Source organism: Electrophorus electricus, chromosome 16 (genome assembly GCF_013358815.1).
Source record: "Electrophorus electricus isolate fEleEle1 chromosome 16, fEleEle1.pri, whole genome shotgun sequence".
Taxonomy (NCBI): Eukaryota; Metazoa; Chordata; class Actinopteri; order Gymnotiformes; family Gymnotidae; genus Electrophorus; species Electrophorus electricus.
Window position 1 is genome coordinate 5,532,174 of NC_049550.1, and position 60,948 is coordinate 5,593,121.

The 60,948-nt window shown below is 37.7% G+C and overlaps 5 protein-coding genes across 9 annotated transcripts; 2 read left to right on the plus strand and 3 right to left on the minus strand.

Moving 5' to 3' along the window:
- Positions 1-10,325: 10,325 nt before the first annotated feature.
- ifi44b (interferon induced protein 44b) lies at positions 10,326-17,194 on the minus strand. Its single transcript, XM_027006152.1, has 7 exons — positions 17,155-17,194; positions 16,489-16,522; positions 16,157-16,367; positions 11,967-12,119; positions 11,282-11,453; positions 10,986-11,086; positions 10,326-10,499 (listed from the first exon to the last, which is right to left on the minus strand). The coding sequence occupies exons 1-7, from the start codon at positions 17,192-17,194 to the stop codon at positions 10,326-10,328; spliced, it is 885 nt and encodes a 294-aa protein (XP_026861953.1).
- Positions 17,195-25,015: 7,821 nt separating this feature from the next.
- On the plus strand, positions 25,016-30,365 carry rnf175 (ring finger protein 175). 4 transcript variants are annotated; one of them, XM_027006147.2, is made up of 10 exons: positions 25,018-25,274; positions 25,838-25,875; positions 26,113-26,217; positions 26,413-26,554; positions 27,051-27,205; positions 27,353-27,460; positions 27,652-27,772; positions 28,047-28,180; positions 28,501-28,602; positions 28,898-30,365. In XM_027006147.2, exons 4-10 carry the CDS (start codon positions 26,429-26,431, stop codon positions 29,016-29,018), a joined length of 867 nt encoding a protein of 288 aa, XP_026861948.1. In that variant the 5' UTR covers positions 25,018-25,274; positions 25,838-25,875; positions 26,113-26,217; positions 26,413-26,428; the 3' UTR covers positions 29,019-30,365. The 4 variants fall into 4 exon arrangements, with proteins under 4 accessions (XP_026861946.1, XP_026861948.1, XP_026861947.1 ...); XM_035534846.1 differs by having other exon boundaries at positions 25,040-25,072; XM_027006145.2 differs by lacking the exon at positions 26,113-26,217 and having other exon boundaries at positions 25,016-25,072.
- Positions 30,366-30,626: 261 nt separating this feature from the next.
- Positions 30,627-41,582, minus strand: trim2b (tripartite motif containing 2b). The gene is made up of 12 exons (XM_027006144.2): positions 41,420-41,582; positions 38,542-38,682; positions 37,946-38,091; positions 37,087-37,238; positions 36,647-36,827; positions 35,661-36,423; positions 34,687-34,787; positions 34,045-34,212; positions 33,389-33,557; positions 33,185-33,255; positions 32,587-32,727; positions 30,627-32,295 (listed from the first exon to the last, which is right to left on the minus strand). The coding sequence occupies exons 3-12, from the start codon at positions 38,051-38,053 to the stop codon at positions 32,143-32,145; spliced, it is 2,007 nt and encodes a 668-aa protein (XP_026861945.1). The 5' UTR covers positions 38,054-38,091; positions 38,542-38,682; positions 41,420-41,582; the 3' UTR covers positions 30,627-32,142.
- Positions 41,583-45,203: 3,621 nt separating this feature from the next.
- Positions 45,204-47,090, minus strand: si:dkeyp-75b4.10 (ladderlectin). Its single transcript, XM_027006158.2, has 6 exons — positions 47,000-47,090; positions 46,814-46,883; positions 46,633-46,727; positions 46,404-46,538; positions 45,746-45,857; positions 45,204-45,414 (listed from the first exon to the last, which is right to left on the minus strand). Exons 2-6 carry the CDS (start codon positions 46,869-46,871, stop codon positions 45,320-45,322), a joined length of 495 nt encoding a protein of 164 aa, XP_026861959.2. The 5' UTR covers positions 46,872-46,883; positions 47,000-47,090; the 3' UTR covers positions 45,204-45,319.
- A 6,243-nt stretch (positions 47,091-53,333) lies between these two features.
- On the plus strand, positions 53,334-57,801 carry fgb (fibrinogen beta chain). 2 transcript variants are annotated; one of them, XM_027006168.2, is made up of 8 exons: positions 53,334-53,465; positions 53,554-53,571; positions 53,893-54,093; positions 54,796-54,979; positions 55,393-55,734; positions 56,033-56,155; positions 56,704-56,989; positions 57,124-57,800. In XM_027006168.2, exons 1-8 carry the CDS (start codon positions 53,394-53,396, stop codon positions 57,353-57,355), a joined length of 1,458 nt encoding a protein of 485 aa, XP_026861969.2. In that variant the 5' UTR covers positions 53,334-53,393; the 3' UTR covers positions 57,356-57,800. The 2 variants fall into 2 exon arrangements, with proteins under 2 accessions (XP_026861969.2, XP_026861970.2); XM_027006169.2 differs by having other exon boundaries at positions 53,360-53,465; positions 53,982-54,093; positions 57,124-57,801.
- The last annotated feature ends 3,147 nt before the right edge of the window (positions 57,802-60,948 follow it).

A 60,948-nucleotide genomic window follows, 5' to 3' on the forward strand; every position in this document is an offset into this window, starting at 1 on the left:
ATTCAAGAATTTATTTATTCATTTTACCTTTACAGTGAAGCTGTAACTTTTACCATCTGTGGAATCTACCAAAGCATCAGCTGTGTTGCAGCCTTGGATGGCAGTGTTGACAGTGCTGGACTTCCCTACCCCAATTGGGCCATGGAGCATAATCCTCATTTGACTGACATTTTCAGTTCAGAGCTGGAATTTCTTCAGACTTTGAAACATCTGCTCTTTGCCAGGTTCACTAATTAGGACATAAACCAGAAGAGTTTTTCAATTTCCATGAACAATTTAATATAAACTACATCAATGATGAAATACTAAAGAAATGTATGCTTATGCTTCTTTATAGCCATTGATCATACTTCCATGTCACTTCTCTCCATGGTTTATCAAATTCTGTGAACAGGCAAAAATAATAATCTTTGGAACATGGCAATCACACCAGCTCCCAACATCATCACCATTAACCAACAGAGGTTGTCCTCACCTGAACAGCGTCTCTTCTTCTGGTATTTCCCCAGATATTCATTTTTGGCCCTAACTATTTTATATAAAGCTACCGTTTGGTGCTCCCTGTGTTAAATATTGCCCTGATTCTGAGCATTTCTCCTTTCTACTTGTGTTCTGATCTTGGACTCTGTTATTAGTTTTTATTACCTTTTAGATTATCCGTCTGTTGGATAGCTGTGCTGTTTGCATTTGTTTATTTTTTAAAAATTACAAATTTTTCGGCCCTTGTCTATTTTATAACTTGTTTCCTGGTTTGTGATTTTGATTTTGTTTGCTTGTTTATTACATACTGTACATGGATCATCCACAGTGTGCAGGGGACTCATTTTTACAAAGGCAGCGCTAAAAAGTACAATATAGCTCAATTTATTTTGGTCTACCACCACCTCTGAAATGTCCAGAAAACAACAGGCCTGTAATCAGAAACTGATCATTGGCAAAGGACTAGAGATGTTAAAGATTTCTCACATTTTCAAAGTTCAAACTCAAGCTAATAAATAATAACACAAATAAAAGGGCCAATACTGTGTGACCTGGATGCTCTAATCCAGGGCAGTCCAGCCTGTTCTTTTTGAGCAATCAAATAATTTTTGTGATCTCTGCAAAATTATACATTTCGCATTACATTGTTTCTAAACCAGAGCAAAACATCCTCATGAGCCAACTTTGGCTTATGGGCAGCTCTGGTCTAAATATAAGCACATGTCAAGAGTGCTTGACTTTCATAAATATAATCATAGAATAACTGTTGTATATAGTTTCATTTAATCTTGTTGACATAATTTAATGCTCAAAGAGCATAACACATAGACCGTAAAGCTTTCATGAAGCTGAAAAGTAATTATTTGTACAATAATATAGACTGTGCTCAGAAACTTAACCCGAGGTGGGGTGGAAGGTTTTTTTTTTTATTATTAGAGCACATATTGGCTGGAAAGCTCAGTGGGTTACACCACCATCTTTGGTACAGGATGTAGCAGGGTGTCTCCAGTGTGGTCCCTTAAGAAAGGTCTTTTATGCTACCTGCCTACCTCACTAACAATGAGAGTTAAAAACAAGAAAGTGACACCAGCTTAACAGGCACATCAAACAAATAGAAAAATTGTTCTGTAATTTCTTAATACATAATTCCAAACCCATTCCCATTCCAATCATCACTGACTTAGCCTGGGTTTTTGCAGTTACAAATGGTAAAATTAAATTGGACTAACAACTTGTCATTTTGTGTGAAATTATTTTCTTGAAATTTTATCTTCCAGCAAAGACCTAAAAGACATGATAAAATGGATTAGGTTGGATGCCAGATTACATGGGATGATCTGGCAGTGGAATCTCCCCAAATCCTTCACTTGTCTCCTTCGTCAACCAGGGCACTATACTGATTACTTGCTATTTAAAATTGACTTGATATGCAATAGCTCTTCTGGGTATGGTCTCGGGCATGTGTAAATTACAGAGGTTTCTGATAAGTAAGATGGGTAAATGCTAAATAAAAGATGCCCTCTAATTGATCAATTAATTTTCTAAATTATTTCTTAACAACAATGATAAAATCAGGATGCACACCATAAAACTTAATTTCATAGAATGGCAGTAAAAACAGAATAGAATAAAACAGAGTAGAATATGGGAGGTTCAAGTTACTTTCTGATCTTTTCCCCCCAGGGGGTATTTTACAAAGCCAGCTTTCTCAGATTAGCCAGTGTAGTGAAGATAGACTACAAATTATTTCCTTGATGAAACTTTGACCTGGTCAAAGAGACTAGACCCAGGACCTGCTGGTGCTTTGAGGTTGAGCAACAAAGCCTTAAACTGCCTAGATATTAAGATGGCCTGGTGTTCTGACCTTCAGCTGACTCGTTTTAGACCATGGAAAACAAGGAAAAATCTTACCAGCCTGGTTATAATTTATGAAACTGTGACTATAAATTCCATCAGATTTAAATCCATACCAGGACAACCCAACTTTTCTCACCCCACAGATTCACAAAGTAACAACTTGCCATTTGATTGACTATTATGTCAAATGATAATCAACCAGTAATTTATTTTTATTTCTAATCTCCAAATTGACATTTGCTTCTGTTATTTTATAAGTTTCTGTTGTCACATTATTCTGTTAATTACTTGTTCCTTATTAATTTGCATTGTCTTCTTTTGTGTCTTTAATTTATTAGTTGACTAGTTTCTTATCATTAGCGTGTGTTCTTCGGAATTTGCTTACCTTGGCTTATGTCAAGCAAACTCACCTAGATGGGTTGATTAAAACTGGCGTTCCATTGTACTGCCGGTAATGAACCCAAAATACTACTTCTGAGGGACCTGCCGGCAAAGGTCTGCGGCTCTATGTTTGAGCCATCTTGAAAAGTCCAATTCCTTGGTCTAAGAACCCTGATTTCCTCTTCGTGATCAGATTTTATCACTCTCAGTCACTCAAACGGACTGTTTCTCAGAGCTATCAGAAAATTTCATTGCCATTTGGGCAGTTGGTTGAAAGATTGACCTTAACTTCTAGCATGCTAACCCAGCACCCCAAGTTGAAATGAATGCTTCCTTGTTCTTTCCGCACTGTCTGGATTATCCAATGGAACACGCGCATGCACCTCCAGATGGTTCAACACGGTCGAATGCCAGCGAGTTGTAAGAACCGAAATTTCCCTCATATGTTACCAGTTTGGTATCAAAGGTAAATGTAGTGCTTATTATTCAAATTAGATTAGTTAACTCTTTCCCCTCATCTGTAACACAGCATCATCACACCTAATTAATGCCCCATTTCACAGTAGACTATAGGCATACTTTCATTTTTTGAATATTTTGTTGATTATTAAGTTTCCTTTGTTGGCCTTGTTGATTAACAAGATTACTGGGTTGGTTACTCCTATGGGTTGCTTAAAATAACCTATTTACTTTTTGTTTCTCAGTTCTTTTATTTATTAGCTTAGCTAGCTACCTGTATCCACCACAATTTGTTTGTGTAAAGTGTATCTTGTTTACATTGTTAGGCTTGTTATTCTAGTGATTCTAATCTTAGTCAATGATTGTTGTGCATGTTTTTCCTATCTCTTATTCAATAAACGTACCTTGGTTATAACATCTGTGAGCCAAGAGTGAAATAATGTTTGGTAGATGAGAAATAATCATGTATTGAATTTGTGACTTTTATAAGTTTAGATTGAATTATTAGTCATTCAAAATTTATTAAAATTAATAAACTCTCCCTGTTAATCATGGTGGTGCCCCATTTAAATTTACCAACTGTAACTGACAATTCATTCACTTACAACTGACAAATTGCTACACCAGATAAATTAACCTCAGAGTTGAAGATTTTTCAATAGGAATGTCACTCAACTCTTTTTCTATTAGACAATCTTGACTTTGCTCTGACGTTATCTGGCTAAACCCAGAAACTTTGCTTTGTGAAATGCTCCCAAGGACTTCCCATTATGTTGATGCTGTTTTTGCTTGACAGAAGACTCTATGCTACAAATTAATCCAAATTTACAAAACAATTTTAGATAATTTTGAAACTAAAAGTTCTTAAATATGATTTCAGAAAAATTAATTAATAAATGTAATAAAATAAAATTAATAAAATCAAATGTTATTATTGTAATAAGATAGTACAGAAAGTATTAAGCTTAGAAAATTGTCTTGTTGTGTCCAATGGTCTGTTGGTGTGTTATTTGTCTGCTCTTTGTTTGTCGGTGTGATGGTGGCAGCACAGAGAGAATGGGAGGGGAGGTTGAAATAAAAAGTTATTTATTGTCCATAGTTCCAAGACTGAGAAGCAGTGATCAAAAGGAAAGCTGAACACACGATGAAGTCAGCGTTGATGCCATTCAAGTGTGTGGTTCAACAGTCCGTTAATGTTCAGCGCTAACTTCAGGTAACTGTCGGCTTAAATAGCAAAAGAGGGAAATAAGGATCAGGTGCGTCGGGTTAATAAGTGGGTGACTGTGAGCATGACAGGTTTGTGGTGCAGTCCTGAGCAGGAGTGAGCTTGTCCCTCCTGCTGGATGACCATCCTCTCTCCTCCACAAATGGAGCAGGGCCCTTACTCGGTAAACCAGTTCTCCCTCCACCTCTAGCGGTGGAGATGGAGTCTCTGAGGGAGTTCCCTCCTCTGTGAGGGGGCCTTTCATCACCGGCTTCAGGACCGATATCTGGAAAGCCCAAAACGCATGACTGTTCCCAGGCAAGCCTATCCGGTAGGTCACTTTGTGGCTTGTAACTTGCCCTTAGGACCAGCCCAACCATCCATTGTTGCCACCCACACTCTCTCCTGGCTCATATTGAGGGGTTTCCCCATGCTTCCTATCTGCCTTCCTCTTGTAGGCTGCAATGGCTGAATGTAACCGCCGGTGTGTCTCTGCCTAGACCTGCTCACTACACCAACACCATGTTTGGACAGCTGGTTGGTCAAATATAGGGGGGGTTCCATGGGTAGAGCGGAGGTTGATAACCTAGAACACATTCAAACAGGGTCAGTTTCATTCCGGCATGACGAAATGTTTTGTGCATACTCCACCCATAGGAGCTATGCACTCCACATCTTGGGATGCTGCTTACAGTACAGGCATAAAAATTTGCCCAGCTCCTAATTGACTTGTTCCACCTGTCCGTTAGCCTGAGGGTGGTAGCCAGATATCAGGCTAACGGTGATGTTTAGCTTGCTTAGCAACTCGTGCCACACAAAGAGTGCATCTGCCCTTACATTCTTATCTCCCGGTCTACAAGCCTGCCAGGAGTTCATTCTCTTGTTGGTTTGTAAATATTCCTAGTTTTTGTGGTCTGTGATCACCATAAAAGGGTGTCGCGCTTCCTCTAGCCAGTGTCTCCATTCCACAAATGCGAATTTCATAGCCAGGAGCTTTCGATCCCCAACCCCATAATTTTGTTCTGATGGGCTTAGCTTCTTGGAGAAGTAGACTATGGGCCTTAGCTGCCCGCCTCACCCCCTGTGTTGGGACAGCACCGCTCTAAATCCCACATCCAAGGCGACAACCTCCACCATGAAAGGCATCTCCAGGTTGGGTTGCTGCATAACAGGAGTGGTAGATAAGGCTGTTTTTAGGTCTGTGAAGGACCCTCTGTGTCATCCTCCTTAACGCGTTTGAGGTTGTATGAGCTATGTAAGTCTAACTTGGTAAAATTTCAGGCTCCCCAGAGCTGGGACTTGGGGAAGAGGATAGGGTTTTTTTTCCAACAGTTTGCTCAGTCTTCGATAGTCCATGCATGGCCTCAAGCCCCTGTCCTTGTTAATGAAGAATACACTGGCGGAGGCGGGAGATGTGGAGAGAAGAATGTAACCCTGGGCAAAAGCTTCCTTTATATATTATATGTTCCATGAAACGATCCTACTCCTGGGAGAAGGCTTAGATTTTGTATCAAGGGGGACCAGCCCCCTTCCTCAGGTTAATGACACAGTTCATGTACGCTGAGTAAGCTTAACGGGGCTGAATACCTCTGTGAGGTCTCGATATTCTCGAGGAACAGCAATGTCCTTGTTAGCATCATGGCTCTCTTTCAACATAGACTGGAGAGGCACAGCCCGCTTAGGGAAGCATTGCCTATTGTAGGTGGGTGCCAACTCAAGGATGCAATTCTCAGTTCACAACAGGTGAGGGTTGTGCAAACGTAACCAGGGAAGACCTAATGTGAGGGGGTGAGAAAAAGAAGAAAGTAAATAAAAAGACATGTGCTCTAAGTGTTCCCCTATTTATTTTGTGTAGAACACCAGGAGTGATGTGCGTGATAAACCCTGAACTCACAGGCCCTCCATCAAGCGCTTGCACACATAATGGAGAAGGCAGGGAAATGGCCTTTATCCTATCCTCTTTGCAAATCTCCCATCCATCAAATTCCCCACTGCTCCAGTGTCCACCAGTGCTGTGGCAGAAAGAGATCAGCCCTTGTGCAACACCTCTACAGGAATATGAAACTTGAAAGAGCTGGGGAGCAACTCACTGAATTGCCCTCTTTTCTCTGCACCCATGGCTTGTGCCATACCCTGGCTACGCCCAGCTGCATTGGTTCCTCCGAAACCTCAGCTTGTCCAGCTGACGAAGGAACCTCTTGATGCAATGACCCTTGATGGAAGTGGCGACAGCACTCCTGCAAAAGGCGGTCGTATCAAAGGTTTAAAGGTTCAAAAAGGCTTTTATTATCATTTCAGCTATATACATAGCAAAAATGAAATAATGTTCCTCCCGGACCTTGGTGCAACATAAAACAAAACAAGTGCATTAGGCAACACTCTACATGAGTGCAAACAATACAATACAATAAATAAATACAGGACAGGACCAATATACAATGAACAGACAGTGCATTTATTTTTACCAGTACGCAATACTGGGAATACGTAAAGTGGGTTGTGCATAGGAGTCAGTGACATGCTATACTGAACACAGCAGTCACCGGTAGCAGCCAGAACAGTTCAGAGTACAGTGCTGATTTAGTACAGTACTCTAGCAGCAAGTAGGAATAATGTGCAAGAGTGCAAAAGGAGTGCATATATGTGTGTGTGAAGTTTGACTTCAGCAACTAGTCCGATACAAAAACAATGTGTATGCGTGTATGTGTGTGTGTATGGCTATGTGTGTATGTGTGTGTGTGTGTGTGTGTGTGTGTGTGTGTGTGTGTGTGTGTGTGTGTGTGTGTGCGTGTGCGCGCATGCATGACTGTATTTAAGCATGTGTGTATGTGTGTGTGTATAAAAGTGTCCGTTTGTTGGAATTGGAATTGGAATTAGCCAGAGTTCAGGAGTCTGATGGCTTCTGGGAACAAAAACTGTTGGACAGTCTAGAGGTGAGGGACCAGATGCTGCTGTACCTTTTTCCAGATAGTAAAAGGGTGAACAGTTTGTGTGAGGGGTGTGTGGGATCTCCCACAATGCTGGTGGCTTTACGGATGCAACATGTTGTGTAGATGTCCATGATAGAGGGAAGAGAGACCCCAATGATCTCAGCTGTTCTCACAATTCTCTAAAGGGTCTTGCGGTCAAAGATGGTGCAGTTCCCAAACCAGGTAGTGATGCAGCTGCTCAGGATGCTCTCTATAGTACCTCTATAGAAGGTAGTGAGGATGGGTGATGGGAGATGGGCTTTACTCAGCTTGCAAAGGAAGTAGAGACGTTGCTGGGCTCTCTTGGTAATGGAACTGGTGTTCAGGGTCCAGGTGATGTTCTCCGCTAAGTGAACACCAAGGAACTTTGTGTTCTTGACGATCTACACTGAGGAGCCATTGATGGTAAGTGGGGAGTGATCTCGCCTTGCTCTCCTGAAGTCAACAACCATCTCTTTTGTTTTGTCAACATTCAGATACAGGTTGTTGACCTTGCACCAGCTCACCAGTTCTTGTACCTCCTCTCTGTATGCTGAGTCGTCGTCCTTGTTGATGAGACCCACCATGGTCATGTCATCAGCAAACTTGATGATGTGGTTCGAGCTGTGCATTGCTGCACAGTCATGAGTCAGCAGTGTGAACGTCAGAGGGCTAAGTATGCTGCCCTGGGGAGCATCAGTACTCAGTGTGGTGATGTTGGAAGTGCTGCTCCCGATCCAGACTGACTGATGTCTACCAGTGAAGAAATCCAGGATTTGACCTCTGTTCTGCCTGTTATTAGTTTCAACTTATTTGTGTTTCCATCGTTAGCCCTCATTTGCCCTCATTTACCTGTGTATTTAAACTGTTTTTCCCTGTCTGGTTCCTGGTCATGTATTCCAGATCTGTAAGTATTTATACTTTGACTCTGGAACATACAATCAGATTCGCCCTTAATAATCTTGCTCCTATTAGCATTTGAGTTCACCTCTCTATTGCACCATGTCACAGGATTGCTCAATGAGGGCTTGGTTCCCACATCTGTAAAGTTGCTTTTTGTAAATGCTTGTTGCAAAAACTGTTATATAAATAATTTTGACTTGAATGTTCTGTTTGAAAGACATAGATGTTCTCTGCAATAAAGTGTTTGGCTTATTTTTAAAAAGGCATTAACCTTGAATAAGGGTGATACAAACTATGCAGAGTATGAAGACAATGTAGTTTAAAAACAGAATGGCTATTATTGTGGGCTAAATGATACTTCATTTCCACAATTTAGAATTTAGCTTGGCAGTTTGAAATTTTGTGCAATTTATACATATTTTATTTTGAAATGCATGTTCATAAAAGTTTTGTTGTAATGAAGCCAATACACACCCCATAATTACTATTACTTTTTGCACATATCATGAGCTAAATGTGTAGTGTTGTATAATCTATAACAAAACATCTGGTGTTTAAATTGATTGGTATTAACTCGATATCAACACTAGTGCATACATCAAAAAGTAAAACTATCTGAGTCATATGTGGCATTATCTGATTAATAAAATAGGTTTTTAAGGGAACTTTAAAAATTATATATGAGAATGATTAATTGGGAAGAAGGTTGTGATCTCCCAGGTTCAATCCTTTGTTAGTTAACAGTTCTAAAGTATATCTGGGATTTTATCAAAATGCTTGGGTCAAAAATAGGTCCACTCACAAGAAAATATCTATTAGATTTATCAGATTTATTTTTAGGGAAAATCATGATATGATACCTTTACAATGTATTCAAGCTCATAGGTTGACACCAAAAATAATTAAATGGTGACTGACAAGAAATAAATGCACTCATGGCACAAGTAAAGAATATAGATGAATAAGAATGAAAATGATTAGTCTAAAGGCACTCAGTGTCCTTTTTGTAGCAAAACCCCAAAATCCACCCAGGGTTCTTGTCTATGCTGGAGAGCTTTGATTAACCACTGACCAATTGAGATCATTCTTATACCCTGTGATCCTCATTACCACCCACTGGGGAGCCCATGGTGATATTTACCAATCTTCATCCATGCATATCTAGTTTTCTCTTGTCTAGTTTCCATTGATACATGACTTGTGGTCCCATGTTAAAGGCTCTGCTATAGGTTGTGTTATCTGAAGCGTTACAATGTTACAAAGTGGTACGAAGAAGTCATGTCTCCTGTCCAATTTGATTTGTGACTGTACAAACAAATTAATCATCATTCCCTGTTATACTTAGTTAAATTAGGAGAGAAGAATCCTATGCTAAATAGGTGAATAGGTAATTCTGTTTTTCAATTTTTCACCCTCTAAGATATAATTCGCATTATAATCAAGTAAAAGTTGAATCAAACTATAACTCCTAAAATAAAACCAAAAATAATACATGTGATGTCAAGACTCTTTCTCAGTCATTCATGGCTACAAGGTCACAGGAGCATAATTAGTTGATTTCCCTCATGGCCTGGTTCTCTTCTCTATACAGAATGGTCTAGCTAGATCACAGAATCTGACAGAACTGGCACAGAATTTGGCACTCAGTGCTCTCCCTCATGCATATATCACATACATTGCCTAGGTTTTCATGTATTTTATTATCTTGTGTGTTAGTGACACAAGGTGGCATTTCATACATTTTTAAAAGCAGTACAGAATTTTTTCTTCAATTTTGCGAGGCCATATAATCGACATTGTAGTTAACATTTTGCTGTAATACAATCCTAATACATTCCACCACCATCTACATTAAGGTATATTGCTATATTTGTTGCAGCAACTTCAGGAATTGCACTTTTATTACATTTTAAGTATTTTTTTCCCAGAATCCCTGAATTTAATCACCAGTTTACACTTTCGATAGGGGTTGTAAGCTGTTGCCTAATTTTTAATGGTTTCTGATACACCTCTGTTCATGTGTGCACTGTTGAAACATGTATCATTGCATAAGTTGCTCTTCCTTCATTAGCAACTGATCAAAAATGCATAACTTATTCGGCGCAAGCCTGGTTTTCTGCATAGTCATTGGCTATGGCAATTATGTTTTTAATTGCCATCAGAAGCAAAATATCCATCTTCACATTGTTGGTAACCTGTTCGAAGTAGTTCTGCACAGGGAAGATACAGTTCATAGGGACCCCCAGTCTGTCACTGCACACTTTCATCTGAGAAAAACAAATATAGCAAAACTTTGTTTATTATACTTACAGCATTTCACTGTTGACTTGTGGAGTGAATTATGAAGGCAACTACCACACCTGGTCTTGAACCTTGGTCTTCCAGGCAGTTAACATGTGCTCTGACCAATGTTCAAGACCAGTTGTAGTTGCTGCCCTCCTTTTTACTACAAGTTCTTTTTAATGTGGCTTCACTTTAAATCACCAAAAAGTCATTCTTGCACTGATTTTTTAAATTAAAAAAAATGTGCAGACTGCTCACTAAAAGATGGATTTTAAATCTTATTACATTTTAAGAGCCAAGTGAGTGTAGCTGTTTTGTCACATTAATGTGTGTATGGAATTGTGCAGCACAAAGATGCAGTGTTTATCTTCACGTTAGCCTATTCATAGTGTCTGTGAGAGAGGAGAACTCCACAAGGGAAAGAGATGACAATGGCTAACATTGGGGAAAAATATCACTGTTGTACTCGCCTTCTCTTTGATCCTCTTGCTGATGTAGACCTTTTCCAGATCATTCTGAACTAGTGGACATGCTTTATCCACCATGGTCATGATGGCAATTTGGGGAATTCCTGTTGAAAACATGGAAGTCCTTAGTGAATGCTAAATAAGGATCATTTCTCATCTTTAAAATGACAAGACAATACCGTTCACTTCTCAGAATTCAAGGTTTGTAATATGATTACTAAATTAATCTAAACAAGTCACAGTAGAAATGATCAGCAGTCAGCAGTTAGATGCAGTATATGCAGAGTTGAATAACTCACCCAAGTCGCGTGCTTTTCCCCGAACAGTTTTCATCTTCTGAATGACTTCTTCAGAGATGAGGGAGATGTTGTCTGCTGGGAGAACACTCAGCAGACAGTGAATTCTGTCTGTCAAACTGGGATCATGCTTATAATCAATGTCTTCTGTGGAAATTGGATGAATAGGATTGAACTGTTGAAGGAAAAGTTGACATGTACATGTTTGGTGATGAAGAGGGAAAAACATCTGAAATTTTTAATGAACAACAAAAATAGAATATTGTTGAATAAACTGGGGAGAATATTACAATATCTCATCACATAATGAACTTTGAATGTAGAAAACAATTACTGCCAAGATGAAAAAGCCATCTTGAATTTTTTTTTTTTTTTTGGAAGATGTTATGCTAACCAGATGCGTTTTTCTGCCAATATTGTTGAGTGTTGTTCATGTTGATGTTTGATTGAGGATTGTCAGTTAAGTACTGTTAATGGTCAGTATTTCCTAATTTTATTTTTGGATTCCTTTTTAATATATATGTTCCTGTCTAATAAAGTCATGTAGCTTTAGCTGTCTCATCCTTCTTGCTGTTACATACACTATGGGCACATACAAACTTGCAAAGTGTTACGAATCTGCTTTGGTGTCTTGGCAATTTCAGGTTCAGAATTTCTGAAAAATAGTCAGAAAGAACAATAGACTTACGGTGTAGCCTTCTTTAATGTGCCCCAGCAATATATTGTTTAAATCATCAGTGTGGATTCCATTTGAACTTTCTGGTTCCAGACCCATGGTGTCAGCAAAGACAAATGGATAGAAAGATCTAGGCCTATCTTTCTTCACCTTATGGAATTCCAACTGGAAACAGTACACAGTAGTGCATACCATTAAATGATGGTTATTTGGTTATTTTGGAATATGGTGATGTAAATTTGTTTACATTTAGTTTGTAGTGCTACCGATTGGAAACAGTTGCTCACAGATAAAATCAAACAAGGAGGTTTTATTTACAAAAGGACAATCTAAAGTCGTAGTAAAAGAACATGCATAGGTCAGTAGCCAGTGAGAGTGCTGACAAAACATATGGGATAGGCAAGGGCATAAAGAAGTGAACAGTTCAAAACTTATTAAGTTTTAGTCCAAGAAAGCAAATGAACCAGAGGGGGTTGAGGCAGAGATGATAAACAAAGTACAGGATTAATACTGTTAGTACACTAACAGAAAGGTTTAGATAAGCAGATTAATAATGAGAAACAGGTGATAATCAATAATTAGGGGAGGTGGAACAGATGAAATTGAGGTGATTGGTGGAGCTGGATGTAATGACAAATGGGGTGCTGGAGAGTGTATGCTGGGAAATGTAGTCAGGAGGGCAACCAGGCACCATATCTAGGTTAGAATGTAGATTCTGTAGGGGAATTCTCCACATGATTAGGTACCCAGGGGAAAAGAGTTTGCCTTAGTATTTTGTATATTAGGTCAATTACGAAATGGAAAACTGAAAACTGGAAAGGCATATGGACCAGTGAGCCTGTCTGGGATTTTGCTGCTTAACATTACGAAAGATATTCTAAGATTTTATGATCGCTAGGACTTGAAAGTGATGGTTGGCTCCTTCTAGCCAATGCCGCCGCTCTTCAAGTGTGGGTTTAATGGCGACCATCTTTTATGCTATAATGTCTTTCAGCCAGTGTAACGAACTCCCAGACACAGGTAAGTGAGGATCCAATTGCAAGAGTTTATTGGGACTGTCAGGAATGGCTGCGAGGTGGATATGAGTAGCAGTCGTCAACACAGGGGGGACCGTATGAGGAGAGTCAGTAGGCGTGAACCTGAGTAATCCAAGTGGCTAGGAAATGAGGCATAGTCTGAGAAGGAAGCAGCGGTCAAAAGCCAGGGGAATCAAAAAGAACAAAGAATGCTCGATATGCATATAGGGATACAATACTTCGCAAGTTGGAGGTGGGAAACTGGGATGTTATATGGGTGACTGGAATGAGAGACAGGTGTATCTTATCAGTACTCAGGTGAGTGGGACCTAAGCCTGGGCGGGGAAAGGCTAGTGGGCTGGAACTATGCTGTCACAGTCAGAGAGAACTTGTGAGAGAAAAATGCTACAAGAAGTTGCAAATCATTAACTGTCTTCGGGACTGGCAATTGAACAATTTCCTGAATTTTTCTATCATCTATTACCACACTATTTCTATCATCTATTGGCCCTCCCTAGTGCCCTGTATCCCTGGCTACACTGTCTCGTATCTTTTTTTTGCTTTGGTACCATTCCATAGTTTCATTTTCTCCGTGCCTGTTCTGGTCCTTGTTTTGGTTTTGGTTTTATTAGTTATCACCTGTTCCTTGTTAGCCTTCACCAGTCTGTGTATATATATCTCATGTTTTCTGTCTGAGTTTGCTGGTCTAGGTATTGCATGCCTCATGTTCTCTCTGCCTGTTATAGTGAATCCATGCCTCTGTTGTGCTTGCTGTTATTAGTTGTATCTAGTAAGCCCTTATCGTTTTGTTTGCTCTGCCCGTGTTTCTTTACCTGTTCGTGTGGCCTGTGTTTCTTATTGTAGCTTGTTTCCCTATTCTGTTATTATATGTTTTTGCCTGGACCGTGACTACAATGCTGATTATAGATTTGCCCTTAATAAATCTTGCTCTTCTCAGTGTATGCGTCTGCCTCGTGATCACTCCACATTGAAGCACATTGACAGATGAAGCGAGCCAACACAAATTGCCAGCTTAACGGTATAGCAAAATGTGTTTAAATCTAAGAATGGCAGCTCCACACTAAATAGGGCACCACACTATACATAAAGGAATTATTATGAAATTATTAATAATTAATTACTGAAGAATTACTGTACTCTCAAACTTCCTAAGACAAACACTAATAAGGATTAAAAAAAACAAAACAACAAAAGCTTCAGCAGAAAATGACTTGAGGAAAATGTTTTAAAAGTGAAGAATCCTACACAAGGGAATCCTGATGGGGAAACTTAGCTTAGTAGCTACTGTCTGAGCTAAAAGGGGGAAAGGTATAATTCTATATACAAGATATCTATGGGGATCATGGCTCATGGTTGGCACCCAAAGTCTGTGAATGTGAATGAAGGAGAGAGGGCTTACTTGTAGATGATAGGGGGACAGTTATCTGATCAACCATGATAGACGATGGAATAACCCGGTGTAATAAAGTTAGACTACAAATTATCCCTCCTATGAAACTTTGATCTGGTCAGAGTGGACTTTCACACGAGGCAACGGATAGGAACCAGGGCCCCTCTGGTGCCATGATGATAAGCAACATGATAATAAGCTGATGGCTTATCATGCTAGCGTGGCTTTCTGATCCTTCCTCCAGATTGACAAAGTAACAACTTGCCATTTAACCTGATATTACGTCAAATGGTAATCAGCCAGTAATGTTTGGCTCTTTAATATAATCCTGGAATTATGATATTTCCTTCTATTATTTGATAAATGTCTATTGTTTCATTATTACTTTCAATACTTGTTCATTATTCATTTGCATTATTCATCCTGATCAATTCATTTGCATGTTTATCTCATGTTCATTGTAAACAAATTAACCACTCCTAATTGTGTTTACTAGAAATATAGTATGAACCAATTAGACAAACTATATTAATGTCAGCAGTTGTAACTTCTAGAAGATAAGAAAGGAATTAAATTGATTATCCAATTGTTGCACCCATCATAGGGTTTGATGCCTTGTTTACAAATTTCATTCTAAGACCATGAGGTAGAAATTGATAGTAAATGTATGATTCTATTTGTTTAATTGATTTGTGGTGGATCTTACTAGAATGTTCTACAGAACAAACAAAGGTTATTGAATATGCATGAACCAAGACATGCCCTGTACCCAAAATATAATGAATGTGAAGCAGAGAAGGACCCACCAGTGGACCAATGAAAGCGGTCTTCCCCCAGAACTTCTGTGAGGGGAGATCAAGACTCTAACCTTTCTTTTGAAGCTAATTCAACAGTCTCTCACTAAGTGATTAGAACAGACTCAAATTGTATGTTACCCTATTTTATTCTTTATGTTTTCTTTGTTTTGTTGGTTACCTAATTAGTTTAAGATATTTTAGTTTGTGTTTGTTGGAATTCACAGTTGATATCAAGCAAGCTCGCCTTGTTGTGTTGATTGTGACTGAAGTTTTATTGTATGGCCGGTGGAAAAACCTTTCCAATATCATCACCAAAAGCAAGGATGAGACACATAACCACTGATAAACAAAACTTCATTAAGAACTTCAATACCTAATACCCAAAACTGATTAAGAACTTCAAATGTTATAGCCAACATTATTTCCAATAAGGTGATTCCTTTAGGCACCTCACACATGTGCATTGTAAGTTTGACTGCAATTGGTCATTCAACATTTTTATCCAAAGTTACAATTATGACTGAACACAATTTGAACAATTAAGGGTTAAGAGCCTTGCTGAGGCCCAACTGTGACAACTTGTGGGGTTTGAACTGGCACCCTTCCAATTATAAGTCAATACCTTAACCACAGAGCTACCACAAGAGGATGACGAGAAAGGGCTGCCATTCTCCAATACAGCTGCAGTGTGCAGTGAGGAAAGCCCAAGTTAACTAGTGGAACCTGGAGATGACTAACACTGGTTGAAAAAGGGCACATGTCTTTTTTGGACCTGATGTCAGCAGGAGGGTTAATATCAATACAATAAATTAAATAAAACAGATACCTGTAGTTAAGTTTAATGGTGTGGATTTTTTTTTTTTTTTTTTTTTTTGTAAAAGAATAGTGCAAAATAGAAAAGAGCCTCTTAAATGACAGTTTATAATTAGTAAACAGTTCAATAGTATGAATATTCAGGAATTTATTTATTCATTTTACCTTGACAGTGAAGCTGTAGCTTTTACCACCTGTGGAATCTACCAAGGCATCAGCCATGTTGCAGCCTTGGATGGCAGTGTTGACAGAGTTAAAAAAGCTGGACTTCCCTGACCCAATTGGGCCATGGAGCATAATCCTCAGCTGACTGACATTTCCAATTTGGAGCTGGAATTTCTTCAGACTTTGCAACAACTGCTCTTTTTCACTTTTACTAATTAGGGCATAAACCAGAAATCTTTTTCAATTTCCATGAACAATTTAATATAAACTACATCAATGATGAAATACTAAAAAAATGTATGCTTATGCTTTTTTATAGCTATTGATCATACCTCCATGTCACGTCTCTCCATGGTTGATCAAATTCTGTGAAAAGGCAAAAGAGCAATCTTTTTAACATGGCAGTCACACTGGCTCCCAATGTCGTCACCTTTAACCACTAGAGCTTGCCCTCATCTGAACAGTGTCTCTTCCTCTTGTATTTCCCCAGCTATTCCTTTTTGACCCTAATTCTATTCTATTTAAACCTGCCCTTTGTTGCTCCCTGCTTGAAGTATTGCCCTGATTTTGAGCCATTCTTCTTTCCATTTGTGCTCTAACTCTGTTATCTCTGTTATTTGTTTTTAATCACCTTTTGGATTACCCCTGTGTTGGACAGATGTGCTATTTGTATTTGGGGTTGTTGGGTTTTTTTGTGTTTTTGACCCTTGCCTATTTTAGAACCTCAGTTTCTTGGATTGTGATTTTGATTTGTTTGCTTGTTTATTAAATACTGTACATGGATCGCCCACAGTGTGCAGGGGATTTGTATTTACAATGGCACAGCTAAAATGTATGATATATATCAATATATTTTGGTTTACCACCACCTCTAAAATGTCTAGACAACAAAATGCCTGTAATCAGAAACTGATCATCAGCAAAGGAACATAACACATAGACCCGAAGCTAAGAAGTATTTATTTGAATAATAATATTGATTGTCCTCAGAAACTTACCTTGAGATGGGGTGGAAGTTTTTTTAAAGCCCTTTCCCATCTTAAACATGTCAGTCAAGTTACTTTTCACCTGTTTTATAAGATAAATGTTTTCGGTCACATAGAGAAAAACAGTCAATCATTACTAAAAAATGAAATCTATCAATGTGTGTTCAGTGTGTGCAAATTTATATCTAAATATATAGTTCTCTCTCTCTCTCTCTCTCTCTCTCTCTCTCATATATATATATATATATATATATATATATATATATATATATGTGTGTGTGTGTGTGTGTGTGTGTGTGTGTGTGTGTGTGTGTGTGTGTGTGTGATAGGGAATATGCAGAGGATGTGGAAACTATAGATGTGTTGAAACCCAACATCAACACATGAATGCTATTGTAAGGGGGAGCCAGTACAACAGATCAGAGGGGACACCATTCGTAAAGTCCAAGTGAAGTATGTGAAAGGCTGTGGGAAGTGCAGCACTATGGATGATTACTACTATGACTATCACTTAGACCAACTAGCTGATATACACCACAGCAGAAGTGATACTTGAGATGCTTAATGAGCAGATGATCATCAAGGAGCTTAAGGAATAACCTCAGTGTATCCTCAGTGATATCCTCAGTGAAGGAGGTTGGAAGCCAAGATAAGGCAATGCAGAGAAAAGTTAGCCTTAACCAACTGGCAGGCACAGTATATAGAAACATCTGTGCTGAGTACAGGCTGGAAGTTCCAAGGTCAAAGTGGGATACATAATAAAATAAAAAACATTACTGGTGTGTGAACCACAAACATAGTACTGTATATTTACATATTTCAATTTTTACCAATTTGCCTATAACAAAATTATTTTGTGAAAGCAAAATATTCACATATTTACTGGGTTAGTTCATAAAGAACAGGTTAGGTCAGTAAACTGTAATAAAATTAAACACATAACATTGTAACTTCCATACTTTACAGTTCAGTCAACTTCTACTATTTTTTTCTATAATTCTATAATAATTATTTTATATTTGTCCCTTCCCACTTGAAAAATGTATATAACATTTTGAATTTGAACTAAATGTATTTGAACTAAATACATTGCCTGATTTATCAATCAAATGAAGAGACTCAAATTGATAGTAAACTGATTATTCATAAATGTTCATCAATATTTAAATATTAATACAGTAGATGCCACATTCATGGTATTCTAAACAAGTCTACAATAGACATTTAGACATTTAGAATTTAAAAACTTTTGCCAAAACTATTTTCCTTCTGGTTAATGACCCTTTTACTTACTTTCTGTACTGAGTGAAATCAAACCGCGTAGCTGATTTTTGATGTAGGTTCTTGCTCCAGCTCTGCAAGGAAGTGTAACACTGATAATGAGATAACAATGGAGATGAACCCTTAAGACTGGGTGTAACACTGCCTAGGGTTTTCTTTCACTTTAAATCACATTGAAGCAGACAAACATAGTTTTCATGCTGACTACGCAATAAAGTGAGCAACAAGTCCAGCAACAAATTCTGTTTGACACAGTACTGTTGTGCATACATCTCCATTATCAATTTTAGAGCAGTTGCTCTAAATGAAGTAATGCTCTAAAATATAAAGGTTTTTGTGGGATATGTATTTATTTTTTCTATGCAAAGCATATGGAAACTTATTTTAAAACAATTTCAAGTTCTTCGCATTTAATTAAGTTACTTTGTTGTTGGGAAATATTGTATTTGTAGATTTATGAGAAGTAAAATTGTAGCCCAGTTAAAGATATAGCCTAACATCATTGGAGGTTTTTAAAAATAATTATGAATTTTGTTGTTACAAAGTGTGTAGTGTTTTTACACTGTTAACATAATACACTACACAATGGTTATCAAATTCTCCAGAAAATTAAAACAAATATTAGATAAATTAGTATAAAAATGACTATATTCTACTTTTAGGGTTCAGCTGTCACTTGTCACTGATTTTGAGACATGGGATAGGATGATGATGGGATTAAAATGTTAGAATGTATCTGAATTCTGCCATAAATTTGAGATTAAAATCATTATAGCATGACTGAATGACATATAGGTTCCTGCTAATCTTGTGGTGTATATATTTTTTAAAAAAAGAAGATGATTTTAGCTTTTTTCTGTGTTTTAGGCTTTCCAAAAGAAGACCAAATAAAACATTAGTAAGATTTCATCTTACTGAGAAAAAGATGTACTTTCCAATGGAATCGGGGTTTGTGAACATGTGATATAATGCTTTTCTTCTGTATTCGATTTTTTTTGTTCCACAAAACTGATACATGGTGGGTGGTTAGCAGAATTTCAAATTATTATTCAAATCCTCTAGTTTACAAACAGAATTTCTTTTATAAGTTGAAGTTGGAAAAAACGAAGGTACTCATTTTATTGCTGCAATGGTCCCCAGTCATGGCCCTGGAGTACCCCACCCTAACAGAACCACTTAAGCGCCAAGGGCTTGTTTAATTAGGTCTTTTTGATGTATTCGGTTATAGCAATGAAAACCTCAACTTACGCAAGGAGTTGTACTTCAGGTACCGGTTTGGGTACTTTTTCCATTGTCTTCTAGCTCAAAATAGTTGATGACAATGATGATGAATGTGAGGATACGCAACTGAAAAAAAACAAAACACAACACTGAAAAACAATTCATTGCTATGGGTATGCTGAAAAACTGGATATGGTTGGCAAGTTGTTTCTCTCCATGTGTTCTTAGCAATGCAATACATAATCTACCTGGGTACTTGAAGAAATAGGATTTGTGTTAAGATGTCTGTATTTATCATCTCTGTAAACATTTAGTTCTAAACTATTTTAGCCTGTTAAAATTAGTAGTACAACTGATTGGAAATATTTCTTAGTGCATCGTTAATTCTTATATTCTAAACATCACTGACTTAGCCTGGGGTTTTGCAGGTACAAATGGCAAGATTAAATCTGACTAACACCTTGTCATTTTATGTGTAATGATTTTCCTGAAATTTTAGCTTTCAGAAAATACCTAAAAATTAAGTTGGATTAAGTTGGATGGAAGCTCATATGGGATGATCTAGCAGTAGAAGTGAATGGGATCTCTCCAAGTATTTCATTTGATTTCTCCAACTACCAGGGCACTATATTGATTATCTCTTCTGGGAATGGCCTTGAGCAAGTGTAAAATACAGAGGTTTCTGATAACTAAGATGAGCAAATGCTATTTACAAGATGCCCTCTATTTGATCAGTTAGTTTTGTAAGTTATTTCTTTACAACACAGACAAAAGAGGCTGCACTCTGTAAAAATTAAATATACGAGAACATAAATAAATACAAAGAAAAATATGGGTGTTACAAAAGTGTCTAGGCCACAACAACAAGAGATGATAAAAGATTGGTAGCTGATAGTGGAATGGCATGTGGAATGACTAAATAAAAGACTAGTAGAGCAGTACCAGCTCAGTACTCTTAATTACATAGTGAGTGATTAAGACTGCAAGAAGAAATGTCGGACTGGCTCTTTGCAGGTCACCAGTGCTATATTGGCTCCACAGTTAGTATTGAGGGCTTGAAGACAATGGCCCTTATTTATCAAAGCTGTGGATGATCAAATCAGCTCATATAATGAGATCACACAGATTACAGCGACAGCTTTGCATCTTTATGATCAAACTCACATCTGTATAAGGTGTGAAAATTTGAGCATAATAATTTAACAATCTTCTGAAAAATAAAATAGCATTGTAAATCCAGACCTGGATCTTTGTTAATACTCAATCCTTGAACTAAGTATAAATAAACAAGCATCTCTAACTGGAATTTCCTTGTGAATTTACTTCCTTCTTTTCATTTGCTGTCCATTTTGAGTAAGCAAAATCTGCTTAATGCTTGCCTTTTATTGGCCTACTAGCACTATGCCTGCATTAGGGCATGTTTAATGCAAATATTATGTATACAAGTGCAATTTGGGATACTCTTTGCAAATTACGATACTCAGGATACTTTTTGCAAAGGGCCATTGTTTGGATCTTGCCCACACATATAGCTAAGTTAATCCTCATTAAAAAGCAAAATGCATAATGTTAAAAGCAAAGTCTGGTGGAGGAGGCATAATGGTATGGGGTTATTTGTTAGGATTTGGGCTAAGCCCTGTGTAGGTGTACAAGTAGGGTATATTGTGCTCGGTAAGAATGAAACAGAAAGGGATCCTGCTGTTATTGTTACTGTAGGTTCCTACTCCAGCTCTGCATAGATGTGTGACTGTAACAGTGAAGTGACACTGGAGAGAAACCAAAAACAGTGGGTGTATCGGATAGGATTTACTTTCACTTTAAATAATATGGAAAGAGACTACTACAGTAGTTTTAAGTCAGAATACAAAAAAACACACAAAAACAACCAACAAATTCTCTTTCACACAATAGTTGTACTTTTTACTGTTGTATACACTATGTTATACTTTTTGTAACAACAGTTATCTGTTGAAATGTACACTTTAATTTAAATCCTCATAGGCATCCTGTCAGTGCAATGAACTCTTATTCAGGTATTCAGTGAATAATGTGTCCCCCTAGAAGAAAGGCAGCAGTGTCTGCCTGGGCATATTCAAAATCATTATGATAAAATATTCTTACCAATTGCCATCAGTTCCTCAAGGCCTAGAACAGCTAGAAAGAGCTCATTATTTCACCAGACTAGATTTACACTATTTCAACATCGTCTGAGTCAGATAACCACTGCCTAAATTTCTTCAAATAAAACCACGTTAATGTTGTAGGTTTCTGAAGTGCCATTTAGAGAGTGTAAACTGATTACAAAGTATTTATAAATTCTAAACTTTTTATAATGTAGATTTTGAATGGGGATAAAGTGACTGAAGAACTCATGACATTTCCAATCCTACTTTTAGTGCTTTACAAACATTTGAAAGTTTGAAAAATGGTTTGCTATCCAAAAAACCCTGACTTTTATGAACCTTTCTGCATTAAGAGGAATCAACCTACTGATATTGTTCAAATTGTGTTTGTATCCCAGGCTGTCTTAAAGTGGCAGTGTCCAACCTTATCTTAAGACATCTGGTCTTGATTCACTTATTTTTTACTCATTATAGGTCTATTGATAAATTGTGTTTTATTTGTAAGAAACACAACACTGAGACAGCTCTGCTGAGAATTTTGAATGATCTTTTAATGAGTGCTGACTCTGGGCAGGAGCTCCATATTAGTGCTGTTGGATCTTAACACAGCCGTTGACATGATTAACCTTTTAATAAGCATAACAGGCACTTCTTTAAAATGGTTTGTCTTATTATTTAACATGTGGAGTCTCCCAGGAATCTGTTGTCTGCCCTATTTTATCCTCTTTTTATATGTTACTGATTGGGGTTTTAATATTTCTTTCCCTTTTTTGCATGACACACAGTTATATCTCTCTGTGAAGTGTGATAACTTCAGCAGAGTATCCAAACTATTGTACTGCATTACAGCCATTAAGGACTGTTTATCTAGTAACTTTTAAAGATAAATGAGGACAAGACAGAGGTCTTTATTATCCAGAGATGTCCAAGCACACCAAGAATGAATCCTTCTCTGAAAAATCTGGGCATTATTTTTGCCTCTCAGTTAAGTGTCAAGAAACCTGTCCAATTATGTTGAGAAATATAGCAAAAGTTAAAGTAACGCTAATTCTGAAAGATTAATCACCTTTTCTCCTTCCCTTTTATTCACTCAGAGATACAACTTTGCACTCTACTAATCCAAAGCACCAGCTTCACGGCTATCTCACTACAAAATATTGTGTGTTGCCCTAAAAAAATCATAGTCTCAAATCACTAATTCACTCACTTTTCTTCACAAATATCTGGCGTCATAATTTTGAAACATCACAGTCTGTAAACCAAGGATATGTGCATTTCTACTACCTTTTTACCATAAGGTTTTTACTGGAGTCATTTAGTACCATGTCATACTGGAAGGTAAATTGTTTTTTTTGTTTTTTTTTATCTGAACAATGTGTAGCATGAGTAATAAGTGGGGTGAGGCAGAATGCAAGTACATTTAAGCTTTATTAAGGGCAAGATGCAAGGCTCAAAGTGGAGGCAGGCAACCACAACCGAGACACTATAACCACAAACAAGGAAACAAGGAATGCATGGAAATTGGCTCAGTAATACACTAAATGGCAAAGCCAGAGATTCCAGAGGAAAGGGTGTGTAAACATAAGTGCTAAAGCAACTAAAACCATGGGACAGGTGACAAGTGTAATAGGAGCTGGGGGTGAATAGGATCAAGGGTGGTGACAAGAAAATCAAAAAACAGTGTGGTTGCCAGGGAAACCATATGGAAGATCCAAGAGAGACATATATGCAGCATGCATTCTGAAGTGAGTAAAAAATAAAATGATAGTTAATCACCCTACTGGTAAGGGTTATACTTCTTGTTCTGGTAAATGTGTAACAGCATAATTGTGTAATTATATTTACAATTACAGTTACAATTTAATCACAATTACATTTACAATTACAGTACAATTACAGTACAATTTCCATGTAATTACATTTGGCAAAAGGGAGCAATGTGAGAAAAGATGTGTGCCTCAGTCTAGTTTTGTAGATGAGTAGTTAATTCCCATTCCTGTAAACCTGTATCACAATTTGTTTCCAACTCATTAGGCATTTATTGAGCCCTTCATACGTTGAGCCATGGATGAACTGTTTAGTGCACCAGGTCCCCAGAACTGAGGCTATGAAGTACTGTTCTCCAAAAGGTATTTTTATAATGACCACCAGAGTGCAGTTTTGTGCTAAAAATGTATGCTTCTGTAGGCAAAGATTGGCTTCAAGAAGACTGATATAAACAGACTTTTGTATTTTCAGCAGAACATTTCCCTGTAATAGCAGTGGAATTTACATGTGAGGCTTTTTAAAAACAACAGAAGGTTTTGTGGGAGAACAGTGAAGAGGGGAAAGGGGGGTTGTAACCACTCAATTTATACTCTGTAAAGACATATGAAACAACTGTATGAAGTACAGCATGACCCTGCATTAGGTCGTTAACATGATATTTTCAGAAACAAAGGGTAACTGATAGTATTTGTTATGCATATTTGTAAAATAACTTGCACACAAACATGAGAATAGGCCTACTGAGATCAGCAACAACTGACCCACAGGTCTACCTTCCAATTAAAACCAGGGTGCTTACACATTCCTACAATACAAAAAAAAAAAAAAAAAGATGGAATTATTACATTTCTAGGACAAAGCTTTACAGCACAAATTAAATTACTGGAAGTGTCATGTGTGTTACACTATGAATAAATGAGTTTCCAAAATACATGTTTACCTGCTGTATACTTTATATTCTGTCTGATTTTATGCCCTGGGAGTGGGCAATGTGCTTTAAATATTTTTTTTAATTAGTTTTTTATTTCAATCCAAAATGAAGAAAGGCTTATAAATATCACGCGGTGAAATACTCGATTTTGATTGGTCAAGTGAGGTGTTCAGAAGTCAGTTTTTCTGGACATTATTAGATGTGACGTTTTTAGAAATTATTAGTATACACAGTCTAAACTATTTTAATATAGATTATAGGACATAAGGCATGGATCGCAAAACATATCTTCCAGTGTTTCACTAATACACCAAATTGTTGTGAACCTAGACTTGGAGAAAACGAGACAGAAACCTCAATATCCTGCGACAAGCTTCTTTGAAAAGCTAAGCAAACAAACGCTGTCTTAAAATTTCGCTGACGCATAAACGCTATAAATACGGACGGCACCCGAGCTGTGCGACGTCTATCTAATACGGTTGCCTTATAGTTTAGTGCCCAGCAGCTACAGATCAGCGAATCAGCCACGTAACTATGACAGCGTTAAGCGTCATTTTAGCAGCGCTAGCTAGGTAGATAATCAGCTATGGCAGAGCAGCAACCTCAGGTAGCAAATACTCCACAAAAAAAGGGGGGGAAAAAGAAGCTAATTAAATGTAGTTGTCATCTCATTTTGAAGCATAATGCACGTTAGCAAGCTAGTGTTATCTGACTTAACAACAAGCACCGACACGGGTGATCTGTTTAATTTAGATTGCTAACGTTAGATAGCTAAACTCGCTAGTTTATCGGCATACGTGGCAATACGTGTAAGCATATTTTTTATTTGTAGTTTATAAAGTGAAACTGTTGGGACATTAACCATACATCTATAATATTTAATGACTTACTGTTTGCATTACTGCTTCTTTGTCACTGATTTCAAAAAGACTCCTTAAACTGAGCATTGTCAAGTAGCCTACTGGCTAGCTAGATAACTAACCTAGCTAGGTTAGGTAGCGTTACTTGTCTTATTAGCTAGTCTAGTTAGTCTTGTAGTCATAGGGTCTTATTGATGTGATGTGATGTGATGCGATGACGGGCTAAGTTATTACCCACATTAGCTAACTAGCTTATATATTAAGCTCGTATGCGGCTAAGCATAATGGAAAATGTCACGGTTATTTGGCTGTGCACGTGTATGAAATATTAAGCACTGGGTATATTGGCTGTTGGGTGTTAATTATTTTCAGATATATAGCGACAAGGCCCCTGTCCGAAAATTGTATAGGGCAGGGCAAAAGGTGGAGAAACCTCACGGTCGTAAAACTTTAATTATTTTTGTACAAAACTTTCTTATTCTCTCAAAATGACGTTCATATTTTCTATGCAGGATGATCCTGTGAAAATGTCCTACAGAGAAAACTTGAAGTAAGTGTATATTTTACGCAGTCCAGCATTTCCACATTAAACTTCATCAGTGGATCTCATTATCTTGATCGGAGAAAGCAAAGCTAATGGCATGGTATTTGAATGACTGCATTCACAAACAGATCAGAGGACAGCTGCAGGACCATTTTTAGGAAGTAACAAGCAGAGATGCTAATATTCATTCTATGCGTTATGCACAAGGCATGAAGATCAAAACGAGCTTTTGTTTGCCATCAGTTTTTCTTGTAGTTTGCCTGGCTGCTGAAATCAGAACTGCAGACTGTCGTGAGCATGGCCTTCCTTGTGGCCTTGACCCACTTCTGTGCGTCTTAGAGATGAACTGTATGTGTTCTTACATATGCATGCTTGCAAGCATATTATTATAGTATTCAGACATACTTAGCCATTACTTTGACATCTGCCCTGCTGTTATTTCCGTAAGTCTAATGTGTTGTGTGTGTGTGTGTGTAAGTAGCATTTTTGTGAGTGTGTATTCACCTGGCCTTCTGTGCATGTTTGTGTTTGTCCCTTTTCCAGGGTACAGCATGAGAAAATGCACGTCAAGCACAGTGGGCACGAAGCCATGCATGCTGAGATGGTCCTCATCTTCACCGCCACGCTGGTGGTCGCTCAGATCGTGCTTGTCCAGTGGAAGCAGAGACACTGCAGGTCTTACAATGTGAGTTCCTCCCTCTCCCCTGGGAGCTGCTATTAGCAGTGTCAGGAAGGAGGAAAAGTGCTACTCCTTGGTGACTTTCCCTTGGAGATTTGCCTTTTACAGTATGCATCTTCTTACAGCACTTGGCCAAACGGCACCCTTCAAATTATTCTAATTTGCTAGTTTATTTTCAGCCGGTTCATACACATTGAGGGTTTTACTCCCATGATTTTGATATTTTGATGTAACCTTTTTAGCATATTAGGGTATAAAACACCAGGAAATGGTTTAAATAGTATGCAGTGTGCTGGTTCATTCCTTACTTTGTTAATCTGACTGCTCTTGTAATATATAAATAGATGTTATCATCCAAACTTTGAACTTTTTTTTGTTTTTATTTTTAAACTTCCTATTATTAAATTTCCCCTGATGTGTGAACAGTGGTTAATTCCACTTGTGTGTGTGTGTGTGTGTGTGTGTGTGTGTGTGTGTGTGTGTGTGTATTACTGTCTTTTAGTTAGTGACGCTACTACAAATGTGGGTGGTGCCTCTATACTTCACAATAAAGCTTTACTGGTGGCGTTTTCTGTCAACATGGGGCATGTTCTCCGTCATCACCAGCTACGTCATATTCAGAGCCACCCGGAAACCTCTCGCTGGTAGAACACCAAGGTAACACGAGCGACCATAAAAGGGTTTGTTTGCAACCATTGCAGATGTTTAAATATTTGTAAACCTATAGTTTAAACCCCAATATTAGACAATACTGTGTCTCATCATTCTCTGTAGAATATACTAAGTGAATATGTGCTTTTTCAGGATGGTATATAAGTGGTTCCTCCTCATTTACAAGCTAAGCTATGCTGTAGGCGTGCTTGGTTACCTCGCCATCATGTTCACTATGTTTGGATTCAATGTTTTCTTTAGGTATGTGAACTTTTGCTCTGTAATAAACATGAAATTTCTGTTCATATGGATGTTACAAGATACTGAAACAAACTTCATTCTTTGCATTTAGTTTGGTAAGAGACTGTGCCTTAAATAATTTTTCATTTTTGTTTTTTCGACTTATTAAAAATGCAATGCACTATAAGTAAATCTCTTGTCGATCTTTGCAGGATCAAAGCTGAGGATTCTATGGATGTAGGTGTGATCATGCTGTTCTATGGACTCTACTATGGAGTTATGGGACGAGACTTTGCTGAAATCTGCTCAGACTACATGGCATCGACTATAGGGGTACAAATTATTTCTGATGTATGCAAATGCTTATAATTGTGTGTCTGTTTATCTGTATGATGTTCATAGTAAGGATAAGTTTAAAGTAAGCTGCAAAAAAAACTAAAACATTCTATATGGTTTTCTAGCCAATTTGCATATGTGCTGGTAATAATTTTACTGATTTTTTTCATGTTTTTATAGTCAGTAATGTGTGTAGTATGTGTATATATAGCACCAGTGTTGTTAATAGCCTGCTTTAAACTATACTCCATCTGTCCTATGTCTGTTGCAGTATTACAATATGGGTGGTATGCCATCTCGTAACCTGTGCCATGATATTTGTGCTGTGTGTGGACAGAAGACTTTTGTTGATGTGGATGAGGAGGGCATCATTGAAGACACCTACCAGCTCTCCTGCAATCACATGTATGCGATTAGCCCTTAGTGCTGGAGGGCCGCAGGTTCACATATACCCTGCTCTGATATACGATAGTACACTCACAGTAGGAAGTCATGAGATGAATTGGTTGTTACCCAGGGTGTAAGCATGAAACCACTTTTTGCCAAGGCATGACCAGACCTCAGAGAAAACCCCCTTTTTTAAATTCGGGATTAATTCATGTCTAACCTTCAGATGATGGTTAACGACTCTTCTGTTGAACAAATTAATTTTTAGCACTGTAACACCACCAAACAGCCATGAAAACCAATCACCATCTGAACCATCTATTCCTATTGCTGAACAGATTTCATGAATTCTGTATTCGTGGCTGGTGCATTGTGGGAAAGAAGCAGACCTGTCCATACTGCAATGAGAAAGTCGACCTCAAAAAAATGATGAACAATCCGTATCCTTTAAATTTGTTATTTTCTGCATGTGCTGGTCGAGGTCTTCTTTAAGTTGCCCTTATGCTATGTATTCTTGTAATATTACTGTCTGTAGTGTGAGAATGAGGATTCTTCTATTTTAAGGACTATGCTGTTTATGAGCATTATAGTGAAGCGCTGAGTGGAAAAGCTGTGCTTGGTTTGCTTGGTTTGTCTGTCACCTTCTGATGATCTTTGTTTTGATGCATCAGGATATTTTGAGAAATTGTTTTGTTATTCGTACGTTCTGTCTGCTTCCTTAAATCTGAACACCAGCTGGGAGAGAACACATGTTTTATATGGACAGCTTTTGGATTGGCTGAGGTACCTGGTTGCTTGGCAACCAATTATAATTGGCATTGTGCATGGAATAAATTTCTCACTCGGCCTGGAGTAAAATTGCAATATGAAGGCATCTTTGAAAATGTGCATGTATCTACATTTGTATGATATGGCTTTAGAATGGACTTGATGGAAGAGAATAGGCAGTGGCTTTTATACATTTTTATTTTATTTGATAGACCAATTAGCTGCCACAGCCATTGTTGGCATTCTTAAAAATTAGTTACAATGACTAATTCCTTGCACAATAAAGCTCTTTACTGTTTTGTTTTGTTTTTTTAAGTTATCTTTATCACTCCTATGAAAATTGTGCCAAGGGTGCTTTTCCTCTGTGCCATTAAGGCTCAGTGACATTATATATAGCAGTTGGTTGATGATAACCAGTATTAAAAGGCAATGTAATAAAGTTTCAGTTGATGATGATCTACTTATCTCCCATGTTTTCCCATGGGTCATTTTATTCAGGTTGTGAAAGAACAGAATTAAGACTGAGGTTCTTTCCAGTTTTCACAATTATCCTTAAGAAGCTTGTTGATGTCTTGTTATTCTACTGTTTCCATTATTTTCATGTGACTTCTCACAATTTGAATTCATACATCATTGAAACTTAATGTAGTGTTTGCTGTCAGTGTGATTACCAGTCCTCTGATCCTAGATTGACATATCATCTATGTGTGAGCAACAGCAGGATGTAGCTTTTTAGCATGATAGAAGATCCAGAAAGAGAGCTATTAATTCAGTTTGGGGCAATTTTCATGATTCTGAACTTAATATTTCCATGTTAAATATGGGTTTCACCATAGGGGAATGTCTCATTATTAACCAAAAATACACTGTGGGTCAGTAAGACCGGTATTGCACGACAGTTCATAAAGTTTGACACAAGGCTGATTTAATTTGCTTAATTTGGTGGCTGATTTTGGTTTGTCATTTTTTTTTTCTCTGAAGAGAAATAAAAATTAGTGATAAAGTTCTAAGTAATACATCAGGTATTCATGTCAACAGTTATCTGAATTTGCACTTTAAGTTATAATTGTTAATTTATTTTTAATGTATTAGCCTAATGATCTTCTAAACAATAAATGTGCCATACTTTTATTTGCCCTGTTTATGTATGTACATCACAGTATTGTAAAATGTGTGCACACTTGCAACTTTTACTTAGTGTAAGTGTTTGCAGTGGGGGGCGTTCAGCCGATTTCTCCTTGTTTTCAGGCCTTCACTGACTATACTGTAATTGTACCTCAAAAGAATCTCAGTAAAAAATAACCATTAAGTTTTACTGTGACTGCTGCAAAGATAACATAGAGATCAAGTACATCAAACGGGTGGTAAGAGTTATCTTGTCAACTTATTGCATCATTTCTTTTCAAGAATAAAGTGAACTTGGACATTGAATCTGAATGTATTTGTTGTCTGACACATTTGTATACTAGAAAAGAACCTCAAAGATTTTTGCAGTCAATTTTTTTAATGTGTTTCACCATCATGATGATATTCGTTATTGATAAGGTGATACCAACATTAGAAATCCAAGCAGGCATATTGTTGGCTTTAAACTGTAAACAAGCATACCCTAATCAGGTGATGAAAGGAAATTAGTAATTTGGTTCAGTACATTTCTATTAAAGGATAAAATGAAAAATACAAATATCTTTTTTTTTTTGCACAGGACATCAATATTCAAGGGAAATCTTATTTTGTCTAATAAACAAGATTCTTCATTAGTACAAATGAAATAATCAGTACAAGAGTAAAGAGTTAAACATGAACAAAACTGGAAAGCAATATGAAAAATGTAACAGCAAGAATTTAGAATGACCATTATGATACCTTTATTGTTGATGTAATTATAAGTACTATTGCCATTGAAATGCATCATGAACGAATGGAGCGGTGTTTAATATTCTATCATAATTAGTGTATAAAACATGCCTCTAAGAATCCCCACCATATTGATCAGAATGATGGATGGGCAAGCACTATTAAACCTGACATTAAACTGAAAAACTTAAATACAACTGGCCAAAAAAGAAAATTGACATTCTACAGGAAATGAAACTAGTGCAAACTGACCACGTTTTCCACTTTACTTTGAAACATTATTTAAAATAAATACATAAATATATATTTTTTCCCTTTTAAATATTTTAAATAAAAATATAGGCCCAATATTTGCTAATTAAGAGCTAGCATAATCCTAGAAGGAGTCAAGACAATAGTGTGTTGTGTGGATTTACTTGTAGGCTGGTAAACCTCCAAAATTTGTTATGACAAATTACTATAAATTTTAGTTTTGCATTTTTCAAATCTCTTGTTTTATGTATTGTATTAGGAGATGGAATGTGGAGAGGGAACCTGCAACCCTAATGAAATCACTGAGAAAAGCATCAGACCGTAATCATATGATGCTTACCTGCATCAGTTACACTTCTGTGGTTTGTATGTATGAATCAACTGATAGACTACTTTCAGGACTTATTTGGATAGTGTCTGCGAAGTGGTCTTGGGATGAATGCTTTGAAGAACTTTGGAAAGTGTTAGAACAGGCTCTACTGAAAGGTGTGTTTTGTCACTTTTTAAGAAAACCTCAAATCTCCAAAAAGGAATTTTAAGGGAAAGAAAAAAAAGTACTTAAAATCTTTATTGAGATTTTATTCCAAGTAATTTTGTACCCTTTCTGTTTGTTCACTCTAACGGAATGATACCCGAAATGTGGAGGGCAGCGGATGTGTACAAATTGGATTAAAAAAACCTTATGGTAATGAAGTTACAAGATTTCCATATGGCAGCAGTTTATGTTGATCACGCACAGAGAGCAAGGCAGAACAGTGAAAGCAAGACATGCGTGACTCCCAAATATACCATAATGCTCTTTGTATGCTTTCACAGTCTTGGCTGCCCAAAACGCTATACCACAATGAAGTGGGTATTTGGCAAAGACTTCCAGAGGCTGCTAATTTCTTGATGAGAGATAGCCCGCCTAAATATTCTTTTGATAGTAGTCACAATAATGAAAGGTACTGTATCCAAGCCACAGAAGCCCATTCCAGCAAGAAGGAAGTGGTTAACATGGGGGGATGGGGGGCTAGGAGTATGGATACATTTGCAAATCAAGTGTAAGATCTAGACATGATATCCATGAAACATTGCCATGTGTCAGTAGTGTTACTCCCAAATCACTGAAGGTAGCGGTATACCTTGAAACAGTGATTCCCAGAGTCGGCCACCACAACATGGCCATCGGAAGTCAAGGCCAGACCTTGCGGCCCGTAAAGAGGATCCGCAGCCGTGTTGATGTAGGAGAGGAACGAGCCGCTGCCGTCAAACACCTGACACGACAGAGAGGGTTGGGTGAAAATGAAGCAAGACTTACACCGTCCACTTTCATCTAGAATCTTCCAGGTCAAACAAGTGAGCCCAGTACTTTAAAATCAGCAGTCTGTGTAACTGCTAATTTACCTTGTTGCTCAAGCATTTAACCAATAAAAAAAAAGATGCTCCCTCATGTGTTCCTAGTAAGGATTGAATTTCAGAAAAGGTCTTGTTTACTGTAGTCTGTGCTATCAAGATGAGAATCTACCTAAGATGACACTCTGTTGTCATTCCTGTAGGTTCCATACCTGTATGCGACTGTTTCCCCAGTCAGCTACAATGATGTTCCCGTTCACGTCCACCGCAACGCCTGTGGGAGCATTGAACTGGCCATTCCCCTCACCGTTTGAGCCAAACTTGAGCAGGAATTCCCCTTCAGCACTGAACACCTTAAAGGACAGAATTAAGGAAACCAGATGTCAAATCAGGACATAAAAAAGATGTGTCACAAATTATAGATGATATTAATATACATTTTAATATACATACAATAAATATGTCCTACACAGATGGTAATTTAGGAGTATCAGATAGAATATGAAAAGGTGACTGAATATGTTACTTAGTCTATATATAGTATATCTTTTCCAATAAGTGTTATTTGGTCAATGAATAATTTCTTACAAACAGGTTTTATAAACATTCAAAACTGTTTATGTACTTGTAAAGGGCCAGTGGTTAAGGTACTTGACTAGTAATCAGAAGATTATCAGTTCAATCCCCTGTTGGGCTTCTGAGCAAAGCCCTTAACCCTCAAGTTGTATTCACTTCTAACTGTAAGTCTCCTTGGATAAAAGTCTCAGCTAAATAATGTAAAGATAGCATCAAAGCATGCAACAACAGTACCTTGACTGAGTGATTATGGAAGTCTGTGACAATTATTTCATTATTGTTGTTCACTGCTGCAAAGTGAGGACCTGGGAAAATTAAGACATTGTATTGTATTTGTTGTCAAGTACTATTATTTGCCACAAATAATTAGAGCACATTCATGCTTACTACTCCTAAGATTTGCCATGCTTAGTCTTGTCAATTTGCGCCTGTCTTTACCTGCAAACTGTGTGTCCCCATTGCCTCTGCTGCCAAACTTTGTTACAAGTTTTCCACTGGGCTGGAAGATGAACACCATGCAAGCCTTGTTGTCCACGACAATAACGTGACCATTCTGATCTACGGATACACCTTTGGGACCCATTAGCCGTCCAGAGCCAAGTTTAGCCTACAATACAGAACAATATTACAAAACTGGGCCTAATGCAGAATAATGCACTGCTCAATTGTGAAAAAACACCCTTGTCACAAGGGTATGGGGATATGTTCTGGGTTCATGGTGTCATTTCCAGATGAAACAAGTATTTGAATGTAAATCAAAGACTAGTTGTGAAACAGTGGAAAAAGGTTGTTTTTTTTCAGTATGTAAACAGCTTTGAACAGTTAAAAATTGCTGTCAACTCATTTCACATTTGAAGCTTTTTCTTTGTATGCAGTTTCACAGAACAGCAGGGATATATTTATTTAGTTACAATGCTCATGATATTAGTGTGTAATCAAAAACAGAAGGATAAATGTATTTTTTGTGGTGCTAATCCTACAATACCAGTGGTCTGGGTTTGAAATTTACTTCAAATGCATAAATGACATTCTACCATAATTTAGCATGTATGCTAACCCATTTAAGATAAATTGCTGTTTTTATATGCACTCACCTTGTATTTGCCATCGCTTGTGAAGATGCTAACCCACTTATTGTCATAGTCAGCAATGATGATGTCACCATTTGGATGCACAGCTACCCCAGTGGGCCTCTGCAGTTGCCCTGGTGATCGGCCGCGTACTCCAAATCGACTCTGAAACTCTCCCTGGTTGGAGAAGATCTGGACATACGAATATATATATTTTTAATCATTATTCAGTTTTCATTTTGAAATGCCACAGTAACAGACTACTAAGCAAAACTTATAGTGAAGTTCAAGATTTGTAGACTTGTGCACATTGAGGCAGTAAGGAAGGGAGTATGGTCAGATGTGCTGTTCATTCAGATTCCAGGTATGATATGAAGGTAACAAAGGTAAATGAGTGGAGGGCCAGACTTCTATACATACAAAATGTACATCAATGACTTACTCTGAAACTTATGCAAGGAGTACTGAACAATTAATACCTTTGAAAATAAAAGCAGAATATAGATGCTGGAATGATTTGAAATCTTTATCTCTTAGGATAGGATGGGATGTCCTCTGGGGCAAAATTATTACCCCAAGACATTAAAATGTTTGGTGACAAAGAATAGCATTTTTACCCACAGATGTGAACTGTTTTGAAGAATGAAAAAAGCAAGTTTGAATCACCTGCACACACTGATTATTACTGTCTGCAATCAGGATACTCTCTGATGAGGCTGCTACACCCTGTAGATTGGTAAACTCCCCTTTATTTCTTCCTTTTGTTCCTATAGAACAAATAGATCACAGAATAATGAGCAACTAGACTATAAGCACCTCACATATTAATTGTTATCTTAAAATGTCTCTTAAAGCATGAGGCAGCTTTGTAAAGTTTGCTACATTGACATATATATTCAGTTTGACAACAGAGCTACTTATATATGTGGAAATGGGGTTCAGAAAGCATTACAGTAAAAGTGTGTGATTGTTTGGGATTCCACTGACCACAGTTACCATTATGGTTGTTCTACATCTGATCCTACCTGGCTAGGTTGGGTCAAACTCCAGTGATCTACGGAGTGTATGAACACTAAGGCTAAGAATTTTGCTCTTATTAATTTGGCATCAACTCATACCTCAAACCAGAAAGAAACTGCAGGGCCAATAACTTAAGGCAGTGTCTGAGAGAAGTGGCACTGTTAGTCCACAAAACATCTGTGTGACTATATACACTTCAGACAAGGGTCATGAAATTAGCAGCATGTAGGTTATGTAAAAGCAAAATAGAAAACACATTTTTTAAGCAGCAGTATGTCTCAACTGAGACTAAAGAAGATACTTGGCAAGATCAATGGTCAAGACCAAGACAAGTCTGAGTCAACAGAAAAATGTCTGGTCTGAGTCTGGACTTGAGTCTTACTGCCCTAAGGTATAGACAGATACAGCTGTAAAGGCTCCATCCCCTCCCCAAAGCACCACAGATACAACTTTTATTTGTCTGTGATTGGTGCATGTAATTTGATTGATTGTCCATCGGTTATATCATGTGTTGTATTCTGAATTTGCCTTGTATAATTGCAATGATAAATAAAGTTGTATTGTATGGTATCCCCCAGTTGCAAGGAAAAGGAGCCAAACATTTTGATGGTTGTACTTACCAATTCTAAAGATGAGGTCATCCTCAATGGGGTTTACCTTCTTTTTAGGGGTGCTGAACAAGCTTCCTCCTCTCCGCACCCCTTTCTGTCGGCTCCTGCTGCCGGGAGATTTGGCACTGCGCCTCCTTGCTCCCCCATCACTGGAACCTGTGGAAGCAGCGTTGGCTCCTGAGGTGGTTGGAGGAGAGTCGTCTGGGGAGCTGGTCACCTTTAATCTGAAGGGGCTTCCTTTTATGTGCTGGTCATACAGCCTCAGTACCAAACTGAAGTCCCCTTCCTTGTGCAAGGTGTACAGAAACTCATAAGTCCCATTCTTGTGGTCCAGGATCTCTCCATCTGCAACACTGCCATCTGGCGTGTAGACCTCCGCTGAGATGACGGCGTTGCCCGACTTGCACAGGCCTCCAGACTTGTCTCTGGTGGTTATGATGACGGAAGCCGGATGGCCCACAACACACTGTTCCAAGCCATCACCAGAAGCTTCAGTCTGGCTGGCCACAGCGTTGGTGGTGATGATGGCCCCCAAGTTGTGAATGGACTTGCGAAGTCCATCAACCTCTATCATGAGCTCAAGCTGGTCATTCTCCTCGGGCTGGAGTGGAAGGCCCTGGCTGGCCAGCTCCCTCAGTCTCTCTCCAATGTCTTTGTGGGTCTGAAGAATATGAGCCTCACTGGCTCCCTCCAGAGCCTCTCCTGTAAGATTGCTGTTCCTGCAAATGACGGCTTCTTCTTTCAGAAGTGTGTCCAGCTGAGCCTGCAGTACCTGTAGAGAATACACAAATTAGAGAGCCTCACAAATTAGTAGATGAAATGTATACCAAGACACACTTACACAAACACATGAATGAACATATCAACCGAACAAATTAAACATTCGGTTCCACTATGTCCTGGAATCTCATATCATATCAGAAATGTCCTGTGTTTTATGTCTATGTTCCATTATACTATGCTTAGCATAATGCACCTGTGAATAACACACACACCTTATGTTTGAGTCCATATGTAACCTCTAACTCCATGAGCAAGACGCTCTTGCGTGTGTCCAGCGTCTTGTGCAGTTCACTGAAGGAGGAGTGGATATCCTCCTCTATCAAGCTCTTCTGAGAGCTCAGCTGCTGCAGGATATCCCTCAGTGTCTTTTGCGCATCCCTTATCTGGGGCAGCCTGCTCATTAGTTGGTAATCAAAAAGCTCACTTCAGTTGAGCAGTAACCAAAGTAATAACCAAACAACCATTTATATGAGTTCTATGCATGAAGAAATTAGCCAAATTTTGGTCAGTTATTTATTAATGGTTACTGCTATCATTAATAGATTTAATAATGTAACTGTCATTGAATCCTTACAATATTGTTGTTACATTAATGAGGACTATCACCCAAAATGATATCACCCAAATGAAATGGCTACATCTGTAGACAGACCTGTTTTTAGCAGCATCCAGTCTTGCATGCAAAGCTGAGCGCTGGTCATCTACAGCTTTTGTCAGTCCGTCGGTGGAGTGGCCTGCATGCTCCCCCACAATACAGTCCTCACACACAGGACTCTCGCATGGCAAACAGTACAGTGTTGAAACCTATAAAAACAATAGTAAACATTAAAATGAGCTTCAACTTCTTACATATTAAAGCATGTTATTCTCTAATGACTGTGATGTGTTCAGTAACTACTTCGAAACTAATATGAACTGTATGTAGTTACAAGAGTGAGGAGTGACAGGCTTGGACTATAAGGGGTTAAACCCACTTGAAGTGTAAGGGGTTAAATTGTGGTTAAGGTTAATGTCTACAACATGAGCATATAAAATCATTTTCTACTAACCAAAGTGTGAAACAGTTTGAATTGAATCAAGACATCATAAATTCACTATGGCGTAAATTTACTGTTTTAAGTGTTTTTTGTCTTTTCTATCAAAATCTAGTATCAAAATGGATTTAAAAAAACAATACAAATGTGTCATGTAGTTATTAGTATTTTCTTTAATCTGTCTTTTGCTCAGAGATTCTTTTCAAAATGTTCTCAGACTTTTGGGGAAACTATTTTGTTTCTCTACCTGAATGCATGCCTTAGCTGAGTTCGGTCTATATTTCCAGAGGCATAAATATACTAATGTGAGAGAGAGACATTTTTTAATCAGCTAATTATTTGTGCCACATGTCAGTGTATATTTGTTTGTGTCTGCTTGTACTTTCTATATGTGTGAGGACATTTTGCTGGCCCATAAAAACATACATTGGGGGGTTTTACACGTGAATCTTTGTGTGTGTATGTGTGTGTTCCTACTTTTCCTTTGTGCTGAGAGCAAATTACTCCAGTTCCCTTCCCAGGCACAGCCTCCAGTACAGTACATTCCTCACTGCTGCTGTCAGGAGAACCTTGCTGCGCCTCCATGTGGTTGGAGGAGGAAACTGCACAGACTGCTATGGCAACTGCAGACAAAGAAGACAATTCTGAAATGAAGAGTAGAATGGAAGCTGCAGAAGCGACACTGTAGACAACCTCTAATACAGTGTTTTTCAATCCAGTCCTGAAGAGCTACTGCACGGTCCACATTTTTGCTCTAAACCAGCTCCCAATATTCCTGAAATAAGCACTGAGTGTTGTTAAGGGCTCTATATAAACAGAATAGGACCTGTATAAGAGCAAAAATGTGGACTTTCTGGTGAGTCCTGAGGATTGGGATGAGAAGCAGTGCTGTTATATATTATGCTTGATTGCAAGACAAAGAGAGTATCTGAGTCTTCTACTGTCAGTCAGTGTGAAAGTGTATCATATGACACAAAGCATGTAAGTGTTAGTTTGGAGTAAAATGAAATAAAGATGCAAAAAATTCAAATGATACACTGAACATATATGTTTGCATGATATATGTTTCTCACCTTTAAGATATGAATTGCAGAGTGTATGTTTGCACAAATGTTTGTAGCACAGGGAGACTAGGATGTGAATGTGAATTTAAAGTACTGAAGACAGAGAGCTGCAGAAACCAAGTAGAATCTTCCCTCATCTTACACTGGACCCTACAGAGAAGATGAAATAAATGGTCAGATAAAAGCATGCATACACACACACACACACACACACACACACACACACACACACACACACACACACACACACACACACACACACACACACACACACACACACACACAGACACACACCAAAAGTAAAATGTTTATATCTTTGCATGGTCCACCATCTTGAGCACCACTGTTGAGCACCACCTTTTCACTTTGATTGCTCTTTTGAAAAAGGCCATAATCCCTAACCTAGTGTCAAAACAGACACAGAGGGACATTATGTTGCAGACAGTGACAGCAGAGCTAGCTAAGTGTTTTTCTTTTTCATCCCCACAGTTCAGCATTCTGCTGATGCAGAAGCTCACACTTTCACTCTTCCCCCACAACGTACACCCTGCCCCACCATACACACACACATTATAAGATGAAAGTAACCTATTTTATGTGCAGAGTCTTGTCATTTGTTTCTTAAGCTCTGAAAAATAATCTGTTCTCATTTCTTTTCTCACATTGTCCAAAAAGCTTTACATTCAAATCAAATCTTGAGGAATCTTTCAGCAGATCTATGGATTCTGGGAAATTACTCAAAAGTGTACATTATCATGGAACATTAACAATAGAACCACATTTTCAAATATGCTGAAAAACTGCCCATTAGCCAGATAGTGAGTCATAAATCTCATCAATAATTTAACCACAACCAAAGCCCTATTTATCCCAAAAGTAGCCACCATGTGACACTGAACATGCAGACACACACACACAAAGAACCAATGGGGGCAAGGGGCATCGACAATTGACATCTACCATCCAATGACAGCACTGATAATGGTTGAGATCAAGTGATGTGTTCATTCTTTAAGATAAAGCAATTATATATTGTGAGCAAATATTATATATTGTGAGCAAACTGCGACACTGAACTTCAGCTCCTAGTTATCCCTCATGTTCTATCATCTTGGTAGACAGCTGAAATAGATATAGTGTCAGCGGTAAAGTAACTCCATGGATATTTTCAGCGACACCTTCGGATTTAATTTAATTCCACTATTATCTGTGTTAACGGTGCAGCATTATTCAGAACCAATGAGACCAACCCCCAAGTACCATTAGGCACTGTTGCATCATGCTTACACAGGTACAAAAACAACAAAACTGGAATCTTTGGTACTAGACATGTAGCCAATGGATGAAACACAGTTCCAGTTTTCTGGTGCCAGAGGTTTGTATAGTGGAAAAATACCCTTAGTAATAGATTTACTTCAAAGTCTAACCAGAGGTTATATGACACATTTATAGACTCAAATCTCTTTGCTATAAGCAAACCTAAATGCAGTTTACAGAGGAACTAGCTGAAGCTTTTCTATGCCTGATTTTTCAAAGCACGGGTGTATTAGGAGCATGGTTAAAGTATACAGCCACACGAAATATTGATTATTTTGTCTAACATTTAAGCCAGCCACAACCATCTTCAATAGATTAGATTCAGTTAGATTCAGTTTCATATCTGATGGTTTTAGCGCTGAACGCCTTAAACTGCCAAATAGTGCATTTTCTCTTTATCACATGGGACAAACAGATTTACCAATGTGCGTCTCCACAGTGTCGCATTACATTGAGGATGTTTGGTGTTACAATTAGAGCTTTCTTTTGCCCTTTCAAAGATAACAGAAATTTAAAGGAGACTTCTGCAGAGACTTCATATTGTATAGTATGTGATGCTGAATCTACCTCCCAAATCTCTACTGCCTGCTTTAGAATCCACCCATGCACATGATCACACGAGTGCTTGTGAGCAGTCTGTCAGCTTCCACTTTAGCATACAGGCTAGTGACAGTAGCATAAAAAGAAACATCTCTCTAGTGAGAGCACTGACAGTATTAAATAGCACCGGGGATCAGCAGTAATGAACGCACTGATTTAAAGGAAATTGGACATGGATTCATATAGTGATGAATATAAATAGTACATGTTTGTGAGGAGAGGTTTTGAAGAAAATTTAATCAAACAAAAGTACCTTCGCCCAGTTCAGTGCTTTCTAATCAAGCTAATGGCAGTAACTACAATTTAACAAGCCGAGAATAACTGCAGAGGCTTAAGTAAATCCAGACATGCTGCTTCATAAGATGATGACATTGGAAAAAATCTTATATCTTTATATATATATATATATATATATATATATATATATATATATATATATATATATATATATATATATATAGAAAATATATCCTGCCATTCCTGTCTGTCCCTGACATGTACATGGAAAAGCCACGCAGTTCTATTGAGAGGCACCAGTGAGCAATGAAACATTCATGTCAGACCACTGCAACATTTTAGACATAAATCCGATAAATGAATCAACATATTTTCAGTTCATTTAAGTCTAAATATATAACAGGAGGCTGCAGGTGTGCATCATGTGGCATTCCATGAAATACCTAATATAAGCTGGTAGCTGTCCAGGCAGAAATGCTAAACAGCAGCCAGGATATTTAATGTGGGGGCCTAGATGAGACCGCAGTATTAATCCCTTCAGCTTGACTGCGTGTGTGAGTATCCATCTCCTCTCCTCCACCTCCTCCCAATGCTCTTGCCCACCCCCAAGATTGCCTCCTGGGGGCAATATGGTGCGCGGATGTAGCGCAGGCTGCCACTGTATCCTTCTTCAGTTTTCTCTCATCTTTTCCTCCATGTACATGTGTGGGAGAAATAAATGGAACAGCCTTACCTTTTTTCCATAGCTTGTTTGGCTCAAAGGTGTCGATGGTGCAGAGGGTTGCTGCATGGACCTCAGACCGAGTCCCATATCCCTGACAGGAGGGGTGGAGGCCTGTTTCGCAGTTTGCGTCTCTGCTCCCACTCCCCTCCTCTCTACACCCCCCCTCCCCCAGATCCTTATGCACTACAGCGACAGAAGCGGATCACACAGTCAGCGACACCAACATGCCGGTGGAGGAGGAGCCCTTCCTCCAGGGTTGTGGCTAAGCAGCCAATCAGAGCACAGAAAGTCCAGGCTTATTGGTTCCTTCTGGAGTATGTATATGTGTGTGTATGTGTGTGTGTGTGTGTGTGTGTGTGTGTGTGTGTGTGTGTGTGTGTGTGTGTGTTTTGTGCTCTCTGTCTACCTTGCTTTCTCCCTCCTGTCTGACTCGCTTTCCTGCTCTATTTTCAGCTACAGGCTTGTTGGGGTAAATGACTCATATAGGATGAAAGAATAATATAGGAGGAGATGAGAGGATTTTGGTAGCATGATAAAACCCTTCACCCGTTCATCATGTCATCAAGTTTCTGTATAAATTAAAAACACTGAATTAAATTGTGTGTGATTGATACACATAAATGTCATTGGAGACATGGCAGAAAAATACAAACTGTCTACCGGTTGGTAGTGTCCAATAAGTGTTCTATAATTACATTAGACTAGTTGTTCAATATGGTTATATTGAACAACTAGTCTAATGTAATTATAGGACACTTGTTACTACTGTAGCATAAATTATGTTTTAGAGTGAACATTGTTCTGATTTTTTCTTCCTCTTGATACTATGGAGGTTTGTGAAAGCACAAATATAAAATACAAATTGGCCAAGGTCAAGCAAATTTGTCAATGATCACAGTGGCTGGATATGACTATACTATAAGACAAGACAAGACTTTATTGACTCTATCATGAGAAATTCGATTTCTAAAGCAAAACTGCCAGATACGCCCTGAGCATTACCTGAAAGAAAACTGCAGGAGCTTGCTGTTCTACATCATTCCACTGACTAGCTGCATGGGTTTAATCACAAACCTTTTTTATGTATTACAGAAAGTACTATGTTTATATATTGTACTGTGTTTATGTATTACAGAAAGTTCTATGAAATTTTATACAAAGACAGAAGTCTGAATCTACTGTAGAATAGCCCTCTTTACAGATTCTCTGTTCTTGTGAATCTTGTGTAGAGTGAGCTGGCCCACATGTGTGTGAACAGCCTGGTACCATCACTGCCCTCTGTCTCTGTCTATAACAACTGGAGGACAATGCACAAAGGAGTACTCAGTGGAAGACATAACAGCCCAATGAAGACGTGCCAAATAGTAATATGTCACAGGTTCGAACGATCAGCGCATTAAGAGAGAAAAGGCTGCATGGAGCCCATTCGATGATTTCATATTAAACACGCATGCATGCTGTGTGTTTAATATGAAATTAAACATGTCAAAAGGATGGATGGAAACAATGTATAACCAAACTGGGAACAGTGAACAGAAGTAAGGTACTACTAAAGCTACAAGACAATGATCCAAAGCATACCATAAATTCACCTCAGAACATCTAGATAGAAAAGAACAGCAAGATGTATTAGAGAAAATGACCTTTCCCTGAGTGTCACCAGTTTCACCAATCAGGGGGTGTGCTGAAACGCTCAGAGAGAAAAGAATGTCTGTCAAACAAGCACAAAATAAATTCTAAAGGCTCAGAATGCCATAGCAGCAGAAAATATCTGCTGAAACATCCTGACGCACCTCGGATATGTCAGGCTGTCAAAGCTAAAGGAACATATTTTGATGAGCATGAGTGATTTAAGTGCAAAGCAAAAATAACTGAGAATTTAAGAAACAAATTAAGCAAAAAAACATTAAAAACCAAGAATTGGTTAGTTGAAACCTTATTGCTCTGTGTTAATACACATATTACTGTCTTAAAAATGTATTTCCTTATTTTATTTTTTTTAATATTCATGTGTATTTTAACAAAACCTGTGTTTTGACCTGTAGTACACAAATGCCCTTCAGGTTTTGATTGTTAATCCTTCAGCGTAGAACAACAGGCAGCAATATTTTCTCTATGGGCATTAAAGGGATCAGAAACAAAATATGAAACATTGCAAACTGTTTGTTCATTTCCATACAATACTCAAGTATATGTTTCCAATGACTGTGAGTCTCAAGCTTTTGAATTAGTTAATTAGCTTCATTCACCTAATTTGTCAATGAGTACATTAGATTCATCATTCTGAACATTCAATATTGCAATATAATGAAATATTTTGCATATATTTTGCATGAACACAAATCCTTAGTCTGCTACATCACTCTGCACCATTCATTTAGCAATGTGTGACAAACGGGTGGTGAGGGAGCAGCCTTCTGATGATTAAGCATTTCTCCATGTTGATGGAAACCATGACAACACCATCCAACTGGTCTAACCAAGCAATTTGTGCGAAATATAATTCCTTTGTCACAGCCATCATGATATAACCATTATGAATATAAATGACTAAACAATTGTTTGTAACAACATAAACCTATCAAGAGATATTAAGAAAAGACAAATGTGGAACTGTAAAGAATCAGGATAACATACACACATTCACACACAAGTGTGGATTTTGAGTTGTTCTTGAGGTGGAGGAAACTAGAGAGGTGATAATGGAATGAAATACAGTGCTAACAGAAGCAGACTTTATTTGCCAGCTGTGGAAAATGAAACAGCTTAAATTATTTAAGACTTTATCCAAGAAAAACAGGCTAATATTTCTCAGAAGATGAATTGACCCCTAACTCAGTCAGGCAGGATCAGTCACTGTTGAAGTACTAGGGTTTATTCATTCATGAATTCCAAAGTCTGGAATCAGAATCACATCAAAAAGGAAATAACAAACGTTTTTCAAAACATGTGTGTGTAATACCAGAAGATGGCGTAAAATACTAAAAGATTTGCATTTGGAATACGCTTTGTGAGAACACAAGCCTTCCTCTGCTTTTATATGGTCTTCACACACTTAGCAATCACACTTTAAGGGTATAGAAAAACCCTGGTCCTCCAGTTTATGTTCAAAATGATGAGTAGTTCTAGCAGTTCTCATATTCAGATGCTCCGAAATGGGTCTTAGCTATATGTTATATTATGCACTTGTTTCCTTGTGTGAACTGAAGTGTCTCGTGAACTTTCCATGTACAGGCTAGCCATCAGCTAACAGAAAAGCTAACATAAAACAAAGATTTACATTTGTCACACTGATGCCGTAGGTGATGGATCACATAAGCCAAAAGGTTAATCGTTAGTGAAGTGCAGTTGATTTATTTTTCACCACTATTTACAAGACCATTATTTATCATTTATGCTTTGTTACATTTGAAGTATTTTTTCAACTCATTTACTACTGTTATTATGCAGTAAACAGAACAGGTTAAATCTTAGAAGTGGGTTGTTAATAGTGTTCAGGCTTTAAGGTGAGCATTTGTTCACACTTTTCATATCTGTAAATCAGTTTCCATACGTTTCCATATCTGTTACTGATGATCAAATCTAATGGAACAGAATGTGTCATACAAACTAGCTACATATAAGGATCGGAAAGCAGATAACAAACGTATAGTCAGTTGGCTAGCAATAGTTTAGTGTGCTGACAACCACTGACAACTTAACATTAATGACCAATAAGCATATTGTTTTTTTAAATAAGGTTTTAGCTATTTTTACCTATTTTAGGTGCAAACAGCAAGTCATGAAACTGATATTATTTGAAATTCATGAAAACAAAGCTTTATTAAAAGTTTTTTTTTTTCTAATGCAAGAAAAGTTGTTTGTCAAATGCATTTTTTTGTGATTACAGTTTTGACGACAGGATGACAGTTATTTTGCCATGGGGGGAAACTGAATCTTTGCTTGTTTTTGACACACAGAGTAATGGCCATAACTACAGCGGTCATCATTCCACAGGTGTTCATCTAGAGAATTTCAAAAATCTATTAATCATAGGCATAATCATTGCAAAGAGCATCATTTCATACATGATAGAAAACATTTTTTGTGGAAAAATTTGGTTTCTGAGTGTTTAGGCTGAAGGGTTAAGTGGGTGACTTGTGGGTTTACCTCCATAATTAATTCCTACATATTTCTCCAGCTCTTAGTAGTGACAAGTAATGACAAGAGTATGTTCTTTCTGTGTGCATTCTTCACTCTTAATAATGACAGTAGTGTGTTCTGCAGTTCTTAATAATGGTGAGTGTGTATGAGCACTGTGTATCATTTAAAAAAATGGGGGACTTGTGGGTTTACCTCCAAAGTTCATTTCAACACATTTCTCTGTCCATCCTCCGTTGTTTGGCTCTCCAGAATGCCATGCATCAAAGTCAAACTTGGTACCATCACTCCAAAACCAAATAAAATCCTTGAAAAAAAAAAAACAACAGAAAAAATAATTTAAAAATCTTGTCTTGTAATATATCTAATGAATTATTGTAATAAATGCAGTAAATGTAATAATTGATTTCATAAATTATTTTATGGTAAAAAGTATTTCACCTTTGACCCTGATTTTACTGAGCTGGCAGAAAAGTATTTTGGATTTAGCATTGGCGGGAACAATTCTCTGGAATGGTCCATTTTATGTACTTGTGTAAAATATTTATCTTGTTTATTTATTTATTTCCTTTTTTACCCATACCTTAATCTGCAGACCTAGTTTAATTGTAGTTATAAATAAAGTCCAAAAAAACATGTAGTAATTGTTATTACATTGCACTTAAGAACAATATAACTATGCTCTAAGTGTTACATCAACACAAGATTCAGTTTGTGTTTTCAGGCTTTCATTATTCATTGTCATTATTTTTAATCATTATTTTTACTCTATTCAACAACAACCAAATCCATTTCCTTTGACAAGGAAGGTTGTCAAGGAAGGTTGTCAGTTTAAAGGAGGTCAGTCAGTTACCTGAGGTGCGTCGTGAAGGCCGATCCAGGTACGGTCATACTTTCCAGCCTTACTTTTCACATAGTTCTGGAGGAAATTGTGCGTTTCTTTGTTGTGCACAGATGCAAGGTTGCCCCCCAAGGACAGGCAGTTTTGCTGATGAAATAAAAAGAAAACACTGAGAAGTGTGTATGAAGTTTGCTTGCTATGTAAATTGGGTGCTGACAGATGTGAATTAAAGAGCAGATACCTCGGCCTCAGCCCATGGCTTGGACTCAGCTATGTATTTATAGCAGTATTTTCCAAATTTCTCCCAATCGCTGGGGCACTTTCTTTCAATTCTAACTGTAGCAACACGAAAGCAATTAAAATGAAATTATTAGCATAAGCAACAGCCCAGTATGTTTTTTCAGTATGTTTCATGAATTTACCTGTTTCATATCCATTCAGAGCCAAGATAATGAGGACAAAAACCATGAAAAACTGCATTTTGGGTAAAACCTTTAAAAATACACAGATATAATGTATAATTACAAGAATACTGCTTTGGTTTGGTACAAATAATGCAGGAGTACTGTGAAAATACAGTTCAATGCATGTATTATAAAAAATCATACCAGGGTAGCCACAGTCAATAACACAGCAAGTGAGTATTCCTGCTCCTTTGGTGAAAAGGTTTACCAGCTGAAATAAGGAACCTCCTTTTATACCCGGGCATTCACTTGAAACTATATAGCCAGTAACACAATGCAGCAGTTAAAAAAATCTTGAAAGCATTTCACTCCATATAAGGTAAATATTTTGGTATGGCTGAAAGTTGTTAGCAACATTGGTCAAATTTGACACCATTTTTTTTTTAACTTCCTCTCCTTTCTACCTCTTAGTTTAGTAGGGTGTGGCCAGTGTTCTGGTCAATACCAGCACCATGTTACAGCTCTTCATCTCATTTAAAGTTTGATATACATACAAATTATGAGAGAATCAGCCGAGGTGCAGATTGGAGTAATTTGGCTAAAGCAGCCAAATTAACAATGATGTATATTAAAAACAGAAACCAAGTTGATTGTTTTCACTGACGCTTTACATTGCTTTTTGTCATGTGTGGTAGGTGTACTGGCAGTGACCTGCTGCGCCACTCTTGGGCATCCAGTGCCTACATGTAGTCTGTGGTCCAATGGGCTCCTTCACTAGGTTTTATATCTGACCACAAGCTGTTGCAGTTCCACTGAAGTGCAGCCGACAGTCTAGTCAAGAATATATTGTGTTTGTACACTCACCACCCCCTTTGTTATGATTACATTGCCTCTCTTCATTGTGTATATCTGTCTTATAAGGGTATAATAACATGCTATAACCTGTCTTAAGAGGGTATAATTACACATTACAACCTCTCTGTCGCTGCTCATAATTTGTCAACAACCTTCTGCTTTGTTCATCACTGGTTCGTTTCTGACCACAAGACCACTACACGAGCGAATATGAATTGGCTCTAAGCAAATCATTAACACTGAAATACCATTACTGGCCACTATTAGAAAAGCTGTCTTACGCTTACTGTCAACAACTCCTTTAATAGATGCACTTATCTTAAAGGTGCATTATATACATTTGTATGATAATTGTAATTATTGGTATATGTTGTCATGTTGTTATCCACCCACCACACCTTTTACCACTGCTTAATATCTGGCCACAGAACCGTCTCTGACTGGATATCAATCTGGATTATTTGTTTATTTGTCACATACATAGTCATACACAGTATAACTCGCAGTGAAATGGTTTGAGAGTGCTCTGTCCAAACTGAGGAAAAAAACAGGGGTGTATAGGGAAATATATATCTATATATATACAAAATAAATTAACAATGTATGTACAATATATGTATAATATGTTTATATACACAATGTACAATGTATATATGGATATGTATGTACACAATGTACAGTTCCAGCTTACAATTGACATATTTACAGTTACATGGTGGTGGTGGTCCCCACAGTTTATCAGTTTCCCTGATTCAGGGCCTGAATGGCCTGTGGGAAGAAGCTCCTCTTCAGTCTCTCTGTCTTGGTCTTCAGGGAGCGAAAGCGCTTCCCTGACCTCAACAGAGAGAAGAGCCTATTGTTGGGATGGGTGGGGTCCTTCACAATCCTCCTGGCCTTGATCTGGCACTGCTTGTAATAGATGGTCTGCAGGTCAGGAAGTTCCATATGAGTGATGCACTCTGCTGAACGCACCACCGTTTAGAATGGTTGTCTGTCCTGCTTGGTGCTGTTCCCAAACCAGACTGTGATGTTCCCCGTAAGGATGCTCTCGATAGTGCAGGTGTAGAAGGTCCGCAGTACCTTGGAGGGCAGTCTGAAGTCTCTTCAGTCTGAAATCATCAGAAACTCAGCAATGCTTGTGGCATGGTTGTTGGTATTGTTCAGGTATGACTCTATGAGTTATCAACAGGGTTGCTGGAGTTTTTACACATATACATGTTACTGTGGAATTGAGAATGGTCAATCATCCAAAAATAGCCAGACTTTGGCAGTTAGAGAGCTGTTGCTCTTCATCATTTTATTGTTAATCCCTTGCCATAAATGAACAGACACAAACATTTTCTTTATGGAGATGAGAAGCAAAATCCTAAATATTACAAATTGTTTCATCATTTGTATTCACTATGCTAGGATATTTTCATCACTGTGAGTCTTTTGAATGATCTCTGAATATGTGCTATGAAGTGCTAAATCAGTGAATGCCATGTATTTATCCATGGGTGAAATATAGGTGGTGAAGGACAATCAGTTCTGATGTATGAATTCATTCGAGTTCAAATTCTGCCTCTCTCCAGAATGGTTTGTGCTATTCATATTCCAGGTCTTCAGTGATGGTCCATTTCTGACCATTGTTGGCTATTTTTTTATGGCAAACCACTTTGCTTTTCCTAACTTATTGGCTGAATTTAATTTGCCATCGTGAGATATTTGGATTGGGTTTGTTTATACAGAATATTTCCAGTTAGTAAAACATGGCTACTAACCCCAAATAAAAATGTCTGACATATTTCAGGTCATTTGGAGTATTTATCGCTATGTCTCCATATCTTCATAGCTGAAACGTCAAATGAATTCATGCTGTTTCATGGTACAAAATAAGGAAGCATCTTTATTAAGAAATGTGTCGACATTGTGCAGTTTATGTTTTTCATGATGATATGACATTCTTTGTCACCTATAGGTTGCTCTCTTCTTTATTTCATTAAAGTTAAAAATGTATTTGCACAACATTGCACATTTTCACAAAATACAGTACATATTTTCAACTGAATTTCATTCATTGTGTCTTTTCAAAATAAATAATCCACTCATACCAGTACAAAAGTGTTTCAGTGTTGCTAATTTGCTGATGTATTATAGCCTGTGAATGTACATCTGCACAATGCATCTATGATCTATGAGATAAGTGGACTTAATATACTGGATATTCTGATTCATATATATAAATATTGTACATACTACATTTAGTAAAGTGTAATAAGAGCTTAGAAGATTGAAAGCTGTGGCCTGGGTCAGTTCAGGATTTCATAATCCACGTAACAAAAAATGAAATCTTGTGCAACTACATAAAGTCAACTTCAACAGTTTTACACAAGACTGTAGCTAAAAGGCCATAAATCTACATCTTAGTGTTTGATATCAGTGTAACATATCTGCAGTCATTGAGTTTCCTCCCTCTGAGGTCCACTCAAGTGGAAATAAAGTTCAATTTCCTTTCTATCCCCATCCTGGGAATGCCTTCATATGTTGCTATTGATATTAGGTAAGGGTGTAGATTAGGTAAAATTGTAAATCTGGGGGTCCATGGGCATTAAGATTTATGGTAAATTTGGATGTTATGATGTTCACCTTTCTTTTGTCACTCAAGTTTGTTGACTGAGCATAGCGGAGTGCTGATGTTCCAGGGTGCCCTCATGCATATGTTTCCTTCTGGCTCTTTCCTTTTAGCTGTGCTCCCATAGCTAGATCTACCGGAGTCCATCATTGCACATTATAGTTCCCTAATTTATACATAGTCATCCCTGGACATGCCTAATCTAGTCTCTCTTTCTGCAGAGGAACACCTACCCATGATGTCATGATGTTACTGAGCCTCAACCCGTGGCACCTGCCATGGCTACTCCTACCACCCTCTGATGTGCCCTGTTGTAGCCCATCACACCTCTACCACAGCCAACTACTTCTGCCCTTAATGGACGTTCTCTTGAGGGATGGGTCACAGACACATGTGCACCTTCGGGACAAGACTAGGACCTCTGGAAAGTTAGACTAGATACGAATTGCTTGTTTTTTCATTTATTTTTCTCTTAAAATTGTTATTATTGTGGTGACCATTGTCGGCCAGAGGAGGATGGGTCCCCCCCCTTTGAGTTTTGGTTCTTGTCAAGGTTTCTTCCTCATGCTCTAGGGAGTTTTTCTTTGCCACTGTTGCCCTTGGCTTGCTTACTGGGGGCTTGGACTTGGACATTTGTAAAGCTGCTTTGTGACAACATCTGTTGTAAAAAGTGCTATAAAAATACATTTGATTTGATATTGCACTATTTAGGAAAGTAGCTCTGAAGTGCAATGAAATTTTAAGAAAACTGGCATTGCAGACTATTTGACTGTCTTTCCTTCTTTCATTTACCAAGGTTACTTTGTGGTCATGAACCAAATAAATCAATATTTGCTCAATTTATTTTTAAGGCATGTATTAACATTTGAGGCCTACTTAAATCCATGTAGCACATCCAAATAATTTAAACTTTTTTACATAGATATAGGTTGTACTACTGTGCAAAATATGTCCCTGTGACAGTTTGAATGAAGGGACAAGACATACTTGAGTTCTTTGGACTTGCTAGACATGCATACTTAGGAAAGACTGGAGCCACCTGTGTGCTTAAATAACTTGAGTGTACCAAGGTGCAGGTGTATGTGATGATCAATAAGTGGACGATTGGTAGAAGGGCTGGTTAGACAGGTTGGAGGTGTCTGATTGGATGGGTGATAGAGACGTGTGTTTTGTGGGTGATTGAGTATGAGTATGAGTATGTGTTTGACTAGGTGTGGGCTGGAGAATGGCTAACATTTTAGTGGTAATCAAAATAATCCTTCAAGCAGTGGTTTGAGGAGTACTGTAAGAAAGTCTCAGTAAGCTCTTTTGTTCATGGCTCCTTGCTTTTAACCTATTAACACAAATGCCTCAGACATTCCAGTAATGACCTTGGATTCTGTGTATGCCCTTGAGTTTTATTTATAAGCCCATCACTGTGAGTTAGGAGTGAGTTCGTGATCTCTGAACCGCAGGAGAACACTGCATTTCCTTTTATTTGTAGCTACTATGGTTTAAATCATGGATCATAGCTTTTATAGACTTGTCTAGATCTTGAGAGAGTTTATACAGATCATCTGCACAGACAAGGAGACTGCTTTTAAAAACCTTACCATACACACTACTGTAAAAGTCATTGGTTTAGCAACATCAAAAGATTCATTTTGTTTCCCATGTTGTGTGACATGATGAATAAACCACTGTTTATGTTTTTTTTGTGGCATATGGCATTTTAACAATTTCAAGCACCAAGCAATGAACCAACAAGATTAGCTTTGTCCGATACATCTGAGAATATCATATTACATGCTAACTGCAGAACTGTAAAAAAACAACAAAAAAAAAACTGAAAGTATGAAAACAATGTGCGCAGATTTAAAATGATTCAGAAGTGGATTATTCCAAGTTTATGAGTACTCAACATTAATTATAAACAATCAGAACTGTGCTGGTTGAATTCTGTTTTATTTGATCTTTGATATGTAGCTGGTGCTGTAGTTCATCTAAAACCGCTGCTTGTGTTCTGCCATCTCATGGTACTCTATACTGAGAAATGGCATCAAACTGATGATTCAGCAAGTGATTCAGTGTGTTTTGTGTGGTCACTGTGTTCATCCGATAAAGGTTCAACCATTTACCACCCACACCTTAGACTAAGAATCAAGGAGAAAAACAAAGTGTACACTTTGTACCCACCAATAATGGTGTCTGCATGCACACGTTTGCACTAGACAATTCTGGTGAACCTAATTCCAAATGAATTTGTATATCATTAAAGTATCATTTGCATATCATTAAATATTTTGCATATCACTAAAGTACATTCTTTTCTGGTATTAACACCTAAATAACATCCGTCAGCCATGACCGGCCACACTTGCGCAAACATTGGAGCATGACACTTTGAGCTTTAGGAATTTTCCTAAAACAAAAAATCATACAGCTAAATGTTTTATAGCATTTTTTCTTGTATAGGCTCCATTTTGGCAAAGACCAACAGACTCGATTATTATTATTATTATTATTATTATTATTATTATTATTATTATTATATGTAACAAAATTCCTAAAAAAAGGGAAATATAATATATATATCAGTGATAGATAAAAATGTCACTAAAATTCTGTCCAATTTGATTATTACAGCTTGCAAACAAAGTTCTTGTTTTGCCTATTAATTATTTTAAAATGTATAAAAATGAAATACATTTTTGCTTAACAAAGTAGTTAAAGTTATGTCATTTGCAACTTGATAATGCAGCAAAGTAGTCTCTGTTTAGCATAAAATGAGCAGAATAATTAATATTTTTCACACCACTGCAGGTTCCCTCACTGTTTTCCCTCTGAATGTACAATTCAAATTATTACAAATTAGTCAATGTGCATAATTGTGCTGCTTTCAACTTGCAACATAGAACATCTATGTTGCCACATTTCCCAAAAATGATTCTCTAAGTGTTTGCTGATACTAAGATCTCTTGAGTTAATGAATACCCAACATGCCCTTCAGTCAATCCTATAACAGTGCAGGATTAACATGTGGGAGGTTTGGAGGGGGCCATGGGATATAAATGCAGGAAGTGTAGTACTGAGGGATGTACTAAGAATAAGTGGGGCCACAGTCAGTGTCTGAGTGCCTTGCTTTCCAGAATGAAGTTCCTCCTATTGCTCTGTCTATGTGTGAGTGGAGCGCTCACTCAGGATTATGATGATTACAATTCGGTATGTGGATTCACATGTATTTATTTTCCCATTTCTGTATGGTCTGAATAAAAAAGCAGTTATTTGACCTGTTCTCTCTCTGTTGCAGGAGTCAAAAACACTACCGGTAAGTCTTCTTTTTTTCCTTGGGACCTGTGATCAAAATAAAATTAAATTAAAGACTGTAATGAGTAATTCAACAGTTCTAAAGTTCTTATGAGGAAGGTCATGGTAAATGTTAGAGTAACTGGTATAGTAGTGTTTGAAATTCAAAAGAAAACATGAAGGCTCAGAATTGAGCACAGTGCTGTAAACCTCCAAGAAACAGAAATGTCCTAATTTAAAAAGGGATTTAACTACAAAATATACTCACAAAGAATGTTCACGGACTGTCCAACACTTTGCAAACTCAGACCCTCTAAAAGACTTTGGTGATTGTCTTCTTTAGCCCAAAGAAGACGTAGATCCCCGAGGTCATCGACCTGTTTCCAGGGGCCGTGAGATTTACATACCTGTTGTGGCTCCACCCCCAATTAGTGGAGGCAGCCGTTATTCAGCACGACCAACTGACACCCCATTGAGAGGTGCTCAAGAGGAACCAGAGGAGCAGCCAGACAGTGGTGGATGCACCCACGCTTCAGAGTCAATGGTAAAGGCTATGTTCCAGTCTAACAATTAAATATGAGTACCAAATAGATACACAAACTCACATTTATGCAAAAGGACATTTTGTTCATTTGTTTGGCCTTGTCTGATTCACAAATTCAAGTTGGTCAAATCAGCGGTATTTATGTACTTATGGTGATAGACAGGTCAATGCTGCCCCTTAGCAAAAAGATTAAGTATACTATAAAAACTATACTATAAACATTTAATGGTCCTACTTTTCTTATTATTGAAGGAGATACTGCCTAATCTATTGTAAAGTGACCAGTTAATATGACTGCTAATTATACCTAATCCAGTTACAGAGTCCCTTGAGGAATGTAGGATAAGCTTCCTTAAGAGTTTCTTATTAAAGGATATATTTTCATTGGAACACTGCTTGCCAAGTCCCTTACACAAGATTACATTGACATAATGAAACTTATAAATCCAATAAAAACAGTATTTGTTACACAAGATTACACTGACATGTTAATACTTCCAATGTAAATTTAATACAACCACAACTTTTCTACCTTTTCCTATCGTATATAATTCACCAAACCCTGGTCATGAGATCAGCAAACCAACACACTATATCCATCTAAAACAAAGTATTGTGAAGATGTGGTTAGTGGAATGGGATTGGTGGAAGGTCAGTGACCACTGTTCATACTGGTTTGACTTCTTGTTGTTCTCCCTGTAGGGGGTGCTGTGCCCTACAGGCTGTGAGCTGAAAGTAGCTCTGCAGAAACAGGAGCGGAGTGTTAAGCCCACCGTGGCTCAGCTGAAGAAAGACGTGGAGTCTCTGTCCCACACCTCAAACTCTGTCTTCAGATATGTGGTGGACATGACTGCAGAGGTCACAGAGAGACAGAGAATAAGCAGTGGTAAGAGCACATCAGAATTAGACATGAACTCACACAAGAGTATGTTAGCATTAAATTAGAAGGTCGATCAGTTGTAAATATTAAATATTATTATAAACTCGGTCCAAATAGTTCTTTCCTTTTAATGTTGAGTTCATGTATGAATGTGAAGCGCCTTTCTCCAAAGCCAACTTAAAGGCTATTCAAGTTAATAAAAGCAGCAGTTAAAAGTTCCATGATTACACATACTATATTGGTTCAAAATGAATTACCAACAATTTGCATATTTTTTTTACCAATTTATTAATGTTTGGTTTTATGTAAAACCAATTATTAATTATCCTTATGTCAGATGAAGTCCATAATGATCTGGAAGTTTGGTCCATTTCCTTTGGACATAGACATACATGTGAACCTTTTCTCTACACCCTTAGGTAATGACCAGCTGTCTAATCAGTACACAAATGACCTAGAGACTCAGCATGTCTTTGTAAAGGAGACTGTAGACATCACATTTCCTCAGAATATTAAAATTCTTCAGTCTGTACTGGAAAAAATCAGAGACAAGATCCAGCGGCTAGAAAAAGCCATAGCGGCTCAGAAAGACAAATGCGCAGAGCCGTGTACAGTCTCCTGCCCTATTCCTGTGGTGTCCGGGAAAGACTGTGAGGACATCATCCGCAAAGGAGGCACCACATCAGAGATGTACCTGGTGCGGCCAGAAAGCTCACAGCCGCCATACAAGATCTACTGTGATCAGGAGACCGAAAGAGGAGGTGCTTGTGCTTTTGTTGTCTTTGCGGATGCCTTTATACAGAGTGCATTAGAACAGAGGAAAACTCAAAGAGCTTTAAGAAAACACCTCCAGTTGTTAGATTTGCGGTTTATGCATTTGGCATTGCAGCTAATCACTGGCACCAAATGAGCACCATATATTTTTCAAGTTTCAAGTTTCAAGTTTGGTTTATTTGTCACATACATAGTCATACATAATATAACTCGCACTGTCTATTGTAAAAGTATTCTCTAGGAGAGTTGAAAAGATGTAGGTTCCTAACCATTCCTTTTTCCCAGGCTGGCTGCTTATTCAGAGTCGTCTGGATGGTAGCGTGGACTTTGGCAGGCGCTGGGATGAATACAAGAGAGGTTTTGGAAACATTGCCTTTGATAAGGGGAAAGGTCACTGCAACACTCCTGGTAAGGTGATTGTAAACTTGTAAAGTCATAGTCTGTTAAGCATCATACTATAGCAGAGAAAACTAGGTAGAAGACATTCCTACTTCAGAAATAAACTTTGTTTTTAACAACAAAGCCTTTAACAAGGCTGACATACAACTGACCCAAGCAAACAAGGATTGAACTAATAGGGAAACTGGAGATAGCTATCTAAAAGAGACACACACACATAAGGAGGGTAATACATTGCCAAACACCAATTTAACCAAAAAGGGCACAACTACCTAAAATAAACACATGCACACACACATTACCTGGATCAACTGTTGAAAACATTTTCAACTACTTTACAGTCAGCTTGGAGGTGCATGGCATTCTGGGAGTTCTAGCTGTGCCCTCCTTGCTCTATCATTGGCCAGTGGCAGACACAACACTACTGCATGATTTAGTTTGCTCAATCTTTCAGTTTACCAGCAGTTCATTTGCTAAATTTGTAAATGTCTGCGTTATTATACATCACTTTTTCCCCTCCATATTTCATTAAGTTTCACTTCTGCTTTGCTCTTTAGGTGAGTACTGGCTGGGTAATGACCGTATCAGTCAGCTCACCAAGATGGGCCCTACTGAAATCCTGATTGAGATGCAAGACTGGACAGGTGTTAAGACAAAGGTACAGTATCAGCAGTTCACCGTGCAAGGGGAGTCCACAAATTACATCCTGGCTGTGGGCAAGTACTCAGGGACAGCTGGAAACACACTGTTGGAAGGGGCAACAGAGCTCCAAGGTGAAAATCGCACCATGACTATCCATAATGGCATGATGTTCAGCACCTTTGACAGAGACAATGACAGATGGTGAGCACTGCTTGCTTTACATAATGTCCTGGGAATACAGAAATATATTTATGGAGACATAATCCACATCTTCACAAGAGTGAAGTGTGTATGTCAAAACAAACACTGATATATCTCAATTTTTGTTTATATAGGGTTCCTGGTGATCCTTCAAAGCAATGTTCAAAAGAGGATGGTGGTGGTTGGTGGTACAATTCATGCCACTCGGCCAATCCTAATGGCCGATACTACTGGGGGGGCTCCTATACAAAACACATGGCCAAACATGGAACAGACGATGGTATAGTGTGGATGAACTGGAAGGGCTCATGGTATTCCCTCAAGGCCATCAGCATGAAGATCAGACCATATTTTGTTCAGAGATAAAGTGAACACACAGACAAATCTACACACACTCACATATGCATGCATGCTACTGTTTTAAAAGAATAAAACAAAAGGTACAATGAGATGCTTTTAGAGTGACCATGTCTGTCCTTAAGTTTTTGTTTTTCCTCATAATGCTAGGAATGTTAGAATAAATTACATAGCCAAAAGGTAAGAAGAAAGTAAATTGTGGCATCAGTAACAATGTTGTGTTACGATCACAAAAAATCTTTGGTTGTTTAAAAGTTTCTGTGGAGCTTTATAAAATTATTTATGCACAGTATTTTTGGTTTTAAAAGAGAATAAAATGTGATCTCAGTATATATGCAAAAACAGACAAAACCTGAAGAATACATATGGTCTACAAAGTACTCATTAAAGTTACCCTACAATGAGTTTTCATCTTCAGTTGTGTTTTATTATTACACGCATACACAGATATTTATATGTTCGGTAACAGTGGTAGCCTAGTGGGTTTTGGGCAACCAGTTGGAGGGTTGTTTGTTTGAATCATTCTGCTGTCAGCTCCAGGGGCAGTGTACACTGGCTGACCCTGCACTCTGACCCCAGCTTTTAAAGAAGCTGGGATATGTGAAGACTGCATTTTGTTGCCTTGTACTGAGCTATGACAATAAACTGAATCTTAATCTTAATATCTATAATATCCAGAACACATAGCATAAAACAGTAAACACTGGAAAAAACACACACACAAAAAAAAAATCACATTTCCCCCTGTTAATAAGACTATTTAGTCAATATTATTCTTCTGTACTGTAAAGTTCTTAAAATCAGATCTTGTACAGCAACAGGAGTTCAGCAAGCTTGAATAGCATGCAGACACAATGTAATTTAACAAGGCTCAGCCACACTTACAGTTTTCAGAGGAACCTTCCTACATTAAAGTAAGCCCTTGACCCATGTGGAACCTTGCAAGCTGCAAGTCTGAAATCATAAATGAACAAGCAATAAACAATTAACAAGCAATAAACAATTAATGAATTCCCATAGCAGAGTCTGAAATCCACCACTCAGAAGACATGAATTGCACCAAGCAGGAAAGACGGGCTCTTCAGAGAGTAGTGAATTCAGCTGAGTATATCATTCAGACTTTCTGACCTGCTGTTTCCTGACCTCCAGACAATCTACTACAACCAGTGCTGGATCAAGAACCGGAAGTTTGTGAAGGACCCCAGCTATCCCAACAATGGACTATTTTCTCTGTGTTGAGGTCAGGGAAGTGCTTCTGCTCCCTGAAGGCAAACACATAGAGGATGAGGAGGACCTTCATCAGGCTATACAGGCTCTGAACCATGGCAGCAACTAGAAGCAACCTCACACACACACACACACACACACACACACAGTCAACTATGCTTATCTTTACACTGCACACTACTGCCAATTTCTATATTTCTATATTGTTTATATTTAGTATACATTACAATTATATTCAGCTTTTTGAATTGTAGCCAATGTTCCTGACCATTACAATTGTGCATGAATTTCTTTACAGAATGCCAGAACTTCACACATAAAACATATTCTGAGCCAGCAAAGCTGTGAGGAGTCAAACTGGTCCACCACACTTGATTATTTTCTAACCTGCTCCGCCTAAATCTTTAATCATGTGCGTCATTCATAGCAATGAAAAATTGTCATTTGTATTTTTAACATACAAATGAATAACTAAGACAAAACCAGATAGCAAAAATATCAAAGGTTACAAAAGAACTTGACATTAATTTGTCTTCTTACCATGATTACCAAGATTATGCTGCTGCACCACTGTCATTAATTTATACGTCTAAAATTAAATACTCAAGCACTTTATTTATTTGCTTTTTATTCTATGGTTTGGTTGCAGTGAGGTTAAAATTGTTTGGTTTATGATAGCACTCTTGAAGATAAAATTTAGAATCAATCCAGTGTTAAAACATAGCTTTGCTTGGTATTAAACTAAACACTGTTGGCTTTAGCAAGAACTCATTGCTATGAGTGCATGTCTAAGCCCTGCATATCCATATATCTGACCCCTGACCACCTGAAACTAGACTAAAGTTATTTAACCCCATAACAATTACAGTCAGCAAACAATTACAGCAAACAATTACAGTCAGATTAATAAAATTATGTTAAAGGATATAATAATTAATTATTATTCATTATTAGTATTAATAATTATTAATTAATACCTTTTATTAGTAGTGAAGACAAGATAGGTTAAAACAGAAAAGAAAATAGTAGTAGATAGCTTCACATAAACTCTGAATTCTGCAAAATTGGCTTTTATGCTTCTGTTGACATCATGGATTTTAGCTCATTATTTAGGCACACTGGTTAAGAAGATCTACTCAGGTATTAAAGTAATCCTATTTATTTCACTATGCTACTTGTGCAACATAATAGTGATTATGTAGTTTCAGTACAATAGTACCGATAGACCAGAGCCCTCACAGTAAGATCCGATTGTATTCATTATTGATTTCACATTTCATAACCATTTCATAGGGCAACTCTGTACTCAGGGTGACCCCCTGATATCAGTGCAGACTACGTACACTCCTGATACTGGCCAGCACCAACTTCATGCCAAAAAAGCAAATATATAAAGATGCAATACCAATAACAATAATAATATTAATAATAATGTGGGTCATTTCTGTTTTCAATACAATTACATTTGTTAATTTTGATTTTGCATTCATATTCTATAGATAAATTCTGTACTGCCTCACTGGGAGATATATACAATAAAGCCAAGTTTTAAAGCATTTTTTTTCTCTCTTTTTGGTAGTTTTGGAACTTGGACAACATTGTCCAAATTCAAACCCCCCCCACCCCCATGCCATCCGCTACACAGCCACATCCACAAACACACACAGTTATTAGAGATCCTAGCTTTTACACTGATTAACCCCATCAGTCTTTTTCACAAAATGCGTTTCTATATCGTAACAGTGCAGTAGCTTTTTTTATTTAGTTAATATGATTGTTTTCACATCTATGTCCTAATTTTGCTCCACTCCCCTTTGAGTTTTGTCCTTAATGCATTACTGCATATATATATAAAATGCTGCATCAAAGTCATTTAATTACACTTATTATCTGTCACCAAGGGGGAAAAAAATTGTTGGATAATTATATGTCATGGAATGCAATAAGATTTATGATATAGATGTTCATAAATAAATATAATATATAATAAATACAATATAATAAATGCAGCTCTTGTGACCTTTCTTCTTATCTAGCCTCCTTACAAATCAGATAGCAAGCATTTTAGCCCTTATGCAGTGACCCACTGAGCTTAAATCAAATAAAGTCTACGATTTTGTATGTCTGTCAGAATTCATATATCTTCTAGGAGCTTATCCATAACCACCTGGTTTTGTTCAATATCCTCAAACTTTGTTAGGAGCTTTGAACGGACAAAAGGTATTTTTCGATATTCAAGAGATATGGGTGGTTGAACAATAGGTTGCAGTCGCAATTCCTGGTTCCTATAGATTGTGTTTTGCTTTGCTGCCAAGCTCAGGTCATATTTAGCCATCTTGTCCTCCATGGCTTTGAAGACCTTATGATCAGTGTGA

Excerpts from the sequence above, each read along its gene's own strand:
- ifi44b (XM_027006152.1), bottom strand. The coding sequence starts at position 17,194 with ATGGGAAAGGGCTTTAAAAAAACTTCCACCCCATCTCAAG. Across the intron at positions 16,523-17,154 it reads AACTTCCACCCCATCTCAAG|AATTTGATCAACCATGGAGA; the intron begins GTAAGTTTCTGA and ends GCCTTTTCACAG. Across the intron at positions 12,120-16,156 it reads GCTACAGCTTCACTGTCAAG|TTGGAATTCCATAAGGTGAA; the intron begins GTAAAATGAATA and ends TACTGTTTCCAG.
- rnf175 (XM_027006145.2), top strand. The coding sequence starts at position 25,052 with ATGGCAGAGCAGCAACCTCAG. Across the intron at positions 26,555-27,050 it reads GACACTGCAGGTCTTACAAT|TTAGTGACGCTACTACAAAT; the intron begins GTGAGTTCCTCC and ends ACTGTCTTTTAG. Across the intron at positions 28,181-28,500 it reads CAGCTCTCCTGCAATCACAT|ATTTCATGAATTCTGTATTC; the intron begins GTATGCGATTAG and ends ATTGCTGAACAG.
- trim2b (XM_027006144.2), bottom strand. The coding sequence starts at position 38,053 with ATGGAGGCGCAGCAAGGTTCTCCTGACAGCAGCAGTGAGGAATGTACT. Across the intron at positions 36,828-37,086 it reads CTGGATGCTGCTAAAAACAG|GCTGCCCCAGATAAGGGATG; the intron begins GTCTGTCTACAG and ends ACTAATGAGCAG. Across the intron at positions 32,728-33,184 it reads TCCATAATCACTCAGTCAAG|GTGTTCAGTGCTGAAGGGGA; the intron begins GTACTGTTGTTG and ends CTGTCCTTTAAG.
- si:dkeyp-75b4.10 (XM_027006158.2), bottom strand. The coding sequence starts at position 46,871 with ATGCAGTTTTTCATGGTTTTTGTCCTCATTATCTTGGCTCTGAATGGA. Across the intron at positions 46,728-46,813 it reads TCTGAATGGATATGAAACAG|TTAGAATTGAAAGAAAGTGC; the intron begins GTAAATTCATGA and ends GTGTTGCTACAG. Across the intron at positions 45,415-45,745 it reads TGTTGAAATGAACTTTGGAG|ATGAACACCTGTGGAATGAT; the intron begins GTAAACCCACAA and ends GAAATTCTCTAG.
- fgb (XM_027006168.2), top strand. The coding sequence starts at position 53,394 with ATGAAGTTCCTCCTATTGCTCTGTCTATGTGTGAGTGGAGCGCTCACT. Across the intron at positions 55,735-56,032 it reads TCAGGAGACCGAAAGAGGAG|GCTGGCTGCTTATTCAGAGT; the intron begins GTGCTTGTGCTT and ends CCTTTTTCCCAG. Across the intron at positions 56,156-56,703 it reads AGGTCACTGCAACACTCCTG|GTGAGTACTGGCTGGGTAAT; the intron begins GTAAGGTGATTG and ends TTTGCTCTTTAG.